Raw genomic sequence first — 72089 nt, 5'->3', positions numbered from 1 at the left:
CTAGGGTTTTCTTTTGATTTTAATCTCTATGTTTTTCTTTTTCTTTTTATTCCCTATCCTTCTCTCTTCATTATATTATTGTCTCTATACAGAGTTTTTATCTGTTATTGGAATCATCTATATGGTCAGCTTTCCATATGTAAAATTATATCTCAACTTGATATTGATGACATTAAAATTAAGAGTATCATCTATCTTCTTGATTATAATGTTTCAAGATCATATCTAGCTTTGGATTATGTTCATTGGATTAAATTTTATCAGTAACCAGTTCCCTAAGCCAGTAAGATACTGTTAATAAATTGCAAGGAATATTGTTAGGGTTTTCACACTGATTTTAACTGTAATTAGATTAGAAGACTGAATTTTAAACTTACCATTCTCGCTGAAAACCTCTTTAGTTGAATTGATTGGTTCATTACATTAAAAGTAAAATATATATACAAAATTTATCATGCTCTTATGATTATCATTCTAATTATTTTTATTTTATTTTGCAAGCAAAATAGCGCCTACTGAACCAACTTGAATGTCATTGATCAAGCATTCATATTGAAAATAGATCAAGAAAATACAGTTGATGATGAGTTTGATTTTGACATTAAGTTGAAAATAGACATTTTACTCCATTATTTATTTTGAGAAATTAGTCTCTGAGTTATGAATCTTGTGATGTATTATACATTACAATTAATATATTGAGGATTTTCTCTTGGATCAGATTTTGAAAGACTTTGTCTTTAGTTATGCATAATAAATGAAGCAGGCTGATTGATTTCAATCATGCAGATTATATTATTAAAGTCGGTGGACTTTAAATGCAATAATTTATTTAACTATTTTGCATGGTTTTCAATTTTTTTTTATGAAACCTATGTGAAGTGTGAATAATTGTGCGCAGCATGACGAGTCTTTTCAAGAGGGGTCTAGTTTCATTTAGTCATACTGATTTGAAACTTACTTTTGCAAAGCATGACAACTGTTTTCCTTTATATTTCAGAACAATTACATTTACAGACCTTAATTATTTATAATTTTAATTTTTCAATTATTTTTGTAATTAAAATAAAAATTACAATGATAAAATACTCTAACTCTCTCTTCATTTTATATTTTAAATTAATTATAAATATTTTTTATTTTGAAAACCTACACCAATCTGTATGAAAATCAAACACCATGGCTTCCTTCTTTTGTAAGATTTTATTTTTGTTCACAAAACCATTTTTATATAATATGTTAATTTTTTAGTAAAAATAAATATTAATAAAAAGTAAAAAAATTCTTTTTTTTCGTTTGTTTCAAAATTGACTTGAATATTTTTTCTTCATGTATGCTTGCTAGGATCTAAGTCTTTTATGTTCAATAACTTTCTATTCCAGGCGGGGAAAAAAACAGTAGAATAAGCTACTATGTTTTTGAAACCAAGGGCGTTAGAAGCTATATTAATTAATAGTTAAATACACTGAAAAAAAGTATTTTACAAAAACTATAAAAAATCAATAGGAAGAATAGTAAAACATATAATGAAGGTCTTATCACTCATTTAATGTGCATCCTCCATTATTTGAGAGCATGTACTATAATCAGAAAAAGAAATGGTTAATATTAAATTAAACAGAAGAAGGTAAGGGGGTCTAAGACTCTAAGTTGACTAAAGAGCATTGGAAAAAGAAAAAGGAAGGAAAAGATATGATTCCATTCTACTCATTCACTTTATCTATATTTTCTACCTGTTGCTATGTGTACAACCTGTCCGGGCAAAAAATGTTATTCTTTTTGAAGAAAAAAAATCACTTTGAGTTGAGGTTTTTTTAAGACACTTTAAATATAAAAAATTTCATGAAATCATAAAATTATTCTAAAATTTCCTGTTTTTCTTAAGTTATCAATAATATTTAACTTGTTAATTATTGCTGGATATTCTCTTATGTCTTTATTAACATTTCTATCTACCTCACCAAAATTAAATATATGTGGTTAAGTTAATGTTATCTAAAAATAAAATATTATTTTAATTTTATCTCCTTTTTAATTAAAAAAATTTTAAACTTACATTGCATTCCCTCTCATAATTAATAAATTTAAATAAAAATATTATTAAAAAATATAATTAACATCTTATAATTTATATTTTGAATTAAAATATCCTTTTGGAAGGCACCATATAACATGGATGAGGAAGAGTAGGTGTTACACATTAGTAGAGCTGCCTGTTGAATTGACAACTAAACAGCAATAATAATTAACAAATGTATAATCATAATTGACAGTTTCAGTAAATAACATTAAATTTCAGAGTAATTTTATCATTTTATAAGACTTTTTTGTATTTAGTTTATTTGTATGGGAATTGACAATAAATTTCGCTTCTTTTTTATTTCCCAAAGATTGCATTTGCTTCCCCTAAGTCCCAATCCCATGATCTCTGCTCAAAAAAGCTTAAAAGTAGAAAGTAAAGAAAAGAAGGGAAGTGGAAAATAGGGACACCATGAAAAGCATATATCGTACTCCCATTTCTGCTGCCGGATGCTAACTCCTAAAAGCTGATTATTATTCCTTTAATTCATCATGCCCACAACACAATCGGTATTTTAAAATTTAAAAAAAATACTACAAGATGTGATAATTATTCTGAAATTTCTATAAAATTATCTAACACAAGTTTTTGGTGAAATTAAATTTCAAATCCTCTAAAAATAAGAGAAAACATTTTTATTAAAATTAAAATTGATGTTGTTAATAATGAAAGTAAAGTTAATATAAAAAGCATAATTATTATTATTGCATAATATGGCCAACTATGTTGTCAATTCATAAACTAAAATTGTTGATCGCGGAAGTTATTAAAATAAGAAGTATGCTTGTTATTGTATAACTAAATTATCAACTATGTTTTTCACATTTCTCATTCTCTAATAAAAATTTGTCAAATGCGCTTTTAATTACTCTCTTCGGTTCCTATTATTATATACAGTACCTTTTAAAAAGATTTTTTATTCTTAATATAATGCATATGAATAATTATTTATTATCATTTTTTAATTTTTACTTTTATTTTAAATTTAATTTTATGATTCATCACATATTGTATATAACCATCTTTTCATATTTTTAATGAAGGTGAAGTTAAAAATTTATTTATTTTAAAATATATTTAATAAGTTAACTATTATTATTTAATTTTAATGAAGTAATTAGATGTGTATTGTAATAAAACAGATTTAGGAAGAAGAAATACACGCAAGTTAGAGAAGGGGGGAAAAAGGAGTGAGAAAGCGTCGGTTGTTTGTATTGGATGGAAGTAAAGGTTTTGGAAGAAGTAAATAATATTAAGATAAAGCCGACATGCAATGAGGAATGGGAATGGCCATTCATTTCATTTTGGGAGTCCAAGTTCCAATGTTTTCATTCAATATTCTTCTCTTAATAATTTCTCCCATAGTTCCAAATTTATAAGATATATATGCGTGTGTGTAAATCTTATAGCTTCAATTAATCAAAAAAATTTACTCTCATTAATTAATAGATTATAAATTAATGTTAATATAAAAAATTTTCTTAATTTATTAATGAGATTTAATTTATTTTTTTATTTTTCATGTATTTTGAATTTACTTTTATAAAAGCATTGATTTAAAAGCAGTCTCATTTTTAAATTTTTTTTAATCATTAGCATTAATTCCATTTGACTATTATTTTCTATTTATTGTACTTTTTCATACGTTTTCAATTTTCTTGATTAATGAGATTTAATTTATTTTTTTATTTGTCATGTATTTTTAGTATATTTTTAAGGGAGCATTGATTGAAGAGTAATACCATTTTCAAATTTTTTAATCGCTAGCATTAACTCTATCTCACTATCCTTTTGCATTCATTGTATTTTTTCATGTCTTTTTAATTTTTTTGATAAATGAGATTTATTTTTTTCCATTTTCTATGTATTTTCTTGATTCATTGTACTCAATATCAATCAATCCTTATCAACTATCATCCATAAATATTATTTGTAAAAAGAAAAAGAGGAAATAAAAAGAAGCTTCAATCAATCCTTATCAACTATCATCCATAAATATTATTTGTAAAAAGAAAAAAAGGAAATAGAAAGAAGCTTAAGTTTAATTTGAATCATCAATTCTTATCTCGTGGTCTTGACCCTTCAAACTGTAGATATTTCACCATAAATTACTCGTTGACAAGATAATATGGTTACTATTTAAATATTCTAAATAGGCAAAACTTGAGTGATAGATGTATCTTTTTTATAATCCTTTTGTTTTGCACATAAAAAAAAAGAGGAATAGGAACCAAAAAATACAAAAGAATATAATACAATTAAAAAAAGTGGTATCTCTTTGGATTATTTCTTATATCCATATCTATGAAAATGTAATTTATGTCATAATTCATAAATTAGTGTCTACTTTTTTTATGTAATGGAAAACGAGAGGTTATTGAGAATTTTAAAAAAGTATTTTTTTTGTCAATTTTTTTTAAACACTCTAAGAATAGGTATTTTTTAGATAAATTTTTTACTATAGGCTTAAGAAATAAAGACAAGATGTGTGTAAATAAAATATTTAAAAAAGAAAATGATGAATAGAGAAATTCCTAAAAATTTAACCATATCAGAGATGTTGATATCATTGATATTTATGATACTTATTTCAAATTCCTTAATTTCAATTCATGCAACACACAAGAAACTATCTAGTTTTTAAATAAAATCACGTATATTAATAAATTTTATTAACTATACTTTATAAATTTATTTATTTAAAACAAATATATAAATTTTTAAATATATCATTCATTTATATTTCATTTTTAAAAAAATATTAAAAAGAAAGAATATTTAAGAAGTAAAATAATTAACAAATATTGTTAATAAAATTTTATTTTTATTAAAATATTTTATATTTTAAGATGTTAAATTTTTCTTAAAAATATTTTATAATTTAATGGAGTATAATAATAGTCAATTGTAAAGACCTTCTATCTTGCTTTCAACCATCAACACTCATCATTCCGACCTTTTCTCACCAATAATAGGTAGGTTTAATTCATGCAACAATTATAGGGTGAGAATAATAAATAAATCTCACTCAAATAAGTAAATGATTAAAAAATATTATAAAATGGGATAATTATTTTAAAGTCTTTGAAAACCTATTTGACATTATTTTTTACAAAATGACCATAATGCCCCCAAAAATAAATGACAAGTTTACAGTAACAAATAACTAATTTTATTACTATTGAATGCTTAAGTGGATTGGCTCAAAGTCATCCTAACTTAACCAAAAAATCTTAGATTCGAGCCTTTGAGAATGCAGCCAACGTGGTAAATCCTTCAAGGAGATGTCGTTGAGGCTTCCCCTAAAAATGAGCCAACCTAATTTCAGTCTGAATTAATTAATCAGGCCTCACATTTGTGGGCTAGGATACTGGAAGCTATCATTAAAAATAATAGTAATTAATTTTATTAAGCAATTGACCAAAATAGTACAAAAAATTACTACAATCTATCAACACTTAAACAAAATTGAGAAATTTAGGCAAAAAAAATGAAATTGAGAAATGAAAGTAGTCATATACACTATTTTAGTTGCTTGCTCAATAATAGTAGTTGTTTGGTACTCTGAAGTTGTCATTTACCTTTAGAACAGAACACTTGTAAAATGAAATTAAGAAATAAAATTAGTTATTTCCTATACCATTTTAGTTATTTTCTTAATTAAAATAGTCATTTATTAATCTGAAGTTGTAATTTACTCTTAGGATTTAACACTTATGAAATGAAATTAATTGATGTGTGGCTTTTTCCCCCCGCATATATCAAACTAAAAAAAATCCTACTTCCAATAGAGGACATATCTTATAAAAATTCATAAACGTTTCATATATTTTGAAAAGTGACTTACATTATAAGGAAGATAATTTATTACATTTTTTCACGAAATGACCATAATGTCTTTAAGGATAGATGACAATTTCACATTAACAAAATATATAAAATTAATAATACAGACTATGAACTCATCTTAACTTTTGGCCAAAAAGAAAAAAAAAACTCATCTAAACATTTTTTTTTTTTACAATTTATCTAACTTGGTCAAGAGTTTTCTTATCGAGAAGAACAAAAAAAATGAATTTTACAAGGTTAACAATAATTTATAAGAATTGAAGAGAAAATTATTTGTCAATGACCAGGCATGTAATTGTATTTTAAAAAATTTTAAAAAGAGAGAGAGAGTTATTTGCTCTCTAACATTCTTTTTTATTTCATTTAAATCTTATCAAGAATTATGCTCATAAATATCTTCTAATATATAACAACTAATAAATATCTCAACGGAAAGTAGAGAAAACATAAAATTCACCACGAGGAAAAAAAAAATCCCCAATAAATTTCAATTTTCGTTCTCTTAAACTTGTATTACATATTTCAGACCAAACAAAAAATGGAAAGAATGTAGTGCATGTACAACTCTCTCCTCTTCAACTTCAAGATAGAGAAGACCATGCCCAATAATGAAAAGCATCATTAGGCCCAACAAAATAATGAAAATTGACAATTTTGGGCTGGCCCACGGACAAGCCACACTTGCCAAAACTTGGAGAATTGCTTTTTTTTGGGTGAAAAAAATTAGAGATATATTATTCATCCCCTAAAGCTGGCAGAAATAAATAAAAAAGATAATTATTTGATCCTTATATTTTTAATTTGGTTGTAATTCAGTTTTTAAATTATAATTAAGTACAATTTAATTCTTATAGTTTTGACTCAATTAAAACCTAACCCTTCAATTTTAACTCAATGCAGTTTTAAAATAATAGTCCTTATATTTAAAAAATAACTTTAATCTTTATAATTTCACCTTATGTTGGGACTAACATTTTATGCAGTTAAAATTACAAAGATCGAGTTGCATCAAGTCAAAAGTTAAAAATTATGTTTCAATTGAGTGAAAATTATAATAATTGAATTGCATCAATCAAATTAGGATTGAGTTTAAATTTAGTCAAACCTATATAATCAAATAATTAATTTTCCCACCCAGTAAAAGTCCAAGCCACTCGTGGAAATGGTTGGCGCACAAAATTGAATCTCTTTGGGCCAATCTAGAAGTATTGTTTTTGGGGCATTCCTTCTCAAAAAGTTCATCTAGCAAGTTGGTTGAGTGGTGGTAGTTTTGGCGAGACTGCTTGCAATTTTGGTTAGTGTAATAATTTTTTGAATGGCTTCTGAAATTTTAAATTTGTGTAGATGACGTGCTGTCAACAAATTCATTAGTTTATTAATCAAAGTATGGAAATTTTGATTCAATGAATCCTCTATTTTTTTTTTTGTCAAGAAGACCCTCTTAATATGTGTGTGGGGAAGAAAATATAATTATTGGTCTTTATACTTTTAATATATTTTGACATTAGTTCATATACTTTTTTTTTTGGGGTTAATCATAGCTCCGTAAATTTCATTCGTATGTAATATTAATATCTATATCAATCACACACACACACACACACACAAATTTAATGGTGGCTAATATGCACATAAGTCCTGTTACTTTTCATATTAACTTCTCAAAATTATGATGAGCTGTCAAGTAGGACATTAAATTAGAATTGATGAAGCTTTATAAGGAAAAAAGACAAAAAGATTTAGTCATTTTGCCCATACAATATCCAGGTTATCATAAATTTGTTAGCTGAGCAACAAAATTAATAGAGTTATCTACACATAAGCATATTTAACCTTGTCAATGATGATAAAAACTAATGTTACAAACAAACGAAACTCAAGGGATTAAGAGTAATGAAAAAAGTATAAAAACTAATATCAAAACATACTAAAAATATAGTGATCAATGTTTGTATTTTTCTTATATATATATTTCATCCACTAAAAATATAAGGCATTTTTTAGTTTTTTAATATGTAAAATTAATGGGTTTTTTTTTTCAAAAATAATCTTAATAAATGAATCAATCAACCTTTTTCCTTTAAATGACACACTCTATTAAATAAAAGTAAACATAAAAACATAAAATATATATATATATATATATATATAAATTTAAATGCAATTAACTAATAAGTAACTTATTAGGAGTGTAATTAAATTAAAAATGCCTTATATTTTTAAATGGAGGAATATAATAAATCTTGTTCTGTAAGTCATACATCAAACAAATTAATGATGAATTACTTGTACATAATTTCAAACTTAGAAATTAATTGTCAAGTTTTGAAAAATCACTAAAAGTTCAAGCAAATATAGAAGTACCCAGCTACTTCATCATTGCAAGGGATAATATTAATATTTAGCAAATAACTGTAAATTAAAAATTCTTGTTTGCAAACAAAACTTGACGTATTGCTTTAAGCAAAACGATAGTTTTGGCTATAAGCAAGTGTGATTCCATATTCTTTATTTAGGTTTTACGAACCATATAATACAATAATGTTTTGGAAGATGTTTATAGAATGGTGAACTAATATGATGTCTTGGATGTGGAAAGTGACATCTCAATTAGAAGAAGAGCTAGATATGGAGAAGTTGATATTAATAGTTGGGGTGGCAACAACAATAATATCAATCTAACAAGTAAGCTTATGTAAATAAATAAGATGACGGATCTTATATTGCAATCAATCCGGCACTGAAAAGTATGGCTTTTTTACGTCAAAACAAATATGTGATGCTTTTCAAATATTGTTATCGTCTTTCTCAAATTTCAACATGCCGTTTGAGTGTAGAGAGATTAAAACGGAGGTTCAGTGAGTCGTTCAGTGAGTCCAACTTAATCTATCTCTCTCCACCTAGATGGTTTTAAACTTTTAGAGCTTGTTTGAGTAACCTTCAAAAGTACTTTCAAATTATATTTAAAATATACTTTTATCAAATTTAACAAATAATTAAGTCCTAAATGTATTTGTCAGGTATAAATTAAAATCCAAATGGGTCCTCTATCGTGAAGAGAATCTTAAAGTTATTTGTTGCAAAATGTTAAATATCACTTTTGAAAACCTTGTCCTCTGTTTGAATTCAAGAATCCGTAAAGTGAATGTCTTTACATATTGATTTTTTTTTTGGGAGACTTTTGCACTCTCATTCATAATGAATTATCATATAATCATCCATCATACTTTGATTTCAAGAAGATTGAAGATCTAGCCATACAAAACTAGAATGTCACATTCGAACACAATTTCGGAAAAACTAAAAATTGCGCTGATTATTTGCTAGCTCATCAAGTATCAAACTTTGTTTTTTTTAACAGAACTTCATTAACCATGAACCACCGATATGGTGTAAATCTTTGTTAAGTTTTTATATGATCTGTTTTGTTTGTTATTTTCATGCATTAATTTCTTATGGCATATAATTAAAAAAAATTAAATATCACTTTGATGTTGTTAAAAAACGTCTCCTTTACTTGCAAAGACAAAATTCTTAATAACTTTGTTTATTTTGGCCAAATCTTAGTAACTTTAATTTCCTTATGTCTATTTATATAAGTAGTTTTGTTTGTTTCTATATTTAGATTTTGGATTGATGATTCTCCACATTTATAGAACATTTCATTGGGTAAGGTATTTTTTATACCGAAATAAGTTATTAACAATATGATCATTTTGAATTCTTTATAAATATACAAAAATCCATTTTGGTTATATGGATAAAAACACATGATTTTGTTGAATGCTTTGTCAACATCAATCACTATAGATTGATGAAAATATCCATTAATTAATCTAAAATATTTAGAGAATGTTTTAGTCCTTGAAGAATCCATATATAGTAGCAGAGATAATTAATTAATTATTTTCTCATAATAATCTCCCTAACTTAGCTAGCTTTATGATAGGGAAAAAGTGGGCTGTCAATTAACTGGCGGTTGTATCTCTATCCAAATGAACTCATTTGTATGATTAACTTGTCACGTTTCACCAAGATCATAAATGACCAATTTATCATGTATTTAATAATTAATTAAACTTGTAATTTGCTAAATAATTAATTAATGCAAAATTCATATTCACAATTTATAAATTAGTGTAATACAGAAAGCCCAAAAATAGCAAACATTATTATAAATTAAGAGAATGATATGTGGATCCTTTATAAGGGAATTATTAATATTGATATGTTAGTTCCTATTGTTTTTTATTTGTTATTACAACATATAATGGTTTTTCGTAAAAAAGTCAATATTTTAATAGACTAAAATGTCAATAATTCTCTTAACGAGATTTGAGTTTCTTTCCAATATTGAGTTTGCAGCAAGTTTTTATTTTTTTTTAAATTTTTTGTTGTAAACAAAAATAAGCAAAGTCCTTATACTATTATTTTAGAAAATTTTTATTTTTTTTACCATCACAAAATCTTTATTAAAAACTCCAGAACTTCCAATATTTTTTTCATATGATCCATACATTTAAATTAAACGAATTAAAGATATTCAAACTCATGGTCTTTTTCAAAAGAAACTTTTCTTGGCCAATTTTTTTTAATAGAAACCGAAATCATTCCTTTTGAAAGAAAATTATATATATGAGACGGGTGCAAGTTCATATATTCCTATCATCTCCTATCATCATCCACCATGTTATGACACCGAGCAGGATTAACACTAATTTAACCAAAATATTAGTACTGAGCTGCACATAAATACCTAAGCAACATGTCACAATTCTAACCAATGATGCAACCTAAAAACGCTAACATTGATTCCCCAGTTATTACCAATTTCATCATTAATTAGTGATGGAGACTTTCAAACCCAAAAATATGATATATCATCCAACAATATCTTACTTTATGAAATGGAATAAGCCTCTTTTATTAGTGCTTTATCCATGAATATTGAATGAATAATACAAAAGGGGATTCCATCGAGTGACATAACTTTTTTCCCAGAGAATAACATGCTAAAGTCTCAAAAGAGAGAATTAATGATAGTTAAGTTTTTAATAATTTTTTCTAAAAAAATGAGCTATAAGTATTGATTTTAGACACTTATAAAAAAAATCTCAATTATAAATTAAAGGTTATATTTAAAATTTAAATATTTTATTTGTAATTAAAACTCCTGAATTTGCAATTATTGAAATTAATATTTGTAACTTATTTTTTTAAAAAAATTGAGGATCCAATTATCATTAATTTTCTCTTTTGATACTTAGTTGTCAATAAAAATCCCTCACTAATTCTCCACAATAAAGTAATTTTTAGAGACATCAAAATTTTTCCTCGTTAAGTGCCTCACTAATTTCTCATTTTTAGCCATGAATATGATGTCCCTCTCTAATATTATACTGGGCGACAAAATGGCAATTATTTCTCATTAAATTCACTAATTTAACTTTTTGGGAAAGATTAGAAGAGTTTTCACTAAATTATATTTTTCTAGTAAGGAAAGTCAAAGAAAACAAAATTAATTCATATAAAAGATCTCAACATCCAATTATGGATCGTAGAGAATATTGAATTAATGATATCCGAATTATGGTGATGTATTTGTTGGCCAAGCCGGTCTACAAACGATCTAAATCTAAATAAAAACATTTTTAAAAGGCATATAAATCTGAATATTCTTTGTACGTACAGCTCATGGAGTCAAGTCTGTAAAACGGTTCCTTGTAATAATCGTGTCTTGTACTTTCGACAACGAAGCTTCGTCTGCCACCACAAGTTAATTACTACGTACAACCAACGAATCTTTATCAACCAAATCCATTAATCTTTCATTTTCACAATGGATATGGATAATTACGTCCAACTGATTAAAATTTATTTTCTTTCAATTTGATTCTTCATTTCTCCTTCTTTAGTTCTCAAAAAGTAAGATAGAGTATGATACAAAGAGTATAAATGATTGCACATGAAAATTACTTCTTCTCTTCTCTTTTCTTATTTTGGAAAAATCACATAAAGGTCACATATATGAATTCTAATTTTCAAAAAATCTCATAAAATGTACAAATAATCCAAAAAAGTCCCATGAATTTTAGTTGTAATTTAAACTTTAGTGTACATTTACCAAAATGTATTCCTTTAAGAAATTTTCTCTCCTATGGCTACTGGAGCTAGAGTGTCGCCCCCATCAGGTATTGGCTAGCTACTGATGATAAGAGCTCTGCTGCTAGTTGTCGGAGCTCTGATGCTGATAGACATGTGGAGATAATTTGCAATTTTTGAAGGAGGGTATTTTGGTAAATATGCACTAAAAATAGTTACAATTAAAGTCCATGAGACTTTAAAGTTATTTCTATATATAATATAAAATATATATATATATATATATATAATATAAAATCTATATATAATATGTGAGACCTTCGCGTAACTTTTCCTATTTTTAATCTCTTTTTCTCACCAATATCGTGTTTTCTGCCCTAATTTTCTTCACTCCAATATATATAGTGTTAGTGTGTTCTGTTTTTTTTTTTTAAGAGTATGGCTTTATTACCACAGTTCACAGTCTTTCATGCAAATAAAAAAAGTGATATTTTCAGTTACATCATACATGGATTTAGATATGTTTATCTGTACAAAATTAAATTATATTCTTTTTTATTGACAACTAATTTATATTCTGTTTTTCACCTAAAAATGGTTATTTGGTGATAAAATATCCATCTAGTGAGAGAAAGAAAAAAACACAAGAAATTGAAATAAATTTGAGTGTTCATCAAAACAATAAATATCATAATTAATTTTAATACTAATAATCTACAATCAAATATATATACTTAAAAATAAAAAGTCATTTTAATCTCTAAGATAAACAGAGGCCAAAAGGTGAAAAGGATTTGCATTTGTCCGCAAAGATAATTTCAAAATAAGCAAATTACTATTAATGATATAGGGTGGAATGAAAGGAATTTGAATTTATTTTAAACATGATAGTAAACAATTTGTATATAAAAGGTTACCATATATAAGAAAGCAATTCACATTTATCTGTGATTTTTTTGGGGGAGATTTTTCAAAAATAATATTTTTTTACTATTTTTTAACTTGCATTTGTGTATGGGTGTCTAATAATCTAAATATAGAAATGAATGTTTTGATATTTCACACGCATAAATCAATCCTAAAATATAATTTTATGTTAATTTCATCTTTCAAAACTTCTCTTCATTTTTTTTATTGTTTATAGGTATCCTTCTATTAGAGTCAATTCTGTTCGAGGCATAGTTAAATACTATAAGTAAATATAAGCACCTCTTCTAATGAGTATTTGAACATTAATTTATCACATTATGAGAGACTAGCCCCTTTCTGCTATATCTAACCCTGTCAGTAAAAATTAATTATAGGATGAAAATAATATCTTCATTTTTTTTTGTCTTACTGTGTTTTCTAATTGATTGAGGAAGCATCTTTGTATTGGAAAGTAATAGTTTTGTAATGGGTAAATGAAAAATTTATGTCATAAACTATAAGTCCAATAGCATCATAAATTTTAAACTCGTTTAATATGTAAAATTTTTTTCTTAAACTTTTAAAAATGATGCAATTTTATCCTGTTATTAATCAATGTTTAATAGTTAGTTGATCACAAAATAATAGAAAAGGATCTTAAAAATTATAAAAAATGACTAAAAAAAATTTAGTCTTTTCTTGGTAATTTTTTGGGTTCTTTATTATAATTTTTTTATCTTTTTTATAATTATTGAGATTTTTTTCTGGTTATTTTCTAATTAATTAATGGGTCAAAGTTAACCTTTATTAATGGTGGGGGCTGAATTGCATTGTTTTTAAAAGTTAAAGAGAATAATTTGCATAATAAATAAAATAAGAGTCTATGATGCTATTAAATTTAAAGTTTATGAAGTAATTTATTTATCTACCCTTTTTATTGCTTAAATCACGAAAGAGATGTTTGATAATAAGGATATGCTTAAGAATATCCTTTACATGAATCACCTTTTATTAATTTTAAGAATGATCGGATATAAGATTTATTTTTCAGGGGGAAAAAGAAAAAAGTGAAGCAATAATTGAACTCGCATTAGGCAAAGCCAAATCAAATCAATCAAAATTAAAACATAATATAAATAAAATAGAATCAAATCAAGTTGAAGTTGAAGTGTTGAACGATATTCCAGTGAATTTAGTAAATTGTCCTGGGTATCAACCCAAGTTAACTAGTTTTGAAAATCAATATAGTTTGTTTGGAAGATCTTTTTTGGCGTCAAACTGCATCTTACTATTTAAACAAAAGTAAAAATATATATTTAGTTCTTTAATTTTATATGTAATTTTTATTTAATTTTATAATTTTATAAAGTATCTTTTCAATCTTCTAACAATAATAATGTTAGTTTCATTAAGAAAAAATGATCATATTGTCATTTTAAATGTTGACACAAAAATATTTACAAGTTAAATGATTTTTTGCAAGTCATTATTTTTTAAAAAAATAATTTTCATATATCAACATTTGAGAATGCTCTGTTAGTATTTAAAATTGCAAAGTTAGCATTTTCTTTTAATAAATATTAGAGTTAGAGGCTTAAAAAATACTTTATAAAATTAAAAAATTAAATTAAAACCTTGTGTAAAGTTATATGATAATAAGTACACTTTTGCTTCGTTAAAATAGTAAAGATAGATTACCTATGTCAATTTTAATTTTATTAAAATCATATAACTTGAATTAAATACTTTTAATTTATCAACACATATAAATCATAAAATTAATGGAACCCGCACATATTCATAAATAATAAATAATGCAGTTAATTTATCAAGGTTTGTTGATTCTCTTTCATTTTCTATTTTCTTTAGAAAAAAATTTGGTAAAACTATTTTTCACAATAAGTTTTGGGGACAAGCTAGATATTATTTGCATCATTTGTTTCAAACATCAAATTTTAAAACCAAAAGACGTAGAAAATTTCACCTGGAAAAAAATGAAAATATGTTTTAAGTAAGGTACTTAAAATTAGATCGGTCATTAAACTGGTCAAGGCATTGGGTCACGGGTTAGTGGTTCAACCGGTGGTAAACTGATCATGATTAAAATAATATAATTTAAATAAAAAGATATTAATTATAAAAATATTCAACCAAATCTAAAATTAATCTCTAATACAAGATACCAATACAACAATAATTATAAAAATATAATTACTCAAAAGTCTAACAATAATAAAAATTAACAATAGACAAAAACTATTAGAATTGTTAAGCAACAGTAGACAAATTAACAACAACAAATAATATAGAAACCACGTGATACGAGTTATGCATCATGATCACGGTGAGTTATACACTTCTACTACACGATGAGAGAGACAGAATTCAAATTATGAAAGCTAGGAGCCCAGTAGAGCGACAACGGTAGAATATGCAGTGATGATGGTCGATGACTGACGAGTGGGGTTTAATTTGAGCTAAAGCTAGGGATGAGTGTTCAGAGCTGAGGGTAGGGTTTAATTGGTTGATTTCAAAATTCAAAAACAAAACAAGCAAAGCCTCTTTGCCCTTTTGCTTTTTCAATTTTTTCTTTTTTAAAAAACCCGCTAAACGTCATATTTTGGAAACTTTGAAGGACAAAATAGGAATTTTTAGAGTTTTTGAAGGGCCAAATATGTGACCCAGCTAACTTGTTGGGTTATCCAATTTACATTAAGTTGACCCCAAGTTGGCTGGGTCATACTGAGTTACTCGCTAACTGGGTTAGGATAAAAACTGGACCGATAGAGGTGTTAGGTCATCGATTCATGGGTTGACTCAGCCGGTTTAGTTCGGTTTTCCATACAATGGTTTTGAGTACATTTGGTGACAACTCCAAATAAATAGGAGTCTATAATGGTGGTTGATAATGGTTAATAATGATCGACCATGATTGATAGTAGTCAATAATAGATGATGATAGTCTGTAGTATCATACTGATTTTAGAAAAGTAAGAAGCAATTATAGTATATAGATGATTGCATATGAGAACAATAACTAAAAGTAAAAACAAACATAACTTGGTTACCAACACATTATCACTGCTGAGCTTATAGGAATTTTAGAAAGGCTAAACATCTGCTAGAATGCAAAGATTTCAAAAATCAATGTTTATATTGATTCCATGGAGGCCATATCCCTCATTAATGGTACCTTGATCTAGAATCATCCACTCTCAGAAATCATTAAAAGCATTAGAAATCTCATCATGAGGAGTTGGGAGGTCACTCTGGAACATGCCTACAGAGAAGAAAATCGCTATGCTGATCTTCTAACCCATAAGGCTTTCAGCGAATATTTTGATACTACTCTATTTGACGACGCTCCAATAGATTGTAGAATCATTTTGTCTTTTGATATGACCTACCCTTAGTCCTTTTGCATGGTATTTTTATCGTGACCTTGTATTAAAAAAAAAACATAACTTCAAATTATTATTGTTTTTCTGTTTTGAAAACAAAAAAAAAAGAAACAAATTTTAAGAATTAGTAAATAGAAAATACCAATCAAAGTGACTTTTTTTATTCTAAAAAAAAGGCTTTCAAGAAATTGTAAATACAGGCCATTAGACTTTATATAATGTAGGAGCCTCACCGAACTTTTGAGGTACATTGAATCTCTTTTAAAGTAAAAGAATTACATTGCGGTTTAGTTTAATTTTAGTTTCTTTCCCAAATACTTTTTATTAACTTAAATCATATTTAAATGTAATAATCTAATGAATGATAATTTTAACTGTTCAGGTTAGTGAACAAATGACTTTTAAGTCCTTCAAAGTGCATATTTAAATTAATTGACATGCTTTTGCTCATATGGAGCATGTATAATTTTTTAAAAGAAATATATGTATGGCGCACTTATGATAAGCCAAACAGGCTTATAAGTGGTAAAAAATGATTACACTAAATTATAGGAAAAATAATAATAAAATTCTTTCAAATTATATAAATGACAATTTGTATATAAATAATAATTTAGTTTCTCAAAATACCATAATTTTATTAAAATTTTTAAGGACTTCTATATCAATAAATTTTAAATTAAAAATATTATTTTATCTTTGTTGACATTTGTAATTTGTTGTTCAATTTTAGCGATCATTTGAATGAAAGTTATTATTCTTTAAATAAAAGTTGTGATTGAGGCTTTTAATTTTTGAGAACTTGTTTTTTAATAGCAGATATTATATCTGACAAGTTATTATTTTTTGTTCAATTCTTATAATTCACAAAATAAAAGTTATTATTTCTTAAATAAAAGTTGTGATTATGACTTGTTATTTTGAGACAAAACTTACACTTGATAAGTTGTGATTTTTTGTTCAATTTTTGCAATTTACAGAATAAAAATTGTTATTCTTTAAATAAAAATTGTGATTAGGGTTTGCTTTTTTTAATAAAGATAAAATAATTTTTTTACTTTAAAATTTATTAATACAGAAGTCCTCAGAAACTTAAGTAAAATTATTACATTTTGAGATATTAAATTATCATTTATAAAAATTGAGGGAATTTTGTTATATTTTTCCTAAATTATATGGCCATATTCATATGTGGATGAAATAGAATCCAAAGAGCACATGAGCATGTCTCTCTCTCTGTCTTTGTGTATATGTATTCGTGTTTGTATATCATACCAATCAGTTATCTGAATGGACCCAGAATCTTTATTCTTTTTTTAAATGGATTAAGGTCATATCACTGCTTTCAACAAGAAGTAAAACAATACAAGGTGGGGCGTTGTATTAGCTTGATTTAATTAGCAAGAAAGGTGTATTAGTTTAATAAGAGATTTCAAATTTCAACTCTAAAAATGTATTGACATTAATCGTAGAGCTTCTATTTGAAAGATTCTCAGCTAAATTTAGATTAGTTTAGTCATCTTAAAGTTCCCTTAGCTCAATACAGCCAGGCAGGTACAATACATAAAAAAGACACATTTCCTAAATAAATAATTAATTAGAAAAAGGCTCTACCGTCCAAGAGCATAGTAATTATTTAATATATAAATATTTTTTAAAAGCATTGAGTTATATTAATTATTTATATGAATTTTTGGAATAAAACTTTAACGACTCACTAGCTTTTAAGGAAAGTGAGATATTGATATTAGATTAATATCCGTACAAACTATAAAACTTTAAGTAGTTGTATTAGTTCTAATTTGTCTTTGCCCAAAAAAAAAATTATTTTTTTCTAATTTGTGGATAATGTCCCTTTTTCTTGGCTATACAATGCGTGTGGATTCATTTGGCTGATGTTTAATATTAGGCATCACAGTCACTAGGTCCAAAATAGTAAAATGCACCTTTTTTACTTCAAAATTAAAGGAGGAATCGCATTTAGGGCCTTCAGAAGTAATAAATTTGCAAATAAGGCTTGATAGAATCTAAAATTATTTTAAAGGCCTTAAGACCTCATTTGTAATTATATTTTTTAGTGAAATGATTAATTTGTCCCTCCAATTACAAGCTGTTGAATGACAATCTTCTTCTTCCTCCTTCTTCCTTCTCTCTTCGTCTTCCGATATCGATACAATAATTAAATTCATCTTCCTTCCCATCATGTTTCTTTGTTCTTTCTCTTCTTCTTCCTCCCTCTTCCTTCTTTCTCTTCATTTTCAAGCTCCCATTTGAAGCATTTTTGCTCAACAAGTATAAGTGGGCAATTTACTTTTATCCAAATGGCTGTGGAGAGGATGATCAATGGTTTGTGTGACTATATCCTCTTATGCCAACTAGCTTCTTAAAACGATCCACCGTAGTGTGGAAAGAATGGATCAAGTAGTGTGTTAATTTTGGCATAAAAGTTAATACAATTATTGCATATTGCAAACCCATCACCGCTTCTAAATAGCTTTATTTTGTCAAAAGAGGACTCAAAGAAAGCTTGAAACATATCAATTTTATCCAGTCATAATGTACATGTTCATGTTTATTTAATAAAAATAAGTTGTTATGTATGAACTTTTTGTTATTTTTTATACAGATTTTTCTACAATAAATATACATGTTCTAATGTAGATATTATTTATAAAATTTATGTTGTTATTTATTGAGATTACGTTGTGCAAATTTTGTAATTAACTTGTACAAATGTTTATATGTGTCATATAGACCGACCTTATGTTGTAAATATATGGACCTTTTGATGTTATTTATAGATGTTCTATTATAAATTAGTTAATTATAGCTCTCAATGAATTAAATTATAGGAAGGATGTCTTCTACATTTTACTGTACAGTAGTATTTCTTAGAACTTCCCTTTTCCTTACTTTACTAAGGGGGGTCACATCACTCACGAATGAGGGAAAAAAAAACTTTTGATAGTCAAAATATTGGATTCTGTGTTATGAAAATATGAACATTATCTTGTTAATATTAAATATTCAGTTGTAAATTATCCAGATATGATATATTTGTTTATAAAAATTTAATGAAAATATATTTTTAATATATAACCCTGTACAAATGTTCATGTGTGCCGTATAAAAGGACTTTGTATTGTTAATATATAGAACTTGCATGTTATTTGAAAATCTCCAACTTAACCAGACAGATCATGTGAAACATATGGGTATTATATTATTAATAAATGGACCTTATCATATTATATGTGAACTTTTTGTTGTTCATAAACTTGAAAAAATTTTGTAAATGTTCAACTTAACAACGTAGATCATGTGAAATAGATGGATATTATATTGTTAACGAATGGATACTTTCATGTTATATACGGACTTCCTATTGTTCATAAGCTTAATAAACTTTTTCAAATATTCAACTTAATCACACAAACCATGTGAAATAAATCATGCACATTGTATTGTTAATAAATGGACCTTGTCATGTTATATGTAGATTTTTTGTTGTTCATAAACTTGAAAAACTTTTTATTAAGCTTAGCTAACTAATAAACTAGACACACATAGATTTTTAGTTGAAAATATATGAATATTGTGTTATGTATAGTGTATATTGTGTTGTGTATTGTCTGCCTAACTTATACATTTTTTTATTAAGCCTAGCCTACTAATCAACTAGACACATATTGTAATGACCTAAAATTTACAAAATAATAATAATAATAATAACAATAATAATAATAAAATATTCTTTTAATTTATATGTTTAGATAAATTTTATGTTAAATAAAGAATGGTGACTTGATGAAACTTATACTAATAGTTTATTTAAAGATTCAAAGTTTGAATTCTTTTAAGCAATGGGTTAAATTCTATTAGTTTAAAATTTTGGGAAAATTACAAAAGTGCTCGTGTTTGTTATGTTATTATAGGAAAATGTTGTGCCTTTGTAATTTTCACAATTTCCTAATATCCAGATCTTTATTTTCCTCCCTCTCGGTCAGACGCACGCACAGATATAACACCATTTTCTGGATCCTTCGACTGAGGGGTTTTGCCGATGCCGTCTCCCTCTGTTCCTCTTCGATTTTTCCGGTTCGATTTTTCCAGTGAGTTCTCGTTGTTTTGCCTCCAGCCAAGTCTTCCCCATTTTTCCTCTTCTTTTCTTCTCTTTTCGGCGGTGCATACGCTTTCTGGAGCAGAGGAACAGAGTTGGAGATTTTTCTTGGTTCCAGTAACTTCGAGATCTTTGTCTTCCGCCCTCATCCCTGTTACTCGTCCAGTCGCCAGCAACCTTGAGAACGCCGGAATCCTTACTGTGGGTAGTGCACAGTACTTCGTCCAGCTCTCCCCTGTTCCGTATCAATTTTCTTTCTTCAACATCTGTGTAAATATGTGTAAGTGATCTAGCTTTCCTCTCCTTTCATCTTTATTTTTCGTCCGCCACTAGTGACCATAGAAAAAAAATCAAAATTTGTCTTCTTCGATTGTGCTGTGCTATGGTTTTATCGAGCTCCCTCTCCCCTGTATAGCTCATGAAAATTTTCTTCTTCCTTACTGCGTTGTGTGTGTGATTAAGGTTAGAAGTATTGAGCTCTTCTTCCTAATGGTACTAAGTGCGTGAGTGTGTGATGTATTGGTCGAAATTGTAAGCATTTTCCCTTGTGCTGTTGCTGCTGTGATGAACAGGTAGGGGGATGCTAAATTAAGATAAAAAAAATTATTAAGAGTAGGATGAGGATATGTATGGGATTGAGCTTTTGAGTTAAAATGATTTTCTTTTAAATGGGTTGATGTTGAAGAAATGATTGAAATGAGCTTTGGATAAAGAACCAAAATTCAGAAGTTAAATGTTAGTGCCTATAAAATGTTCGATGAAATGTTTATTAGAGAGGGAGTTGCTTGAGTTTGTGTTTTTCAAAGCTTATTAAATCTCTATGGAGATATAACTGACTTAAATGCTAGTATTTTGTGAATTAAGCTTGGTATTGTGTAGAAATTGGTTTGTGTAAGCTATTTGTAAACTATTTGAATTCTTGGAAATGGTATGGTTAGCAATAACTTGTAGACAAGAGATTGAATATTAGAAAGTGTTAATTGAGTGATTAGAAATAATGTATCTAAGACGTTGGATGCAAAGCTAGAGAGAGTTTTATATCTCAAGTAAATAAATTGGCATGGTTAAAGCGACATGGAAAAAAAATTGGTGATATAAATGATGACAACTGGACAAAAATTTAAGATATGAATTTCAGCTTTGGAATTTTAAATAGTGGAAGTTAATTGGGATTGTGTTAGAAGTAGAAGGAAACCTTTGTAATTTATAGAAGGTGTAATGAAGTCTTATATATCATATATTATAGGATGTTTGGAAAGACGGAAGCTCAAATAGAGTCATAAGAAATGAGTTTGGAGCCTTGAGGATATTACAGGTAAGTGGATAGCGTCCCAACTGATTTTTTCAATTAAAATTTTCTTTACTAAAATATTACATTTTTCTGAAAATTATTTTAATAGCATTAATATGATTATTAGATATTTGTTGATTAACATTGCTTTATTTTGAGAAATTAGCTTTACCAAATTTGAAACGTTATTTGATCAATTAAATCAAGTTTGAATTTTGATTATGAAATTTTTTTATTCTATCAAATATTGGAGAGACACAGAGAATGGTTCATGCGAGTTTGAAGTTGAAATTTTTTTTATTAAGTAAATGCAAGCATGAGCATTGGATATGAAATTTGATTCTGGCAAGTTTTAATGCTTAAACGTATTCATGCGAGTTTGATTTTGAGAATGAGAACTGTATCTTGAAAGTGATGATTTTCTCGCATGTTTGAAAAATGGTTTTAAAAAGGGACTTTGTACAGAACACTGATTGCTAACGGCAGTTCCGTTAGCCCTTGGCGCGCCATGGTACACCTAGCTAGCAGGGTGTTCATAGGAGGTGCTAGCCCCGTGCGATGGCCAACGCACGTGGAACGGAGGGATGGTTATTCGTGAGCATTGTACTCACGTTTGTTTTCGTGGCATAAGCCGCGTTTGATTACTTACCCTCGTAGATTGTGTGTCCACGTTTGTTTCGTGGCTTCGGCCGCGTTTGGTTATTTGCCCTCGTGGATTGTGTGTCCACGTTTGTTTTCGTGGCATAAGCCGCGTTTGGTTATTTATCCCCGTGGACTGTGTGTCCACGTTTGTTAATTGTTCTGATAAGTCCCTATAATTATGAATCCAATTATTTGATGATTTTATATTCCATTAATTTTTATTCAGTAATTTGTTTATAAATATTTATTTCATTTACATGCTTTTTTTTTTAAATCAAGTGATATTATCAGTTGCTACGATAGTTCAATGATTTGAGATTTTCTTTGAATTTTTATAGAGACATTTTATTATGAAGTTTATTGAATTTTTTTTGAAAATTTTTGTTTCTTTAACTTACATATCCATTTTGAACGTTTCATTTTATTTATGTTTTATTATTTATTGTTGGGACGTTATTCACTGAAAAATAAATTTTGGCCTCAGGTAGTATAAATTGGGCTTGTATATCAAGGTGTTACTTGAGGCATTTTATGACTAAAGTGGAGTGGAAGAATTATTTCGAACAAGTTTTGCTTGATGAAAATTTGAACCCTGTATTAATTTCATGGCTTGGTCCTAATTGCTCCACGTATAATGTAGGTAGGATTCTCGTCTTTTTTTAAAGACATGTATATATTTTAGTAGGGAGCGAGATCCTTTTATTTGATTATTATTGTTCTTTGTCATACATTTAGGAAGTCTTATTTATATGAAAGTTTTCTAAAAAAAAATTTTATAAAAAAATAATAAAATAAAAAAAAATAAAAATATGCCTATAGTTTTGCATGGACCAAAGTATATTTGTTCAAGGCTTAAGGGATATGAGTTTTATACACATATTCCGTGCCGGTCACGCCTTAAATTTTTGGGGCGTGACACATATGGACTTTCAGTTGAGAATATATGAACATTGTGTTGTGCATAGTAAATATTGTATTGTATATTGTCTACCTAACTTATATATTTTGTTAAACCTAGCCTATTGATAAACTGGCCACGCATAAACTTTTAGTTGAGAGTATATAAAGATTGTGTCGTGTATAATAAATATTTTATTGTACATTATTTACCTAAGTTGTACATTTTATTAAGCCTAACCTATTAATAGATTAGACATGCATGGACTTTCAGTTGAAGATATATGAATATTGTGTTGTGCATGGTGGGTATTATGTTATATATTGTTGCATAACTTATACATTTTTTTTATCAAGCCTAGCCTACTAATTTACTAGAGATGTATGGACTTTCAGTTAAGAATAAATGAATATTGTGCTGTGCATATAGTGAATATTATGTTGTATATTGTCTGCTTAACTTATACATTTTGTTAAACCTAACCTACTAATAAACTGGACACATATGAATTTTCAGTTAAAAATATACAAAAATTGTGTTGTACATAATAGATATTATATTATACATTATTTGCCTAATTTGTACATTTTGTTAAGCAGAGCTTAGTGATAAACTAGATATGCATGAACTTTCAGTTGAGAATATATGAACATTGTGTTGTGCATAATAGATATTGTATTGTACATTGTCTGCCTTTGTATATTTTTTTAAGCCTTGCCTATTAATAAACTGGACATATATGAATTTTTAGTTGAAAATATATGAATATCGTATTGTGCATGGTGAATATTATGTTGTACATTATCTGTATAACTTGTATATTTTATTACGCCTAACCTATTGATAAACTGAATACGCATGGACTTTCAGTTGAAAATATACGAACATTGTATTGTATATAATGAATATTGCATTGTATGTTGTTTGCCTAACTTGTATATTGTATTAAGCTTACTAATAAAGTGGACAAGCATGTACTTTCAATTGAGAATATACGAATATTGTATTGTACATAGTAGACATTGTGTTGTATATTGTCATGTAGGTTGTGTTTTTAAATCATAAGGGTAAAATCATACTTTTGGTCTTAAGAAAAATTGCAACAAGAGCCCTTGGACCTGCAATACAATATCAAAATTTTTCAAGCCTAAAATATAATAATATATCTTTTTAGGGCTCTTAGTGTGATTTTCCTAAAATTAAACTCAATCTTTGAATCCACTAACCTATTTGAGATTTGATAAATTGTATTAAATTTTATGGTAATATTGTATCAATAAGCAAGTATCTTGAACTGTATAGGTATTAAAACTTTATTTTTTTAATCATAAAAGAGAGAATTATATTTAAAAACCTCTCAAAAAAATTATTTATAAATAAGGTCCAATAATAAATCATCATTAAAAAAAACTTGCTATTATTATTTTAACAACAGATAATTTTGTATTGACACTTGTTTATGAATAATTTTTTTCAAAGGTCATTAAATATAATTCTCCCATCATAAAAGCATGTTTCACAACTTTAAACGAGTGGGAATGAGCTCGCACTCTCCTTACAAGATTTTTTTTGTTGTTAAAATTAAACAGCTTAAATGACGTATTTATAATTTATATTTTGGATTAGTGATAGTGTCGGAGAAATTCATATATAATATTTTTCATCTTATTAATATAACTATAAAAGAGCTAATAATTGGCTAATGCTGCATATAATTTTTGTTTATTGCCATCTAACATTATTACACATGCTTGATTTCATATTAGTTATTTAAAATTGACTTATTGATGATAATCATTTCATATTTCATATTTTATTCTAACCTCGAATAATTCTTTAGACTAGTGAAGGGAAAAAGGATACTTGAAACGAAAGCAATCAAAGATAAAGCATACAAATATATAAATTTAATATTGTTTTCGGTCAGTCTTCTTTGAAGTTTCTTTGAAGTGATTCTAATATTAAATAATTACTTTTTGGTAATGAATCGAGGTAAGCTTTCCCCCCTGTGTGCGTGTGGTTTTTTTTTTTTTTTTTTGGGATGTAATAAGGTTTCGATAAATGCATGATTTACTATAAAATATACGTTTCATATTGAGTCGCATGTTTATTTTTGAGATGAAGGCAACATATTTTCCAAATGCATGAGCATTTCTCAGATGTGGAACGGTTCAAATAACCATCCAATAATTTGTTTTGACAATAGACGATGGCTTTATATTGGAGGGTTCCGGACGGTCAAATAATAAACTCAAATAACGGTTTAATATGTCCTTTTTTTTCTTGGCAACACCTCTATCTAATTGCATTTTTTTTAGTTTAAAAAATATTGGTCAATAAGATATTGGTTTTCCCTAAAAGGAGGAAGCCATTTGTGAATCAAGTTCAGTATGGTGTGTAACTAATAATATTGATAATTAGACTTTTAGTTTCTTAAATTTATTTTAGTTATTAATTTAGTTAATCAATCTAATTTCTTATATATTTTTTTAGTTATCATGCTAATGCTTTACGTAAACTATATTTGGATGCATGAGAACCTGAATTTGAATAAAATTCATCATTTGTATACATAAAAATTTATCGATTTAAATTTGATTGAAATTTAAATTCATATTTTATTATAACTTCTTTATAATTTTAAATTTCTTTTATACCCTAATCATTTAAAATTTTAACTACTCTCACCCTTTCATTTTTTTAATGTTTTAATTATTGGCGTTTTTGTTACTTTCATTTCTCCTTTCATTTTTCATTCTTGTCTCACATCGTTGAAAAACATAGATAAATTTGTTACTTTCAATATTTCATTTCTGGTTTGAATCTAGCTCACATTGTTTTTGAAAGTTTTCACTCCATTCAAGCAAAGAATTTTAAATACTTATAATATCGAAAGTAGGTTAATAGCTAATCATGTATCATGTATACACTTAGTTAAATGTAAAGAAGTAAGCTATCACATGCCATTCCCTTCTTCTTATTTTCCCTCTTATTTGACTACTTGTAAATATAAGGAATAAATAAGGAGAATTGATACTTCCTCCGTTTTTAAATATTAAAAAAACTACTATGTATCTTTTTATTTTTATTTATAAGTAAAATTAGAAATTTTAAAAAACATTTATTAAATTTTTTTAAATTATTTCTCACAAAGTCAATGTTTATTTTCATTAGACAAATTTATTTCATTAATTGCAAGGCTAATTTAATCCAAATTTTTTAATTTTAGATATAATTATTATATTTAATCAATCTTTTTAAACTATATGAATTGATTATTTTCTCCCATTTCAAAAATGAGGGAGTAACTTATAAAAGTGTAATTCATTTTCATTTAATGTTATACATACACACATGATAAAGTCAATAAATTTAAATGACTAACTTGAGAATTTAAAAAATGTAAAGGACCAGTTTAATACAAATTAATCATCCCCGGTATTATACGGCCACCGACGTAGGGACCTAATGACCGTTTCTCGACGTTACTCGGAGAAATTTTCATTTTACAGCTAAATACATCAATCGATCCATAAATAATTAGACTATCAGTCATATTTTCTCCCACCTTCACAATTCTTTTCTCTCTCTCGTGTTTCTTCTTCCTGCTTTCCAGGGAATCTCTTGGCTTTTTCATTACCCTGCGCTAAGAGCCTCTGTAGCAGGAGGTTTCTGTTGCACCGCTTCCAATCCCAGCTTCTTCCTTCTCTGGGGTTTCATCTGATGAAACCCCAATTTCGAAGTTTCTAACTTTGAATTGTTAGGTCCGATCTTTGATCTGGGTTTTGCATGAGGAAGTGGTTGAGAGAGGAAAACGTGGCTGTTGGCTTTAGTGTGATTTAATTCCAAGGGATTTCAAGCGATAGTGCGAGGAGGATTTTTGGCTCGAGATTTGCAGCACTGGGCGAGGAGAATTAGATAATGGTGGTTTTACTGTGAAGGATATGGTCGCTTTTTGATCTATATTTCCGAAAGTGGAAGGACAATACGAGGTAAAGGAAGATTAGGGAGGGAAAAGAACAGGAAAATTACAAATAACAAAATGCAGCAATATCAGCTCAAGAAGGTCCTTTCTTTCTCTCTCCGATTCATGTTTCTCTCTCTCTCTCTCTCTCTATATGTGAAACTCGTTACCATGATACAACCTGATTGATGGAAATAATCATGAAAATGAAAATTAGGGTGACATGTTGTGGAGAGCAAAAACAATTCGAATAAAGATTAAACATGGTGACCGTTAAAACCGGGTCGTTTCATGTTGATGGTGTTATTTGATATTGTTCTTCTTCTTCCCACTTTTCATTACCGGTTTACTTCTCATGTATTTGTGATGAGTATGGTCATTGCATTAGCTTCCAGCCAAAAATATTCGATAGTGCCAGTAACTTCTCCCAGAAGCTACTTGACCTTGATATTTTCTCAGTCTTGTTTTTTCCCCTGTTTCAACAACCATTACGTCTGATGATTGTAGTGTTTCTGTCTGGTCTTTGGATTTGGTTATACATGTCTTTGCTAGTGGATTCTAATGTCTTGTTGTTCGCTGGTGATGATTTTTTTTAAGATAAAGGTCTTCATAGATTTATTAATGTGCAGGATATTAAAGAATTGGGTTTCTTCACCGAGTATGGGGATGCCAATAGATACAAGCTTCTTGAAATGATAGGGAAGGGTAGCTATGGAGTTGTTTGTGCGGCAATTGACACACACACTGGGGAAAAAGTAGCAATAAAGAAGATCCATGATGTTTTTGACCATGCATCTGATGCCATTAGAATTCTTCGTGAAGTCAAATTACTCAGGCTTTTAAGGCACCCTGATATAGTAGAAATTAAGCGGATAATGTTGCCACCTTCAAAGAGAGATTTTAAAGATATTTATGTAGTCTTTGAACTCATGGAATCTGATCTCCATCAAGTCATTAAAGCTAATGATGATTTGACCCGTGAACACCATCAGTTTTTTCTTTATCAGCTCCTACGTGCATTGAAATATATGCATACAGGTATCCGTTCCTTTACCATATCTCTCTAATTTTTTATCCCTTATATGTGTGCTTGCTAACTTTTGTATATTTTTGTAAAATGTGCGGGCAATAATTTGAAATGAACTGCTACTTATTGAACTTACGTTGGATTGTAGCAAATGTGTATCACAGAGACCTCAAACCCAAGAACATATTGGCAAATGCAAATTGCAAGCTCAAAATATGTGATTTTGGACTCGCAAGAGTTGCATTCAATGATGCTCCAACTACAATATTTTGGACAGTATGTAGTTTGATTTAATTTGAATTGCAAATATAGCAGATTGGAGTCATGGTTGTTCTATGTATATTTAATAAGGTGCATTGAAGTTTATCATTGTTTTCTTTTGGCACGTATTGCAGGATTATGTTGCTACTAGATGGTACCGAGCCCCGGAACTGTGTGGAGCATTCTCTTCTAAGGTATCGTTTGGCAAGAATTTATTATTTGAGCATTCTATTCTATTACGTTATAAGATTATAGTTTGTGGCAGCCTATTAGCTTGAAGGCCATTTGTGCTTGTTTTACCAATGATTGAAGCTATTATTGTTTTTTCACGAAACAAGATATTCTGTTTTTATTTTTTATTTTGTGTTTATGAATTGAAAGATTATAAGAAATGTGGCCCATATGAAGTTGTATACTTCTAGTATTTCCTTGATTTTGTTTCAACTAATTTCTTAACATCCTTTTGTAGTTTCTATACGTCCCTAGGGCCATGTGCCAATAGACATATCTTTTCACTGCAAACTAAAGATCGTTCATAGTGTAGGTTATCTAGCCCTGCTTATGTTTAACTAATTTGCTTTTAGGTAGATAAAGATTAGATGTGTGCATACAACGTTGCCAGCTTGTGTTATTTACTAGTGTGCTCGTACTATGGGAATTCGTTATGGTATTCACCTGCACCCATACCATTGCAAGTAGTAAAATAAATATTTGAGGGTTTTTCTGTTACTTTAGTTGGAACGAGGAAATCTAGCCACGTTATGCTGGTCAAGGCATTCACTAAAATCTTACCTGGAAGTTTTCTGGTACCTGATCTGTTGTCTTGCATTTGGAGGGAATCAAACTCCAGAAAGCAATCTTTGAATGATAGAAATAGAAATTCATAAGATGACATCTTTTCGGGTGCTTGTCCAATTCTTTCTATTTGTTTCTATATGAAATGCCCTCTGAGTGGTTATAGTAATTAGTGATGCCTAGGTTACAATAATTTTTGTTCAGGGCGGTCAATTGAACTCTCCTGGAAGTTAAATTATATGTCCTTCAGGGACTTGTGTCATGTTATGCCTTTTTCTATGTGTGTTTTCATTGAGGTATGAATTTGTCCTTTAGTAGACTCACCTTGTTGACATATTGCATTCAGTATACACCAGCTATTGATGTATGGAGCATTGGTTGCATCTTTGCTGAGGTCCTAACTGGAAAACCGTTGTTTCCTGGTAAAAGTGTTGTACATCAGTTAGATTTGATTACTGATCTTCTTGGAACCCCATCTTCAGAAACTATTTCAGGAGTAAGGATCTTTCCTTTTATTTTTCCTTTTTATCTTACTTTATGGTTTAATAAACTCTTGTGTTATTTTTCGTATCCGTTTAATGATTATTCTATGTTTGATCACATCTTGATATATGCAGGTTCGAAATGAGAAGGCAAGAAAGTACTTGATGGAAATGCGAAAAAAACGGCCTGTGCCTTTTGAGCAGAAATTTCCAAATGCAGATCCATTGGCACTGCGCCTTTTGCAAAGGCTTCTAGCATTTGATCCCAAACATCGGCCAACTGCTGAAGAGGTATCTATTTATCTACTTGTTCATGTTATGTTTGTTCCTGCCTATTCAGTGTGGATCTTGTAATGGAAAATCATTTTTTTTTCAATGTAATTTTGAAGACAAACATTTTTGCTCGTATGTTTGGCAGGCACTGGCTGATCCTTATTTCAAGGGCTTGGCCAGAGTTGAGAGAGAACCTTCTTGTCAGTCAATTTCAAAGTTGGAATTTGAGTTTGAGAGGCGAAGGTTGACAAAGGCCGATATTAGAGAACTAATATATCGTGAAATACTGGAATATCATCCTCAAATGCTTAAAGATTACATGAATGGAACTGGAGGAAACTTCCTCTATCCTAGGTCCAAAATATATGCTTTATATCGAATTATACATGATGCCTATTGCCTATTTTCATGAATATAATGCTTATGTTTATATGCAATACAAATAGTTTATGGTTACGTATTCCTTGCAGTGCAATAGGCCAATTCAGAAATCAATTTACTTATCTTGAGGAAAATGGTGGCTCTGTCACTCCGCCTGAAAGGAAGCATGTCTCCCTTCCAAGGTAAGACTAATCTGCACTTATGGCTCATGGCTTTCTGCTAACTGTATCTTTTCTTCTGGGTTCTAGATATTAGTTTACATGTTGAGTTTGGTTGCTGGTGAATGCTAAGGACTTGTTGGGTTCTGATTAGAGTTTCTTGGATGTCATGAGGGTTAAATTGTGGGTTGATGGTTTACTGTATATGCATGGTGGGGGGGTTAAGGTTTAAAAAGATCTATTTACTGTTTGTGTACAGTACTTCCAAAATAAGGATTCTTGGATTTGATGGATTCTAGGGTAGATCTATAGACGAATCAACTAAGCATCAAACAGTCAAGAAGACAGCCATTAGTCAAAACTTGCAGATCATTTAGTTCATTATGTAGTGTGCAACAACCTAACTGGCCTGATGTAACACACACTGCATACAGAGTAGGAAATAGGCAGAAATATAGAACAGAGAGAGAAAGGAGGGGGGATTGAGAACAGAGCGGTGGGAGAGAGCAGAGGCAGAATGTCGGAGGGGGAACAGGCAGAGAAACGAAGGGGAGGGATAAGGTTATTTATTGAAGCCACTGCTAAGGTTTCCTTCTTATGAAGGAAACATAAAAATAAAATGAAATATAGAGTTTCCTTATCATGAATAAAACATCCCACTTTTGGCCCCTTTAATACATGAAATGATTAAACAACCCACTTACTAAATGAAGTAATAAAGTAAAAACAGAAAATAATGAAATATAAAAGTGAGATAGGTTTATTTCCATAGGAGGTTTCCTCAGAATATATAAATTCTTATATTCCATCACTGCCCCTCATTCTCATAGAAGCAGCCCAACAACCCAAGTTTGTGTTCCAATTAAATAGGGGAAAGTAACTTAATCAAATGAATTCTGAAGAATATGAAATTCTGCGAAAATAGTTAGAATTTATTATTTACTTCTCTTATTTTCAGTGGTTAAGTTTTCTGTGTTTTTGTGTAAAGGCTGCACAGGGACAAGCCTGATGCTGATCTAGAAATTCCCAACGAGAATTTACTAACATGCCCATAGAATCGAATAAATATCACCTAAAGTAACTTATAATTGGCTGCATACTAAATAAATTCTAAATTGTAAAGTTATGAGGTATTACAATCAGGTCCTATTTTAAAGCTTTGTTAAACTGGTAAATACTTAAGCTTTTTGCCTTTTTTACTTTTTCTGCTTTCTGCATCAGAATTCTCTTATAATTAATTGTTTTTCTGATCCATATGATAAATTTGCTTTTTCCCCCTTTTGAAGGCCTGCTATTCACTCAAGTACAATCCCTCATAATACAAAATCAAATTTCAATTTGTATGAGAACAAGCAAAATGCAGAAGAGGCATCTAAGAGTATGAGAGCAGCAGAATCAAATTCTGGAAGTCTATTGAGGGGTTCTTTGCCTCCACCAAGGGCGCCAACAGGTATATCCTTCATAGTTAATTTGTTGATTCCTTATTTTCTTCCTTATTGAGAAATAAGAAATTACAGCGAAGTAAGAAAAGTATATACATACAAGGTCAAGAAATTATCCTAAAACAGCCAAGAGCCTCCACCTCTTCCTCAGGTTGAGATTCACTAAGATTCCATGAAAATAACTATCCCATTGGGTTAAAATCTGTCATCAAGCTCCAGCCTTCAGCTTCCGTGTGCCTACTTTCAAAGGGCTATACAAGTAACTCGTCCTTCCAAAACTCCAATGCAGGAATATAAATGAACTGAAGTTTGGTCATTAATTAATAACAGATATGTATTGGCGCACAGGTGTGTGTAATTACATATTCAAGCTTAATAAATAAGTCGCAATTTTTAGCTTGACTATGAGTTCAGGCATTGTGAACATATGCTGGTCTCTTTATGGAAGAATCTACAGTTTTCTACTTCTAATTCTCACATTGAGGACAAGGTGAAGCTTAGAGGGCTGGGAAATGACGGGCTCATAACTAATGGACCTATCATGATCAAAATGAACTAGTATTAAGTAACTTTCTATATTCCTTGGTGTGCTGGTTCTATTGTTTATTGGCTTGTCTTGTCTATCTATATTATTAACTGCTTCTATCAACACTTTCCACAGCTAAGCCAGGGAGAGTGGTAGGTCCGGTTGTACCATATGAAAATGGGGGAAGCACAAATACTTATTATGACCCAAGGATCTTTTATCAAAACTCTCTTCCCCAGGCTGCGGGTTCTCCTCACTGCTATTTTAGACCTCAACCCACAAACTCACAGAAGACTGTGTCAGAGATACACCAGGTTTTCTCACAGTGCAAGCATCAAATCCCATTCCCGCAGTGTTACCACCTAACTAGACCTGCAATTGACCTCAACACCAACCCATATCACCAAGAAGCCAAGATTGATCGGTTTGATAATCCCATGATTACAATCGACGTGAAGCTGCTACAGGCACAATCTCACTTCGGTGCAGTTGGTGCCACAGCAGTAGCTGTTGCAGCTCACAGACATTCTAGTGCTGTTCAGTATGGATTGTCATAGGTTAAGTACTTGTGTGAAAGGTGCTATGATTTTTATGTCAGGAATTGGATTGTAGGAGGTCGATTAAATCATTAAATAGGTTTAGTTTTTTCCTCCTCCTCTTCTTTTTCTTTACCTTTTTGGTTCTTCAGGTTACAGTTTTTGTAAAAATGTACATGTACATTTAATTGATTAATAAGAAGTTCATTGTTCCTCTTCTTCTCAATCTTGACTTGATTTTCCATTATTTTGAGGACGGCAACACAGACATAAATACACATGCGTGCGCATGCATACACATACATATGATTGTGCATACAAATGCACTTGGTAAACAAGCATACACACTGAGGATGTCATCAAACTTGCACAAGGTAGCATTTGGTGTGTTAAGAAAGCAGAGCAGAGCATAAGATGATTTGGGAGATCCAAACAATTTTCCTTGGCACAAGCTACTTATTTGATTCAATGCAACACGTTCTGTTTAAGAAGGGAAAAATGAAGAGTATAGATGGAACCCAAGATATCACCTTAGTTCAGTTTTATGGCCAGAAATTGTCATTGTATTTCTGCTCATTTGCAACTCTTGACAAATTCGAATATTCAAAAGCCTGTTCTTGTATTTCTAGCAGTTTATGAGCAACAAGCCTAGAAGAAGCTTAATTTAAAATCACAAATAAAGAAACTGTGAGAAGCCTGTTCACAATCTATTCACTCAGTTTTTTTCTTCATTTTCATTGCACTGTTGTATCCTCATGGCATCTAGATAGGATTTTCCCTGGAGTTCACGACTAGATACGCCTTCGAGGTATTCATCTTGTCCTATTCTTTTAAACTTTGGTGGAGTATGCTCAGTGACCAAGCTTGGTGAAGGACCTATCTCTGCATCATATCTTGGATTGTAAAATGTTGCATTGGAAAGTCTCTCTTTCTCAGAGTTTACTGTTGCTCGGTGCTCAACACTTCGGTATGTGGTGAAGGACCTATCTCTGCATCATATCTTGGATTGTAAAATGTTGCATTGGAAAGTCTCTCTTTCTCAGAGTTTACTGTTGCTCGGTGCTCAACACTTCGGTATGTCCCATTGGTTATGATCTGCCACGTGAGATATACAGAAAAAGATAGCAGAATTTAAGTGGGCAAGGGACACATTGAAAAAATGATTTACATACCTCTTTAATTCAATTTCAAACTCTTCAATTTGGTAATCAAAAAATTGGTTTTTATTATCCCTATTTGAAACGTGATTTATTTTAAGTAGTAAATATGCATGTAATATGGATTTAGTCTGTGAAATGTACTTCAGCTATAAAATGTAGTGGGAGATAAGATAAAGGACTGGTAGGTCCCATTTTTGGAAATGTGGGTCCTACTTGCTCTATCCTTCTCTTTAGTCGAAGATTGAAGGGCACTTCAATAAATCTAACTTCAATGTTATATATCTTATATTTGTTACCTCTAGTGTGTCTCCAATGTTGAGAATGAATGCATTAGGGAGAGGCCTAACAGGTATCAGAATGAATGCATTAGGGAGAGGCCTAACAGGTATCCACATGCCATCTTTTATAATCTGAAGGCCTTCTACTTCGTTGAGTTGCAGAAGAATGGTGAGACCTACAGCATCAGAATGGGGTGTGAGACCATCGACTTTGTGAGGCTGAGGACGTGGAGGGTAATAGTTCATTCTCAGTGATTGCATTCCTTCTTCAAATAACTCCCTGATTTCCATGCTTTCCATCTCCAGAGCTTTTTCCATTTGTTCCATAATAGTCATTGCTAGATTTTTCATCTGAAGTGAGTATAGTTCTAGAGTTTCTCTGTATTCAAAACATTACTCAGCATCAAATCAAGTAGCTGACAGGGAATATATGCAAATTATCCATTGGGCATGCAAAAATCACAGAATCACACTATGCTTAACAAAGAATTACAACATCAGTACAAAGCAATTAATGATAATTCCTAATTTGTTCATAGCTTATTTGCAATAAAAAAAAAATCCTCCAACTAAGAGATCAAGGAGAAGAGAGAGAAAGACAAACCAAGGAGAAGAGAGGCGGACGAATTCACTGGCAAAAGAAGAGAAAGACAGACGAAAGGAATGAAAGTGTATTCAAGGGTAGCATAGTCAGTTTAAAAGTTAAGTACACATTTAACTCCCTCATACCAACCCCCAAATGTTTGTTTGAAAAGCTACTACAAGTTACATCTAGCAAATCCGCTTTCCCCAATTTTATAAATGTGGATTAGGTATAAAAGTGATATCTAAACAACATTTAAGCTTTCACAATGTCACAAAAATTACCCAAAAAATTTTTGGCTTTCAGAAAGTTCCAAAAACACTATAAAAGTCAAAAGTTGATATGAGATGAGAAATGACTTTGATAATTTTGCATCTAAGAATGCATGACAGTTAGAGAGGGTTTTATGCATTTGCGCAAAGCTTGAAATTATTGTTCACAGCTTTGTGAATAGGTGGCTATTAGCTTCTTACATAATTGACTAGTAAGGAAGAGGAGATTTGAAAAGAAAAATATGTGAGGGGGAATTAAGCGACTAAGTAATATATTTTATATAAATAAAAATAATTTGCTAATGAATGAATATATTCAATGAAAATAATTTATCAATATGCTAAACCTTCTTTTTTAGCATAATCAATATACTATACTAATTACAGTAGTTAAGCATATTGACCAAAATACGTCATCAAACCTCAATACAAATTTTTTAAGTAAATCAACTTTTTCCAACAAAGAAATATGCATATAGAGAAAGATACTAGAGGGTGGGGGGGAGAACCTGAAATGAAAAGGTAGGTGAGGGAACAGGCAAGGATTCCTCAAATGGATTGGGAGTGTAAAGATGAAGAAAAGGTCAGCCCAATCAAGCTTTTGATCATCACTCACAACAAAGGCTTGTCCAAATCCCTCCAAATCTCCTTCTCTCTGCCAAAACTTCTTCTTCTCTGACATTTCCAAATTGAAAAATTCCTCTATCTCCTTCTTCATCTTCTCCACCAACCCTGGCCCTACCCCATGATTCACCAACTACACAAATTATTTCAATTCTTCACTCAGTATTTGCTTTGTCAGAAACTAACAAAAGATGAGGATTGTGAGAGAGATAGAGAGAAAAGGAACCACACCTGCAAGAATCCCCACTGTCTGCAAGCATGGTGAAGCTTAGCCAATTCTTCTTCAGAACTTGTTGATTCCTCAGTGATCAATCTCTGCATATCAATCACTGGGATTTCTGGCAAATCATCCGACTCTGAAACAATACTTTGTTGTTGTTGATCAGGACGAACATATCTGTCTGGAATCTCAGTGATGTTCTTTGCTAGCTCTTGAACTGATGGAACAAGCAGAGAATTCCACTTTGGCTTCACCCTTTCTTCTTCCATGGCCTTCCCTAACAGCCAACCCTTGAGGCTTGAGCGTTCCTTTGCTTAATATTGAGAACTGGTATGGTGAGTTGCACTTCTTATAACGTAGAAAGTAGGTGAAAGTGAATGTGTTCAATGTTATTTGGGAGAGCTTTTGTGATGTATATTTGGGTGTTGGGGGTATTAATTAATGAGTTAAAATATCTACTTATTTTTATATTGCTATGGTACCCTCGTTTGTCCATTTTTCTTTCGTCTCTGTGTATTAATTCGTCTATTAAGATATATAAATATAATATGGTGTTTTAGTTGGATATGTCTTTAAATAATAAATTCCCTAAAATTTATTTAAATCATATAAAATTTTTATATTTTATTAAACCATTTGACCCTTAGTGGAAAACACTGGAAATGTTCTATCTCATGACCATGCTATCTCTAATTCTTTTCAATTAATTTTTAGTATTAATGCGTATTGCCTATTTATATAATTTTTTTGTCTAATATGTCAAACTTTTTAATTTTTTATTCTTATTATTTAATATATCAAATTTTATGTTATTTAAAAATTTTATCACATATATTTTTCAAATATTTCTAGCATGAAACATTCGTAGAATAAAAGTTACAAGTAATAAAAATTGATATCATTTTTTATAATTATATATTTAAAATCACTCTTTATTATACATAATCCAAATAATTTTAAGTTTTCTTAACTAACTTTTTTAAAAAATATATACAAATATAAATTTTGTTATAACAATTGACTTTCATTAAATTAACTTTTATCAAATAAATTTTTAAAAAACTGACTTTTAACTAATAGAAAATCAAATGGGCACATAATCTCTCTACTACTATATATTCTCTTCGTTTAAAAATGTAAGTCATTTTTAACTGAATATTATTTCAAATAAAATGGTTATTTATCTTTAAGCTAACCATATCTTTTTATATTTATCTCTATTTAATAGGGTGTTTCACCCTAAAAAATATATAAAGTGATCTATTTAATAGGGGCATTTAAAAAAAGGTAATGATTATACATTAAAAAATTAAAAATATCTTATATTTTTTAACATTTAATCCCTTAAAAAATACCTTACATTTTTTACGGAACGTGTCACTTTCTAGAAAATATTGATGATTCTTTTTATAAGTCACTTTGCATAAAAAAGGTGAATCATTAATTATTTGCTTTTGATTTTACTCTTTTCAATTTTTCAAAAGTATCCCTAATGATGAATGACTTTAGATTTATTGTAGGTGTTTAATAGAAATAAATATAAAAATATAGGATTAGTTTGAAAGTAGGTAACTACTTTATTAAAAAGGTGAGATTCAGTTAAAAAATTTTTATATTTTTGAATGGAGAGAATATCTCTTTTAAGGAACCGCATTCCGTACCCTTAAGGTGATTTTGACCCTTCATTTTATCTCAAAATAATCTCAGTCATTGATTTTAAACTAATTTTTAAATCTTTTAAATATTATATTTGTGAAAATAAAAATTGTAAAAAAAAATATTATTAAATTTTGAATGTCTAAAATATATATGGATAGTCAATTTATAAAAATTACTAAAAATTAATATTAAATTAGATTATTCATATTATATCTGGATTATACAGAATATATTTGGATGGTCAATTTATAAAAGACATAAAAAAATTTATATTAAATTGGACCATATCCAAATTAAATTTGTATTAATAAAATTAATTATCAACAGATTTATTTTAAAATTGATCTTTTTTATGTATTTTTATTTTGATAAATATAAAATAAAAATAAAAAGTTAAATTTAAATTATCCAGATCTTATCAAAAGTGATCTATATATGATAGTGCTTATCATGTAATAAGCACTGAAAGCAATCTAGGTTTAACATCAAAAATTTTTATGATTTTTATTTTCACAAATATAATATTTAAAATATTTAAAAATTAATTTAAAATCAAATGGCATAGATTATTTTTAGATAAAATGAAGGCTCAAGATCACCCCTTAGAGGTGAGCACATCATCAATTTGATGAGTACAGAATGCAGATCCCTCTTTTAATCTAAAACTCTAATAGGAGCATATCAAAATTACTTATCTCCCCATTACAAACAAATAACTAATTATTGGTATTCCAAAAAATGACTTGCATATTGAAATGAAGGATTTTTTTGAATTTAAAAATAAACATATATTTAAAACAGCAATGGCTCCCATAGATAATAATGATAACTTGTTTCAAAAAAAAAAATACAAAGGAGGTTATGTATATTCATAGTTCTAATATTTAAATACTTTGGACATATTCAGCCTTAATAGGTCCAAAATGATTTTTATTTTTTCCTTAAAAATATATATAACACAATGCTAATGATATAATATAATGACATCATATAATTTAAATAAACAATCTCATGTAGTAAGATAAGGCTTATTGTTATTGTTTTTTTATATAACATATATTAAATATTAATTAATTATTCAAGTCTTGATTGATTTTATACCAAAAGACCACATATTTGAGTATATGATTTTGAATTTTTTAAAAATAAAAAGATCCATATTGTTATATTTTTATCATTTTTTAATCTTTAACATATCTTAAAATAATATTTTAATCTTGAATTTTAAGAACCTCAATTTTTCTTAAAAAAAATTAATTTGAGCCTTTTATATTTTTTAAGTGCTCAAAAAAATATAGGGAGAATCACATCCAAAAACTTGAGAAGAAAGTTTTTATAGATAAGGACTAATAGCAAGTCCCATTAAAAAGAAGTTAATATTTTTATTTCAATAGTAATCCATTTCACATTAGTTCTTGTTTGTGAATAATTTTCTTATTAGGTCCTTGTTTGTGATTCTACCAAAAATATATTGTATATTTTTAAATAATGACAATAATTAATTTTAAAATAAAAATAAAAATTTTCTTGAGATTAAAAGATAAAAAAATATTTGACAGTTTGACCTAGCTCGAATAAGTCCAAGATGTTAAGATTAGGGTTAATTATATAGGTATTTTTTTAAGAAATCCAAACCTGCCCAAATAAACTTGACCTGAATTATAAGTTCATCCCATCCAAATTACTCATATAGTGCACAAGGTTCAATCAGATTTGAATTCAGTGAGTGACTTAAGTTTACTCATTTAGTAAGTGTCTTAATTATAGTCATTGAATTTTATTAATATTTAAAAATTATCAAAATACATTTCTTTAAAAAAAATTAAAACAACTTTCAAGATTAAAACCTCACTATGTATATTGTTCCCTTCAAAAATTTAAAATTCAATATTTTATCCATATTATATAATGAAATTTTTGACAAATATTTGATTAAACTGAACAGTTGTTATCGAACTACATGAAATTTATTGAGTAAATGAATTTATATCACTCAACGAACCCAATTGTGTTCAGTCATATCCGTGAGAATTCAGGTGATGTGATAGTTATAGTATAGTGCTTGAATTCTCAAGTCAAAATGCTGTCCTCTTTAATTAATTAATTTCATCATAAAAAAATAATGCCGTTGAATTGAATGTTGTATGCGTACGTGGCACCATTAAATCATGCCGTGAAGGTAAACCAGATTCAACTTGCAAGTGAAAATAAAATGATAAACCTGACGTCAGATGTTACAACGTCACTTGCATCATTTTCATCCCTTTGATCCGCGGGCCTCAAATTTTCAATTTCAAAATGTTGCAACTGGAATTTTTTTTTTTTAAAAAAAGCAGCTCATTGCAAGTCAGTAATTTCAAGATTAAGCACCCTCCAGATTACTCACAAATTAATGAACTAACTCATCATGTGCTCAACAATCATTGAAGACTAATTAGTCCCACAGGTGAGCCCTGGTGAGAACTTCCATGGCAAGTTCCAACCATCCAATTGATTATAATGATTTAGATATTTCTTTTTTCAATGATAATAAGTATTATTATCAATAGATTTGAATTGTCTATATCTAGCTACTTGAGTGAACAAAATTTATTTGAAATGATATCTTCATATGCCCCACTAAAATTGAGAGAATTTATGGGTTTCTAACTATCAACTTACTTTAAGATGAGCCAATCAATATTAGGCAGACAAGTTTTTTTTTTTTTTAAATATAAAGCTACATAGACTTGTGCAAATGAAAATTAATCATATCATGTCTAAATTCATAAAGTTTTGATATCATAGGGGTGGATTATAAAAAAAAAAATCTTAATGTCCAAATTGTTATTGGAAATCTATAGGCAAGCAAGCTAACAATTTGTACATTAACTTTTTTAAACACATGATTGAAGATGATTATCCAAGCTTTCATGACAGTGTCTCTAATATTTTATTATAATCAATGCTTGTTGATAAAGTTTGGGATTATACAGAATCACAAATAAAGAACTTATTTAAATCTTGGAGATTATAGTGAAAATTTTAAGTTGATTTTACTCACTATATGTAAATCAAATATCTTTTTGATAGAGAACCAATATAGATATTTGGTGTATTCTTTTTTTTTTTTTAATAAGAAGCAAACTTTGTTAAAACAAAGTAAAAAGATTCCAACATTAAAGGCCCAACACTCTGGAAATAAAAAGGCCATACAGAAAAAAAGAAGCTGGCCCAACAAAGCTAACTATTATGTGTATCTCTCTTCCAATTGCATTAAAAAGAGTAAAAGAATAAATAAGCTTCTACATTATATGTTAAGCAATATTTGGAATTCAAAACTTTTTTTATAATGTATCTTTTCAACATTTGAAAATATTATAATTTGGTTCTTGTCATTAACAAATGGTAATTTTAAAAATTAGAAATAAGGACCCAAAAATTACAAAAAATGACCAAAAAATTATATAATTTTTTTATTATTTTCTAATCAATTAATTGTTAAAGTTAATTTTTATTAACAGCAGAGGTCAAATTATACTGTTTTCAAAAGTTGAAGAGAAATATTACACAAAAATAAGTTTAAGATTCTAGATACTTTTAAATTCATAGTTCAAGGTCAATTTACTTTTTTACCTCATTAAAAAATGTGGATTATATTGACACATGCTCATATATTGATATTCTTCCTTTTTTTTTCCCCAAATGTATTGGTATTCTTTTAAGAGTTTATTTACTTAAATTCATTTCTTAATTTATGTGTCATTCTTGCATAGGGATTATACTACATTCCAATTTTTTCGGATATCTCTAACAAGGCTACTTCTATTCATTTCTACTCTAAAAATTTCATCTCAAAGATGTGAAAACCTTGAGAGACATTTTGAAAAACATGTGAAATGTGAGAAGTGAGTAGATTAAATTTAAACTTTGGGATTATACTACAATTAGGACATATGTATGTAGACTCTAGGACACAATTTAACATATTTTTAGGGTTAAAAGATAATTTTACCTTTAAACTATATGTCCTAGAGGGTCTAAAATCCTAAATCCATTTTTGTATAATGTTTTTCTTGAATATTTGAAACTAATATAATATCACCAACTGTTAACAAAAATAAATTTTAATCGTTAGTTAATAAGAAATTATAAAAAAAGATATTAAAAATTATAAAATAGGAATGCGATATTTTACCAAAAAAATAATAGTTGAATTGTTAAAAATTATTCATTTATAAATTTTAGATGTACTAGTTGACTACTAACTTTTTAAAGATGATTTATAAATTTTAGAGAAATATTTATAAACAATAAAAATATTAAATATTAAAATAATTAAATCTAAAACATATAATAATATTTTAAATTTTAAATTTAAATTCAAATCTATTCATCTTAACTTTAAAGTTTGATATTAGAATTACAACACATACGTATAGGACAACACCATTTCACTTTTTTTTTTTAAAATCAAACAGCATGATTATAAATAAAATAAATCAAAATTTTATACTTCTAAGAAATTCTATCTAAACATTAAAATTTAAACATGATAGAAAATCAAAAATAATAATGATTTAGTCCAAATAATTTTGGCCCAATTATAACTCAATCCCAAAGCTTAACTACTTATATTTCAATTTACTTCAGTTATAACTCAATCTTAATATTTTTAAAAACTTATTGAATCTTTCATGACTTATCCTACATGGTAGTGATGTGGACTCTTAGAGTTGAAGTTTGCTGATGTGTTATCCTTGTCAACGCCACATGGATGTATTATTTATCATCACGCATTATACTAGTAGAATCTTGTCTTCACTTTCTTCTCGCCTGGTGGTTCTTCAGTTTCAGGTGAAGAAACAGAGATGCATTATTTCCCATGTTTGCTGTCTCTAGTAAAATCTTTAAGGTTGTGTTTGGATGGATAGATTTAGATTGAAAATTTGGATTTGAAATCTCACAAACTTCATAAATTTTAAATTCTTTGTTTGGATGATATAAAATATTTTAAATTATAATATTAAAATCTTTTGTTTGGATCTCAAATAAAATTAAATTTAAATTCTATGTTTGAATTTAAAGGCAACTCGAACAATGTTGGCATCTGGTCCTAGTCAAAGTCGATGGTTCGATCCAAATTAGGGGTGGCGGCCAGTCTTAGTTGACTTCAGCTATCTGAATCTGGACAACGTTAATGGTCTAGTCTCGATTGGTAGTGGCAGCTTGGTCCAAGTTGACATTGACTGTCCTGATTGATGCCAACAATTCGGTCCCGATCATAGTTGATAGTGTAGTCCCAATCAAAGTTGGCCTTTCGATCTCAGTAAGCTTTGACGATCTGGTCTCAGTTGGCGTTGGTCATTCGGTCTTGGTTGGTGTTAATCGTTTGTTCTTGGCCAGCATTGGCAATCCAATCCCAATCGGCTTAGGAGGTTCGGCCCAGTTGGCTTCAACAGTTCGATCCTGGTTGGCGTCGGCATTCTGGTCCTATTCAAAGCCTATAGTTTAGTCTCTGTTTGCTTTAGTTGTTCGGTCCCTAGTTTGCGTTGAAGATCTGGTCTTAGTTAGCTTCAGTGTTTTGGTTTATTGGAAGTCAGTCAAAAGCAACAATGTCGAAGTCAACAAGTGCACGAAAAGGAAGAGAGGGTTTTCATAAAAATTTGAAATAATAAAGGTCTAAAAAAGATTTAAAATTACAAATAAATTGAAGTAGGATTTAGATTTGGATTTGAGTTAAATTCAAATCCGCAAATTTTTAATTACTCAAATAATAAATTTGGCTCATATTCAAATTCAAATTTAAATCCACATGTATCTAAACATAACATAAAATTAATTGAATAGAGCATTCTTTGATTATTTTAGCCAAGGATTAGTTTATCCGAAAAATAGAGATAAACATTCTTTTATCATCTTGCACTTTTTTCACTCAACAATATTCATGGCTAAGAATTACTGTGATTCTTTTATCAGTTTTTAAAAACTAAGAAATGCATTTAAGCCACTATACTCAGTACTTCCACATGAAGTCATTCCCTCAAGTTCCTCAATTATACATACATATATAATTAAGTAACAAACCCATGCAAGAGGTCCTGTCCGTTATATAGCACATCAAAATGAGTTTTTTCACATGCTTTTCGTATTTTTGCAGCCACACATTTGTCTTCACGTTGAGCACATGCTTGAGTTGTCTTCTTTTAAACATACCCAATAATCTTGCAGCTTTCTTCATTTACTGTCTTTTAAACACCCAGTTTAGCGAGTCTAGCGAGCTGCCCGACTGTGGAGATGAGCAAGAAGATCGAGCCTTTGATGAAGATGGCGACGAGGGCACTTGGTAGGAGATATTATGCGACCCAAATAGAGGTTAGTGAAAGCACTCATTATGATGCAGCCAATAATGAGGGAGGTAGCAGCGAGGCGAGGGGCAATGCTCAAGTCTCTGCGTGTTTTCTCGACTCAGGCAGCGGGACCCGTGAAGAAACATTGACTCAGCACATTTTTAATGATGTGGGATCCACGTGGCGTTGATAAGGATAGCACATGAGCAAATTCCAACGCTAGCAATCCTCATCAATGCCACATAGGATAATTTATAATGGATTAAATAGTTTTTTTCTAAAAAAATATAGGACCTCACTTATAACCTGGTTAAAGTTGAAGATTGAGTTGTTCAGAGACTATGTTATAATTAAATTGAAACTTCAAGGAATAAATGTTAATTCTCGCAAGAAAATATTTTAAATAAACTATGTACTATTATATCATTGATTAAAGGAGGACAAATTGGAGCTTTATTATATATATAACAATAAAAGAGCACATGAATGATGATATATCCCTTTCATCCTCTTATTCTGCTAATTAGGATGAATCAATGACCCAACTTTATTCCTTAACCACTTTACAAATACTAAATCAACAACAACAACAATAACTCAGAACATTACACGACTCGATTCACAAACTATAATGACAATGACGATTATGCCCTCCTCTCAAACACGACAGGAAGAACATTACCATCCAGAGCCGCCAGAATCTTGCCATTCTCACGTAATCCACCAATAGTCCCACAATCAAACCTACAAGTAGGACACACTTCTGTAGGACACCATTGAATGTTATAGCTTCCTTCGGACTGTGCCTCCGCAATCCTAAAATAGATAGTATAATGAACAAGATTCAGCTTGCAAGTAAAAATAAAACGGTGAACTTGACGTTAGATATTACAATGTCACTTGCATCATTTTCATCTCTTTGATCCCTCAGCTCTTAGTCTCAGGCCAACCGGGCTTCAAATTTTCCAATTTCAAAATCTTACTACAACTGGATTTTAAAAAAACAGCAGCTCATTGCAGGTCAGTACTTTCAAGATTAAGCACCCTCCAGATTACTCACATATTCATGAACCAACTCATCATGTGCTCAACAATCATTGAAGACTAATTAGTCCCACAGGTGAGCCCTCGTAAGAACTCCCATTGCAAATTCCAACCATCCAAATGATTAGAATGGTTTAGATATTTCTATTTCAATGGTAATAATAATTATTAGTAATAGATTTGAATTGTGTAGATCTACTTGAATAGCCAAAATTTATTTAAAACGAAATCTTTATATGCCTGACTAAAATTGAGAGAATTTATGGGTTTCTAACTATCAACTTAATTACTTCATGACGAGCCAACAAAGATTATTTATGCCTGTGGATTCTCTCAATGTTAGGCAGACAATTTTTTTTTTTTAAATATAAAGCTACAGTTTTTTTTTTAATATAAATTCCAACCATCCAATGCTTGAGCTGTCTTCTTTTAACCATACCCAATAATCTTGCAGCTTTCTTCATTTACTGTCTTTTAAACACCCAGTTTAGCGAGTCTAGCGAGCTGCCCGACTGTGGAGATGAGCAAGAAGATCAAGCCTTTGGTGAATATGGCGACGAGGGCACTTGGTAGGATATATTATGCGACCCAAATAGAGGTTAGTGAAAGCACTCATTATGATGCAGCCAATAATGAGGGAGGAAGCAGCGAGGGGCAATGTTCAAGTCTCTGCAAGTTTTCTCGACTCAGGCAGCGTGACCCATGAAGAAACATTCACTCAGCACATTTTAATGATGTGGGATTCACGTGGCGTTGATAAGGATAGCACATAAGCAAATTCCAACTCTAGCATTCCTCGTCATTGCCACATAGGATAATTTATAATGGATTAAGTAGTTTTTTTTTTTTGGAAATATATGACCTCAGTTTGTAACCCGGTTAAAGTTGAAGACTGAGTTGTTTAGAGACTATGTTATATTAAGTTGAAACTTCAAGAAATAAATGATTAATTCTCGCTAGAATATATTTGAAATAAACTATGTACTATTATATCATTGATTAAAGAAGGGCAATTTGGAGCTTTATTATATATATATATATATATATATATATATATATAACAATAAAAGAGCATATGAATGATGGTATAACCCTTTCATCCTTTTATTCTGCTAATTAGGATGAATCAATGACCCAACATTATTCCTTAACCACTTTACAAATACTAAATCAACAACACCACCACCAATAACTCAAACATTACACAACTCGATTCACAAACTATAATGAATCTGGTTTACCTTCACGACATGATTCAATGGTGCCAAGTATAATTGGAAATATTTTAAACTTTGTTGCTAACTTAAAAGGACTTAAAAGTTTTTAATATCATTATTAAGGCACTTGTATATGATATTTAATGAGAGTATAATTGAAAATATGCTTTAAGAAATTAAGGTTTTAACAAACATTTTTTGAAAACTGTGAATTAATTACTAATGTCCTATATTTTAATTTGGAGAAAGTATATATTAGATCTTGTTGAGTTATATTGATTGTGTTGTTTTTACTTTTTAGTATAACTATAAGAGAGATTTTTTTTAATTAAAAGGATAATATAGTCTTTAAACTTTCTTCCAAATATCAATTTAAATCTTGATCTTTGATTCGATATAATTCAATCCTTATAGTAATGTAGTTTATTGATTTAAAAAATTATAAGAATTATTATGTTGTAATGAGTTAAAAAAATTATAACTAAGAACCCAGTTATTTCAAATTAATAAATTATAAAAATTGACTGGGAAAGTTTAAATTTTATTGGATCTCCCCGAATGGGCATCTCTTTTCTTTTTTATATAGTGCGAGAAAAAACCACATGCATAAAATAACTATTATGTTTTCATTATCAATAGTTAACAATAATCATTTTTAATATTTTATGAACAAATCTTGCCTGCCAACCCCTAAATTAAAATCCAATGCAATTGATAAAGAAGCCATAAATATATAAACCCCATTTTCAGACTTTCTTTCAATACAAGGCAAATCATATATGTTTTGTTACGTAACAAGTTAAAAGCAGTGTCTCTCCCTAGGAAAATGTTAAGGCATAAGCATCAAACATCGGAGATACACCAGGTTGTCTTACAGTGCGAGCATCAAATCCCATTCCAGCAGTGTTACCACCTAACCAGACCTGCAATTGACCTCAACACCAACCCATATTACCAAAAAAGCCAAGATTGGTCGGTTTGATAATCCCATGATTACAATCAACGTGAAGCTGCTACAGGCACAATCTCACTTCGGTGCAGTTGGTGCCACAGCAGTAGTCGTTGCAGCTCACAGACATTCTGGTGTTGTTCAGTATGGATTGTCATAGGTTAAGGACTTGTGTAGAAGGTGCTATGATTTTTATATCAGGAATTGGATTGTAGGAGGTCGATTAAATCATTAAATAGGTTTAGTTTTTTCCTCCTCTTCTTCTTTTTCTTTTCCTTTTCCTTTTTGGTTCTTCAGGTTACAGTTCTTGTAAAAATGTACATGTATATTTAATTGATTAGTAAGAAGTCCATTGTTCCTCTTCTTCTCAATCTTGACTTGATGATTTTCCATTTTATTGAGGACGCCAACACAGACATAAATGCACATGCGTGCGCATGCATAGACATGCATATGATTAGGCACATAAATACACTTAGTAAACAAGCATACACACACAGAGGATGTCATCAAACTTGCACAAGGCAGCATTTGGTGTGTTAAGAAAGCATAGGAGAGCATTAGATGATTAAGGAAATCCAAACAATTTTCCTTGGCACAAGCTACTTGTTTGATTCACTGCAGCACATCTTGTTTAAAAACGAAAAAGTGAAGAGTATAGATGGAACCCAAGATATCACCTAGTTCAGTTTTATGGCCAAAAATTGTCATTGTATTTCTGCTCATCTATAACTCTTGACACATTCGAATATTCGAAAGCCTGTTCTTGTATTTCTAACAGTTTATTAGCAACAACCATAACAGAAGAAGCTAAATTTAAAATCACAAATGAAGAAACTGTGAGAACTCTGTTCACAATCTATTCACTCAGTTTTTTCTTCATTTTCATTGCATTGTTGTATCCTCATGGCATCTAGATAGGATTTTCCCTGGAGTTCACGACTGAATAGGCCTTTGAAGTATTCATCTACTCCTATTCTTTTGAACTTTGGTGGAGTATGCTCAGTGACCAAGCTTGGTGAAGGACCTATCTCGGCATCATATCTTGGATTGTAAAATGTTGCAATGGAAAGTCTCTCTTTCTCAGAGTTTACTGTTGCTCGGTGCTCAACACTTCGGTATGTCCCATTGGTTATGATCTGCCATGTGAGATATGCAGAAAAGGATCCAAGAATTTATGTTGGTATGGGATAAATTGAAAATATGGCAAAAATGATTTACTTATCTCTTTTTATCTTTTGAGTGAAGATTTTTACATACCTCTTTAATTCAGTTTCCAACTCTTTGATTTGATGATCAAAAAATATGTTCTTATTATCTCTATTTGAAACATGGTTTATTTAAGTTGAAAATATATATGTACTCCTTCTAAACCACAATATAAAATGTCTTCTAGAAGCCTTACTTAGTTTAAAATATAAAGCATTGAATAATTTTTATAATTTTTTTCAATTATATCCCTACTTCCTTTATTACTCTTTTTGAAAAAAATAATGCATTGAAATTTTAATAATTATTATTAAAATATTTATATAAACTATTTAATAAGGGTAAAATTGGAAAGGATGTAATTTTTTAAAAGAAATTAAGGTTTGAAAAAAAATGATGCATTAGATTTTTTTTTTTTTGAGAACTATGAAATAGTCACCAATGTCCTATATTTTGGCCCGAGAGGAGTAACATAGATTTGGTACTGAAATGTACTTCAACCATAAAATGTAGAGGTAGAAAAGATAAAGGGCTGGTAGGTCCCATTTTTGGACATTTGGGTCCGACTTCCCCTATCCTTTTCTTTAGTTGAAGATTGAAGGGCACTTCAATAAATCCAACTTCAATGTTATATACTTATATTTGTTACCTCTAGTATGTCTCCAATGTTGAGAATGAATGCATTAGGGAGAGGCCTAACAGGTACCCACATGCCATCTTTTCTAATCTGAAGGCCTTCTACTTCATTGAGTTGCAGAAGCATGGTGAGACCTACAGCATCAGAATGGGGTGTGAGACCAATGACTTTGTGAGGCAGAGGACATGGAGGGTAATAGTTCATTCTCATTGATTGCATTCCTTCTTCAAATAACTCTCTGATTTCCATGCTTTCCATCTCCAGAGCTTTTTCCATTTGTTCCATAATAGCCATTGCTAGATTTTTCATCTCAACTGAGTATAGTTCTAGAGTTTCTCTGTGTTCAAAACATTACTCAGCATCAAATCAAGTAGATGACAAGTATAATATGTAAATTATCTATTGGGCACGCAAAAATCACACAATCACACTGTGGTCAACAAAGAATTACAACATCAGAACTTGATATACAAAAAAGCAATTAATCATAATTCCTAATTTGTTCATAGCTTATTTGCAATATAAAAAAAATTCTCCAGCTAAGAGATCAAGGAGAAGAGAGAGAAAGACAAACCAAGGAGAAGAAAGGCGAATGAATTCACAGGCAAGAGAAGAGAAAAACAAACCGAGGGATAAAAGTGTAATCAAGGGTAGCATAATCAATTTAAAGGTTAGGTAATCATTTAACTCCCTTATGCCAACCCCCAAATGTTAGTTTGAAAAGTTAGATTCAACAAATTCACTTTCTCCAATTTTATGGATTAGGTATAAAAATAATACTTAAAGAACTCTTGACTTTTAGAAAGTTTAAAAGATGCCCAAACAACTTTTGGCTTTCAAAAACTTCCAAAAGCACTTTGTAAAAAGTAAAAGTTGATTATCCAAACAGATTCTTTATGAAAAGGAGATGAGATGAGAAATGATTTTTATGTCTTAACACCTAAACAAGGATGACAATTAGAGTGGGTTTTATGCATTTGCACAAAGCATGAAATGATTGTTCACAGCTTTGTGAATAGGTGGCTTCTCATATAGCTGACTAGTAAGGAAGAGGAGATTTTTTTGGGGGCAAAGTGAGGAGAATTAAGCGACTAAGTAATATATTATTTTATATTAAAAAACTAATTTGGTAATAAATGAATATATTCAATAAAAATAATTTATCAATATACTAAACTTTCTTTCCAACCATAATCATTATACTATACCAATTACAACAGTTAAGCATATTGACCAAAATACCTCATGAAGCCTCGACACAAATTTTTTAAGTAAATCAATTTTTTCCAATAAAGAAATATGCACAGAGAGAGAGAGGGACTAGAGAGAGAGAGAGAGAGAGAGAGAGAGACAGAGAACCTGAAATGAAGGGGTAGGTGAGGGAACAGGTGAGGCTTCCTCAAATGGATTGGGAGTGTAGTGATGAAGAAAAGGTCAGCCCAATCAAGCTTTTGATCATCACTCACAACAAAGGCTTGTCCAAATCCCTCCACGTCTCCATCTCTCTGCCAAAACTTGTTCTTCTCTGACATCGCCAGATTGAAAAATTCCTGTGTCTCCTTCTTCATCTTCTCCACCAACCATGGCCCCACCCCATGATTCACCAACTACACCAATCATTTCAATCTTCACTCAGTATTTGCTTTGTTAGAAACTTACAAAAGATGAGGATAGTGATAGAGATAGAGAGACAAGGGACCACACCTGGAAGAATCCCCACTGCTTGCAAGCATGGTGAAGCTTAGCCAATTCTTCTTTAGAACTTGCTAATTCCTCAGCGAACAATCTCTGCATATCAATCACTGGGATTTCTGGCAAATCATCCGACTCTGAAACAACAACTTTGTTGTGTTGATCAGGACGAACATATCTGTCTGGAATCTCAGTGATGTTCTTTGCTAGCTCTTGAACTGATGGAACAAGCAGAGAATTCCACTTTGGCTTCACACTTTCTACTTCCATGGCCTTCCCTAACAATAACAACCAACCCTTGAGGCTTGAGCCTTCCTTTCCTGAATATTAAGAACTAGTATGGTGAGTTGCACTATTTATAACGTAGGATGTGTTTGTTGAACCAACTTTTGACTTTATAGTGCTTTTGCAACCTTTTAATTGAAAAATTGTATCAAGGATCGGTAAAGAAAGTTATTTGCAAACAAGAATTAATGACAAATTATCATTTGAGAATAAATAAGTCCATGTTCTCACTTTAACAATAATATATTTTATATCAGTCCTTATTTGTAAATAAATTTCTTCACATGTCCTTAAATATGATTTTTTCCTTTTCAAAAGCCAAAAATTGTTTGGGTAACTTTTTTTTTTAATGAAACTATATTTAAAAAGCACATTGAAAAAGTAGATGAAAGTATATTTTCCCAATATAACTTGGGAGAGCGTTTGAGATGTACATTTGGATGTTGGAATATTAATGAGAGAGTAAACTATATACCTATTTTCTCACTTCGAAGAAAAAAACGTACCTATTTTTGATATTATCTATTTTCTAAATATTAATAATAATGTTTCTTTTATCTCCATCTTGCTAAATATCAATATATAAATAATATAGGGCTCAGGAAAGTAAATCATTTTTTTAAGAAGAGCTTGTTCCATGTGCAAATAATCCATCTATAATTTAAAATGATTTTTTACACCCAATTTACTGCATAATTTATTTGGAAGTCCACATGTTAAAGTTTATAAAAAAAATAGAAAGATTGACAAGTGGGCAAAAGACTACCATACACATTTCAGTCAGAAAAGCCCAAGAATCACATATATTAACAAATTATTTTCTGTAAAAACTAATTGCAATTTTTCCCCTTTTGGGGGGGGGGGGAGTAGAAAGTGCAAGCCATTTTATTGCAAGAAAAAGGTGCTCTCTGTTAATAAGAAAGTGACATGCTACTATTACATGAAACTTCTTATCCCATTAAGTGAGCAAATAAAATGAAGCCTCATTAGCTGACCATGAGAATTTAACTAAGAGCCTAAGCTATTACTCTTTATTTCTGACTAGGTGGTGAGGAAAAGCAAAAAATCGTTTTAGTTTTAAGGGTGATGTCATTATGATTTCGGTCTCTTTGATAAATTTGATTTAGGTAACCCTTCTTTTTATTTTAGGCTTCCATGGGATTTAGTTGACTTATATTTTTCATCATTTGATTCATGTGATTTATATCTAATTCTAGCCAAGTAAATGATTGTATCGGGGCTATTTTGTGGATGAAAAGAGGTGTTACAGTGCGTAAGTATTGAAGAAATTTTGATCAAGGTTCTGATTAAATAGCAATGGCAATGATTAATCTAATAATTAATTTATGTCAATTTTATGAGAGTCGATTGTTGTTGATATTATGAATTATGAAATCGAGTTAAACTTTTCTAAAACAAATATTTATTTAATCTCATTCATCTTAATACTTGAGAAAGTTTTAAAAATCAGATAGAACTAATCGATTTAATCAGTTGAACTTGAAACCAACACTGATCCGAATGAAATAGAAATTAAAGATTGATTGAATCGGTTAACCAGTCAATGAATTGGGAAAACTGTAAAAACTGACCAGTTAACCGGTTTGGCCGGTTAAAAAAAAAGGATACAAAAAAGAAAAAATCAAATGGGAGGGACAAGAATGAAGATGAAAATGAAGAGGATGAAAGAGATCTACAGAAAAAATTAAGGAAAGAAAACGTTTGCAGAAAAACACCACCTTTGATGTGCTTTTTCAGTCACAAAAACTACCAAATATGTCATGAAACCATCATGCAGCAGGAGAGTTGAGAAGTTGCAGTTGGAGCCGCTCAGCCGCGAAGAAAAGAAGGAAAGAAGAAGAACGTTTAGATGAAGGTAGGGGTGTTTGACTTTGTATTTTGTGAAAGTGGGCCCCATGATAATTAAGAGAGACAATGCATGTAAAAGATAACGGATCAATTTGAATTTTTTTTCATTTTCATACCTTTGGCACTGACTCCTGCGATTCCCCTCTCCCTTTCCACGTGAACGGTCATTAAAATTGATCATTTATTTAGTATTTACTTTATTTAATGTCATTAATATATTAATATTATAAAGCAGAAAAGGGGGGCTGAAACAGCTTGAAAAAGAAGAATAGAGCCGCCTGCGAAAACGGAATAGCCATGAAAGAGAAGGGGGAAGTGTTGAATAGTAGTGTTGACAACAATTTTATCATTTTTTAATATTAAATTATGAAATTTATTGATTTTAACTACTCCCTCTCAATCTCAAGTTGTAAAATATTTTTTTAAAAAAATTCATATACTAATAATATTTATTAAATATTTTTTATAATTTTATTTTTTAGATAAAAATATAATTTAAAAATATCCTTAATTTAATGCTCAATTGATAAAAGAATATTTAAAAAAAATGAATATATAAAAAGGATAATAATGAAAAGACATAATTAATAAAAATTTATTTTTATTAGAGTATCTTATATTTTGAAACGCTCAATCTTTTTTAAAAGTGTCTTATAATTTAAAATTGAAGGAGTATTTAGTTTTTTCATAATTTTGAATATTAAAAAATAAAATATATTAATTTAATCTTAAATTGTTGGATCTTGATTCGATCACGGTTGGATCTTGATTCAATCACAGTTAGATCATTGAACCATAAATCAATACCTTAATCGATTCAATAATCAATTAGTTTTAAAAACCTTGCTTGAGACATTTACAATAAAAAAAAAATTAACTCGGTGCTATTTGAACAATATGCGACCTAATTGTATGTGTCTAAAATTAATCTCATAAAATTTTACACTTACATTTGATTTTGTACATTTCAATTACTCATCTAATTTATTATAGTACTATTATTTTTTTCATACCACTTGTATTACAATACAACTCTAAATTTTTTTAAAAAAATAATAAATTGCACAGGGAGTAAATGCTAGCTAATTTATATAATAAAAGTTACAAATTATAAAAATTAATGTTTTTATAATTGTATATTTAAAAATACGTTTTATTAATATATAAAATTCAAAAAAAATTTAAATTATTAAACTTATAACTTTTAATATATATATATATATATATATATATATATATCAAAACATAAGTTGATAACTTCCACCTCACTTGCTCTTTCTCTTTCACTCCCTGTTCTACGTTCACTTTTATCAAAATCCCCCCATGTTACGAAATAGCCATTATCTTATGAAGATCACCAGATTTTCTATCGCCTTATATATATCCAAACACAATGGTTTGTTTCAATTTCATGTTTTTTCATGCCGGGACTCTCAAATCATGGCTAGATTTGTTTAAAAAACAGGTTAAATTTATTCAGAAAATTATATATGTGTAATGATTGATGATTAATATACCTACTCTTCCACTAACAACAAAATGCCAGCACATTTTAATTAATCATCTTTATGTTGGGCTGGATTTTATTTAATTAATTATCTTTCGGGTATTAGTTTGGTGATCTTGACGTTGAATTTGGCAAAACAAATTTGTATTGTTAATGAATAAATTGATAAACATTTGGCCAACAATTCATAAGGTCATAGGATCAAATTTTATTGTTAATATGAAAAATTTATTAGTGGGCAATCTACAACTACATTTATAACTGCTTTGAGTCCAAAGGTATGTTTTATTTCTAGTGAACCTTCAAAACTTAATTTAACCAGACTTTTTCTACCAGAAAAAGATTTGTATTGTTATCAAACATCTTAACAAATGCAAAGTAATGCTTTCCAATCCTTTTGTTTTTTTTTTTTTGGCCAAAGCTTTCCTATCCAATTAAAAGAGGGGTTTCTCCATTTTATTTATTATCGTTTTTCTTTTCATTATGACCATTGCAGTGATAATGACTATGATTGAGAAGCTGAGGGAAAAGAGTAATAGTAATTAAAAAAAAGGAAACCCCTCCAACTCCAACACTATGTTGTCTTGCCCGGTCATCTTCATCTTAATTATTTTTTATTTATAAATTATTTTAAACATGTTTTGCTGAAACTTGAAAAACTTTTGAATTCATTAATTCTCTCAAAAATATATATTAAGCTTTCAATTTTGAATTGTTAAATGGGATTAATATATAATTTGAATCCTAAGCTATAGATTCAGAGGCAATTTGAACTCTAAACTTTTAAAAAATATATTGTAAATCCTAAATAATTAAATTAGGGCAATTTCGCCTCTACTTTTAAATTTTAACAAACATATGTTAATTTTATTTTTAAAATTGAGATGTAATGTATAATTTTTATCAAATTTCACTCTCCTTCTCTCACCTACCATAATTTGGTGAAAGTCGCATATTAAGCTATATTTTGACATACGTTTGTTTAAATTTAATGATAAATATGAAATTTTCTCAACTTTAATTATTTAATATTAAAATGTATCTTTTAAAAGTTTAACGTTTAAATTGCATATGAACTCTTGTTAAATATATATATATGTGTGTGTGTGTGAATAATATATTTTCTGAACTAATAATTAATATAGGTAAAAGCAAAGACTTGATATAAAAGGTTAATAACATGTCTTATAAATGTAATAGAACAAAATTCTCAGTCTGTTTTATAAATCTTAGAGGAGTATTTTAAATGAGAATAGTAGCGTATCCGCATTATGTTTGGTATTAGAAACTCCTCTCTCTCTCTCTCTCTCTATATATATATATATATATGGAAACGCAGGTACCTATAGTTTACACAAATTTTCAATCAAATTCTTATAATTTCAATCATTTTAATTAGGTTCTTATACTTTCAAATATTAGGCTCATTAATTCCTTCCTATTAACACGGTTTAAAAATTCAGACCAATCCACATTTTTTTGATAATATGTGCACGCGATGTCTGCTCCAAAGTTTTTTCTCTCCCTCTCAGTTCACGGTGTCATCCATTTAATCTGCCTGGATTATGCTTGCATGTTAGCCATTTTTAAACGTGTTATAATGGGAAGGGATAAATGAGCTTTAAGATTGAAACTATAAGTGCCCAATTAAAATGATTGAAACTAGAGGGACTTGATTAAAAATTAATGTAAACTATAGGGACTTGTAAAGATGTTTTCCCTATATATATATATATATATATTAAGAGACATGGGCTTAAAAAAAGGAAGAATAACAAATAAAGATCTTGCAAAAATATTAATTTTAAATTAAGATTTTTCAACACTGATGTTTTTAAATTTTAATATTCTTTTTATCATATTTTAATATTAAAGTTTTTAATTTAACATTAATGTTCTTACAAGATTCTTACTTATCATTCTCTTTTAAAAAAAGGGAGGGAGAGATAAAAAGAAAGATAAAGGGAGGCCTAAAAATCACATTTGGTATGACTAAAAAAACAAACCTTTGTATTTTAATCATTTTACTGTTAAATAACTTTACCTTGTTTCAAAAACAAAAATTAAAAAAAGTTAGCCACCTAACCTTGTATAAATGAAAATACAAGATAAAGTGACAAATACAAGTAAAGGGCACAAATGTCCTATATGAATTCACTTTACGGAAATCCAAGGTTGTGTTTAACGAGTTTCTCTTGTTTCTATTTTTTTTTTTTTTCTGTTGTGTCAGATTCTTTTCTTAGTCTTTATGTCTAATTTTTTTCTTTTTTTTTAATTTTATAAAAAGATAATTAATTTATGTAAACTATTAAAAGGTCCATACAAACAAAAGGCCCGATCAAAATAGTGCAACCTTAAACTATTTATCCACATGTCATTGTTCCGGTTCAAAAATAAAAACTAGTTTATAGATTTTATTTTATTTTAAGATAATCGTGACTTTATATTTTTGACAAATCATGGGGCAAAATGCATAAATTTAGCTGAAAAAACTAGCAATTAACATTTTCAGATATACGGGTATTTATAACATTTAAACATATTAAACAATGAGGTTTTCAATTAAATCTTACAAAGATTTTTTTTATTCATCTCAATTTGTTAGATGTTCAAATTTGTATAATTTAATTGAATTGTCTAATTAGTAATAAAATCTTTAGTAGCATTTGATGCTCTATCTAACATATCTAATGTATTTATTACATTTTTCGTAAAAAAATGTTTGTATTATCCAAAATTGATTGCATATGCTGACCTGCGAGAACTTTTCTGCATAAAAACGCTTCCACGCGTGTTTTCGGAGTTTTTCAAAAATGCTTTGAAAGGATAAAAAGAAACACTCATACTTTTTTCTTTTTTCTTTTTGAATTGTTGATGTTTGAAATTTATTTCATATTGACACAAATAGTATTCTTATTTGATTAATTAACTAAACCAGTTCAAAATTTGCAAAACGTAACGATCAGTGAACAGAAAAGTTTGCGACAATAATTCGCTATCATGGATGCGATAAAACAAAGGGAGATTTCAATGAATTGAAGACTCTTTTTTTTTTTTTTTTTCAAACTCATCTTCCTCTTACTAATTAAAAATAATTGTCACTATTTCCTTGCAATTTCTTCATGGTCATTAATTTTTCCTCAATATCATCGTCACTATTTTTTGTTCTTTATCTAATCTGGGCATTTCTGCCAAGGAAGATTTATTCAATCATGTTGTTTGGGCTCTTAGAATATGGCTGCCTTGGAGCTTTTTATTTGATTTTAGCAAAAGGCCCAATGAAGTAGGTTTGGATCATGGGCAAACGCGGAAAGATCGCATGGATTTAAAAAAAAAATGCTTAGATTTAAATTTACCCATAGTTTGTTTATTCCTTATCTCAAAAGTCCTATTTTAATTTGTAAGAAATAGGATTTGCTTTATTTCTACTATTTATTCTTATATTTTAAATTCAATTTTAGTTTTTATATTTTTACATCAATATATATTTACTAAGCTTTTTTTATATATATATATATATATATAACAATGAATGACCATTCTGAGGTGATCTCTGGCAAAAATGTGGCAGTATAAAACCAGTAAGTTGCAGAAAGGATGGGAATATAATCAATTAAAGAAATTAAAAATAAATTGGATTACCATACCGTCATGCCTTCTTTTATAGTAAGCATGATAAAATTTAATATCATATATAAATGTACAAATTATCATCACAACCTCCACAAACTATATGAATCACAGAAGATTATAGTGAAAGGTTCCCCATGACTTCTAGAAAAATTTTCCAGATCTCAGTTAAATGAATAATAACCAGTGTATCACATATGAATGTATAAATTATTACAACCTCCACAAACTTCATAAATCACGTAAGATTATAGTGAAAGGTTTTCCATGACTATTAGAAAAATTTTCTACATCTTAGTTAAGTGAATAATAATCAGTGTATATATAAAGTCAACTAAAGCTTCATCTTATTTATGAGGATGTCATTGGTCACACTTTATTCACTGCAGGTTCGTTTTTAATCAGTGTAAAAGCCTACTACATAATTCCCTTTATTTTTTTTGCGTTAGTAAGATACTGTTATGAGTCCCACTTCAATATAGGAGTCACGTTTTATCTAGCAGGAGGTCTGGTGAAATGTCATAAATTGGATTTGTTAGTGATGTGTGGACCCTCAAATAAGGTAATATTGTTATGCAAGTCTCACGTCAAGAGCTGCTTAAATGAAGTGTAGTTTGTAAATTTAATTAATGGGCTCTCTTACCTAATAGTTTAGCTTTTTGAGATGAGTTTTCTTTATGGACTTTTACCCATAAAAAATAGTAGTTGTCTTTTAAAATTAATGATTCCTACCATTCATTTTAAGTTGATATTTTTTATCCATAAGAGTTTTACAGCATCTAGTTGAAGAGCACTACATGCTTGATCATCAACCTTTTGGCTAATTTGTGTTATTTGTTTTATTTTAAAATGATCCATGTTATTCATTTTAAATTGATTCTTAGGTATTTTTAATATTGTAATTATTAAAATAAAAAGGATAAAAAATTTGATATTAAACCAATATTGTTCAGAATACATCTATAAAAAAATTTAATATTAAATTAAAAAATTCAGATTAAATATGACCTAGAAAGATGATGAATATATTTCCTAAAAAAATTATAATTTTTATTTTGATAAATGTAAAATAAAAATAAAAATCTTTAACTCTAAACAATTTTGATCTTATCAGGGGTGATAAATATATCAGGGTTCTCATCTCCCTAATAGCACCAAAGAAAATCCAAATTTAATATTAAATTTTTAACAATTTTTATAAGTTTTTGTTTTGATAAATATAATATTTAAAAAATAAATTTAAATTGAATGGTAGGGATCGTTAATTTTTGTTTTGATCATTAATTTTAAAATGAAATGAATGGCTCAAATCAGCCAAAGGACTAATGAGCACCGAACGTGGGGACCAAGGATCTTTTTAGTTAAGGCCATTTTGGTAAATAAACATTAAATCCATTTACAATTAAAAAACATGGAATTTCCAAGTAATTTATGGATTTCATACGATCATTTTTCAGTTTTTAGATTGTTTGTTAGGGCTTCGGTGATTTTTCAGTTTTTAGAAAAATTTTAATCATAAAAAGAGAAAGTGGCATGGATGCTCCATAAACATAAATGGCTCAATTAACAGTCGCGATCAAACATTAATGACAAGACAATATTCTATCAAAATAAAAAATATTAGGTCGACATTTAGCCAAAAAAATAATTTAAACATATCAAATATGCCTGCGTGAAAATTATGAAGTTAAATTTAATTTGTACCTTAACCCAACATTAAATACTTTCTTTAGTCTTATTTATAAGTTACTTCCAGCATGTTTTATTGGAATAAGAAAAACCTTAAACTTTATTAATTTTATCTTAAATTTTAATACGTTTTCACTTTTACCCCTCATAATATTCTAAAATTTTATCATTGATTTTTTATTCAAAATTTTTAATGAGGGCAAAAATGGAGTATTGAAAATTAATAAGTGCTCTAAAAATAGGATTAAATTTTTTCTTCTTTCTCTATCCTATAAATAAGATCAAAAGAGTAAATTACAATCACTATTATATCACTGATTAAAGGGAGACAATTGGACCCATACAGAATGCTATAATCACGAGATTTCGAGTTTGAATCAATAAAAAAGATATCTTCCAGAGAGCCGCATGCCCTCGATGACTGGACCGACAAGGTTAAAATGCGACATAATCAAAGCCTTGGCGTAAAAATTGGACAGTTTAGAGCTTTATTATATAAATAACAACGAAAGAATACATGATATCTTCCTTTCATCCTCTTATTCTGCTAATTAGGATGAATAAATAACCCACAATTATTCCTTAACCACATTACAAATACTAAAAAACCATCAACAACAACAACAATAATATAAACCAAATATTACACTACTTGATTCACAAACTATAACGACACTGACGATTATGCCCTCCTCTCAAACATGACAGGAAGAACATTACCATCCAGAGCCTCCAGAATCTTGCCATTCTCGCGTAATCCACCCATAGTCCCACAATCAAACTTGCAAGTAGGACACACTTCTGTAGGACACCATTGAATGTTATAGATTCCTTCGGACTGTGTCTCCACAATCCTAAAATAGATAGTATAATCACGATCACCATCGCTAGAACCAGTCACGATAAGTCTTCTCCCACTAGTTGTGTCCCTCTCGCCCAGCTTCCATTGTGTTGATTGGATACATATGGTGACGGCGGAGGAGAACACCACCGTGAAGTCCCTGTTCACCTTCACGACGTTGTCTTCTCCGGCATACGGCGAGAAGGTCGCTGGCTGACCTTCCCCAGCGTCGTTGTTTTCCTGGCCGACATAGAGAGGGCAGGAGCCATTGCGGTTGATGAGAGTGAAGCGGCCGCCGGAGTCGGTGATAGCGGGCTTGATGTAGTACTCAACGCCACGTTGGAGAGGATGGCCGTTCGTATCGAGAACGGAGGCGTTGTCGGATTGGGATAGGGCTGGCGTGGCTATCATGAGAAGCCATGCAAGGCTAAGGGCTGAACTGGAAGCCAACTTCATATTGATTGTTTAGAAAAAGGATGGATATGTTGTGTTTTACGGAGAAGGGAAGGATCAGGTATTTATGGGGATCGATATGGGGCTGGAGATAAGGAGGTCGATGAGTTAAATACGTACAAATATTTTACTTGTACGAACCTTTCGTGTACTTTTTGATATTAATTAGGAAATGGCCGAATTTTCATTCAATGCCGTAGGTTGCTTGTGAATAGTCGCACATGTGTACATCACACCTTTGAACGTTGAATGCAAAGCCAACGTGTAAATTTTGGTCATGGAAAACTCAATCTTTTGACAATCTTTGCGTTTCGTGTTTAGATTAATTTCAAGATGTTAATTTTTATATTAGGTCTTGTTGAGTTATATTCATTGGGTAGTTTTTACTTTTTAGTATAATTATAAGAGAGGTTTTTTTATTAAAAAGGATAATATAGTCTTTAAACTTTTTTCAATTATTGATTTAATTCTTAATTTTTCACTCAGTATAATTTAATCTTTATAATTATTTAGTCAATAAATTATTTTAGGAATTGTGTTGCGACGAGTTAAAAATTACAAAAACTGAATTATTTTAAATTAATAAATTATAAAAATTGAATTATTCCAAATCAAAATTCAGGATTGAGAGATATAAAATTATGGATCAAAAAGTTACATTTTCCAAAAAGAAAATAGCGGAAAGTTTAAATTTTATTGGATCTCCCGGAACGGGCACCTCTTTTCTTTTCTAGTGCAAGAAAAACCCACATGCATAAAATATTATGTTTTCATTATAAATAGTTAACAATAATCATTTTTAATATTTTATGAACAAGTCTTGCCTGCCAACCCCTAAATTAAAATCTAAAGCCAATGATAGAAGCCATAAATATATAGACCCCATTTTCAGACTTTGTTTCAATACAAGACAAATCATATACGTTTTGTTACGTAACAAGTTAAAAGCAGTGTCTCTCGCTGGGAAAATGTTAAGGCATAAGCTAACCATGCACGTAGCTTGTGTGTATATCTAAATCCATATTTAAAAATTGTTGAAAATACTATGAGAGAAAAAATTGCAAACATATTTTGGATAAACTTGAGAGTACTTATCCATTTGCCTTTGATATGTCAATGAAACACCTGGTCAACTTAAAACAAAATAAATAAATACATGTGTGTGTCCAATTTTTCCTCTTTGTTGCTTGTAGAATTTTGTCTTTGGCACATAATTGAAGTGCATGATATAAAATTGTGCGGTGCATGGGTTAAAATTTTAGGTGACAACGTGATGTTCAAAGGCTTGAAGCATTCGGTTCGCGTTTTGGAATTTGAGTTTTAAGTTTAACGCCCATTTCAAAAAACAATAAAGGCTCAAAACCAAAAAGAAAAGTATGGGGTTGAAAAATGAACTTTTAAGTCTTTGAGTTATCTACAAAAGTTGGTTTAATTAGTAAAGATTTGGCACATAATCTAAAATATTATAAGATTAAATCTCATTGTTGATGTGATTGAGGACCTTATTGGTAAGTGATTTATAAATATTTTTATAAGCACTCTTTAATCTTGAACGCTTGTTTTAACTCTAGTGAGCCCTCCAAACTTAGCTCATGTAAACTTTTTCTTTATAAAAAAAAAGTCCTTTTAGTTTAATTTAGTTATTAATTTACTCCTTCAAATTTAATCTTTATGGATTTAGTCTATTAAATTTGTTTCAGTTGCAATAAAGATAAGTAATTAAAAATTGAATGTCTTATTTATAATTATAATTATTGAATTTTCAATTTTTTAAAGTAATTGATTTTTACAATTTATCTTTCAGAAAATTTGTGAAAATATAATTACATCATTAATTTTTTATTTTAGGATTTAATTATCATTCTCCTTGGTTTAAAGTAAATATGGAGCATACAACTTACAAATCTATTACTATAATAGCATTATCAAGCATCAGAGACAAGTAACCCATAATCACCAATCATTTAGATGAATTTTGTAATTTGACGACATGATTATTATAAATAAAAATAATCCAATTTTTGTTTATAATTATAAGAACTTTCATCAAACCATATTAAGATATAATCAAGACTAAAATTTTAAATAAGTTTTATTGATCATAAAATACAATTTGGAGCTTTATTATAATTAGATGCAACGTAACAATAAACACACACACATGTTCATCCTCTTATTATTTTATAAGGATGAATTAATAGCCCCCGATCTTCTACTAATTACAATATTTAACCCAAATATTACACAACTTGTTCACAAAACTATAATTATAGTTAATGATTATTATGCCCTCACGAACACAACGGGAAGAACATTCCCATCCAAAGCCTCCAGAATCTTGCCATTCTCACGTAATCCACCAACAGTCCCGCAAGCAAACCTACAAGTAGGACAAACCTCTGTAGGACACCATTGAATATTATAGATTCCTCCGAACTGTGTCTCCACAATCCTAAAATAGTTACTATAATCACGACCACCGTTGCTACTACCGGTAACGATAAGTCTTCTTCCACTTTTTGCGTCCCTCTCGCCGACCTTCCATTGCTTTGATTGAATGCATATCGTGGCGGCGGCAAACGCCACCTTGAAGTCCCTGTTCACCTTCACGACATTGTCTTCTCCGGCGTAGGGCGTGAAGGTCACCGGGAGGCCTTTGCCGACGTCGGTGTTTAGCTGGCCGACGTAGAGAGGGCAGGAGTTGTTGCGGTTGATGAGAGTGAATCGGCCGCCGGAGTCGGTGATGGCGGGCTTGATGTAGTACTCACGGCCGCGTTGAAGAGGACGGCGATTTGTGTCTAGCACGGAGGCGGTGGTGTCGGATTGGGACAGGGCTGACGTGGCCATCATTGTGAGAAGCCATGCAAGGCCAAGGACTGAACTTGAAGCCAACTTCATCATGTTGGTTATGGATATGTTGGTGTGATTGCGTTTTGCAGAGAAGAAAGGACATGTAAGGTATTTATAGGGATGAAGATAAACGAGGTTGAATAATTGATGCACTAAATCCAAAATGGACAAATGTTTTACTTGAACGTAGCTCAGGTATTCATTGTCTTTGATATTAATAATTTATTATTTAAATTCTCTAAAATAGAGATTATTCATGAATTTCTCTGTAAACTTTAATTTCTTTTATAATATTTTTTCATTTTAATCTATTCAAAAAAAAGTTGTTAATATATCTTGTATATCATCCGTTCTATTTTACGAGATATTTTTTAAAATAATTTAATTTTAAACTATAACACATGTAGGAAAAAAAATTAACATTTCATTGATCATCATTCCAACATTATCCATCATTATTTCAGTAATATTATAGGTAAAACTTGAAAGTTCTCAATTAATAATTAGGATTATAAAATAAAGAAAAAGGGCAAATTTTCAATGCCGTAGGCTGCTTGGGATCGGATAAGCCATTCATGTCACAGCTTTGACTTTTGAAGGCCAAACCGACAAAAGTTTTTGTGATGCCAAAATTCAATCTCAATTTTCACAAAAAATTAGGCTGTGTTTGGTAAGTTGGAGGAAACCTCTAAGAAAAACCTACTAGCAGAGGATTATACTATTGAAAAAATAATAATAAAATTACTTTAAAATATATAAATAATAATTTAATTCCTCAAAATATCATAATTTTTTTGAAGTTTTTAAAAAAATTTCTGTCATTAATGCAAATTGCTATTACATTGTTGCAAGTATAAGAAGAAAAGTTGTAAATATTTAAGTAAAACTTGTGAATAATTTATTTTCAATAAAAATAATTTGATAATTTAATCAATTCATTAACGATAGAAAAGTTCATAGGGACCTCAAAGAAATTATAACATTTTGAGATACCAAATTTTCAGTTATATATTTTAGAGGGATTTTATTGTCATTTTTTTATATTATTTTTCCACTCATGAATATAAGTAATATATAAAATCTTGTTTTTACCAAATGGTCCCTTTACATTTGAACCTTCTTCGTTTTTTAGATTAATTTCAAGAGGTGGAGTTCTAGTTTAGATATCATAGAAAGATGATGAACAAATTTCCTAAAAAATTATAATTTTTATTTTGATAAATATAAAATAAAAATAAAAAGCTTTAAGTCTAAATAATCTAAATCTTATCAGTGGTGATAAATACCATAGTTCTCATCTCCCTGATAGCACCAAAGACATTCCAAATTTAATATTAAATTTTTAATAATTTTTATAAGTTTTTGTTTTGATAAATATATTACTTAAAAAATTAATTTAAAATGAATGATAGAGATCATTAATTTTTGTTTTGATCATTAATTTTAAAATAAAATGAATGGCTCAGATCAGCCAAAGGGCTGCCTAGGACCTTTTTAGTTAAGGCCATTTTGGTAAATAAACATTAAATTCATTTGCAATTAAAAAAACATAGAATTTCCAAGTAATTTATGGATTTCATGGGATCATTTTTCAGTTTATAGATTGTTTGTAAGGACCTTAGTGATTTTTCAGTTTTTATAAACCTTTTAATCATAAAAAGAGAAAGTGACATGGATGTTGCAGAAATACAAATGGGTCAATTAAGAGTCACGATCAAACATTAATGAAAAGACAACATTCTAACAAAATAAAAAATATTAGGTCGACATTTAGCCAAAAAAATAATTTAAAGATATATATCAAATATGATTGCGTGAAAATTAAATTATGAGGATAAATTTAATTTGTACCTTTACCCAACATTAAATAAATTATAATCACTATTATATCATTGATTAAAGGGAGACAATTTGACTCATACATAATGCTATAATGTATAATCACTTAAACATGAGATCTTTAGTTTTAATCAACATAAAAAATTTCTCCCGGAGAGCTGCCCTCAATGATTGGATATATGACATAATCAAATAACCTTACCGTAAAAATTGGACAATTTAGAGCTTTACTCTATATATAACACTGTGAAAGAGTACATGATATCTTCCTTTCATCCTCTCATTCTACTGATTAGGATGAATCAATAACCCACAATTATTCCCTAACCACATTACAAATACTAAAAAACCATCGACAACAATATAAACCAAATGTTACACTACTCGATTCACAAACTATAATAACAATGACGATTATGCCCTCCTCTCAAACACGACAGGAAGAACATTACCATCCAGAGCCGCCAGAATCTTGCCATTCTCACGTAATCCACCAATAGTCCCACAATCAAACCTACAAGTAGGACACACTTCTGTAGGACACCATCGAATGTTATAGATTCCTTCGGACTGTGCCTCCACGATCCTAAAATAGATAGTATAATCACGATCACCATCGCCAGAACCAGTCACGATAAGTCTTCTCCCACTAGTCGTGTCCCTCTCGCCCAGCTTCCATTGTGTTGATTGGATACATATGGTGACGGCGGAGGAGAACACCACCGTGAAGTCCCTGTTCACCTTCACGACGTTGTATTCCCCGGCGTACGGTGAAGGTCGCCGGCTGGCCTTCCCCGGCGTCGTTGTTTTCCTGGCCGACTTAGAGAGGGCAGGAGCCATTGCGGTTGATGAGAGTGAAGTGGCCGCCGGAGTCGGTGATGGCCGGCTTGATGTAGTACTCAACGCCACGTTGAAGAGGACGGCCGCTCGTGTCGAGAACGGAAGCGTTGTCGGATTGGGATATTGCTGACGTGGCTATCATGAGAAGCCATGCAAGGCCAAGGGCTGAACTGGAAGCCAACTTCATATTGATTGTTTAGCAAAAAGGGTTTGATTATGGATATGTTGTGTTTTATGGAGAAGGAAGGATGAGGTATTTATAGGGATCGATATGGGGTTGAAGATAAGGAGGCTGATGAGTTAAAAGTCAAGTATGTACAAATATTTTAATTGTAAGTACCTTACGTGTATTTTTTACATTAATTAGGAAATGGACGAATTTTCAAAGCCGTAGGTTGCTTGTGATTAGTCGCACTTACATGTGTGCATCACACCTTTGACCCTTGAATGCAAAACCCGAGTTTAAATTTGTCATGGAAAACTCAATCTTTTGACAAATTTTGGGGTTTCGTATTTAGATTAATTTCAAGATGTTAATTTATTTTCATAAAATCACAATATAAAGCATCTTCTAGAAGCCTTTCTTGATCCAAAATATAAAATAGTTGATAACTTTTATAATTATTTTTCAACTATATATATTCCTACTTTATTTATTACTTTTTTAAAAAAAATGATTCATGATAATTATAATTATCAAGGTACTTATATAGGATATTTAAAGAGAGTATAATTGAAAAAATACAACTTTTTTAAGAAATTAAATTTTAACTAATATTTTTTAAAAATTATGAATTAGTTATCAATATCTTATATTTTAGTCCGGAGGGAGTATATATTAGTTCTTGTTGAGTTATATTCATTGAGTTGTTTTTACTTTTTAGTATAACTATAAGAGAGATTTTTTTATTAAAAGGATAATCTAGTTTATTTAGTTAATTAATGAATTATAGAAATTGTGTTGTAATGAGTTACAAAAATTATCAGGATTGAATTATTTTGAATTAATAAATTATAAAAATTAATTGAAACATCTTATATTTGAAACAACAATGGCTTCCATAGATAATAATGGTAACTTGTCCCCAAAAAATATAAAATAAAATATGCAGGAGTTTATATATTCATAGTTCTAGTATTTAATAAGATAGACTAGAGGCATAAGTAATACACAATAGAACTGATAATTCGAGCAAGCCCAAAAATTATGAAAACATGATTTAAGAAAATACTTTTTGGTAGTTGGCCATATTTGACTCGAATAAATCCAAAATGATTTTTATTTTATTTTCTTAAAACATATATGGTTGATGATACAACATAATAGTGTCATGCAATTTAGATAGCCAGCTAATCCCACATATGGGATAAAACTTCTTGTTGTCATTTTTACATATAACATATGTTAAATATTAATTAATCATTTAACTCTTATTTGACTTTATACTAAGAGATCACATATTTGAGTATATTATTTTAAATATTTTTTAAAAATAAAAGGATCCATATTGTTTTATTTTTATTGTTTTTAATCTTTAAAATATCTTAAAATAATATTTAATCTTGAATTTTGAATTTTAAGAACCCAATTTTTCTTAAAAAAAGTTTGAGTCTTTTATATTTTTTTCAAGTGCCTAAAGAAATATTGGGAGAATCACATTCAAAAATCCAAGCAAAAAGTTATTCGTAGACAAAGACCAATAATAAGTCCTATTTGAGAAAAAAATAAGTCAATATTTTTATTTTAATAATAATCCATTTTGTTTTGGTTTTTGTCTGCGAATAATTTCCCTGCCAGGTCATTAAATGTGATTCTCCCAAAAACATATTGTACATTTTTTTATAATAATAACAATAATTAATTTTAAAGTAAATATTTAAATTTTCTTTAGAATAAAAATAAAAAAATCTTTGACAATTCAAACTAGCTCGAATAAGCTCAAGATATTAGGGTCAAGTTTTACTATATAGGTATTTTTTAATAAATTCAGGCCTACCCAAATAAACTTGACTTAAATAAGCTCGTTCTATCCAAATTACCCACTACAATACATAAGGTTCAATCATATTTGGATTCAGTGAGTGGCTTAAGTCTACTTACTTAATAAATGTCTCAACAGTTATTAAATTTTATCAATATTTAAAAATTATTGAGATACATTTTTCTTAAAAAAATAAAACAATTCTCACGATCAGAACACTCTTTGTATATGATATTTTGTGAGACTATTATATAATGAAATCCTTGATAACCATTTAATTGAATTGAACAGCTATTATTGAGTCACGTGAAACATCTATTGAGTGAATAAATTTATGCCACTCAACAAAGTCCAAATCCTATTCAATCCTATCCGTGAGAATCCAGGTGATGTGATAATTGTAGTATAGTGCTTGAATTCTGATGCCAAAATGATGTCCTCTTTCATCATAAAAAAATAATGCCATTGAATTGAATGTTGTATGCGTACTTGGCAAAATTGAATCATGCCGTGAAGGTAAACAAGATTCAGCTCGCAAGTAAAAATAAAACGGTGAACTTGACGTTAGATATTACAATGTCACTTGCATCATTTTCATCCCTTTGATCCCTCAGCTCTTAGTCTCAGGCCAACCGGGCTTCAAATTTTTCAATTTCAAAATCTTAGTACAACTGGATTTTAAAAAAACAGCAGCTCATTGCAGGTCAGTACTTTCAAGATTAAGCACCCTCCAGATTACTCACATATTCATGAACCAACTCATCATGTGCTCAACAATCATTGAAGACTAATTAGTCCCACAGGTGAGCCCTCGTAAGAACTCCCATTGCAAATTCCAACCATCCAAATGATTAGAATGGTTTAGATATTTCTATTTCAATGGTAATAATAATAATTATTAATAGATTTGAATTGTGTAGATCTACTTGAATAGCCAAAATTTATTAAAAACGAAATCTTTATATGCCTGACTAAAATTGAAAGAATTTATGGGTTTCTAACTATCAACTTAATTACTTCATGACGAGCCAACAAAGATTATTTATGCCTGTGGATTCTCTCAATGTTAGGCAGACAATTTTGTTTTTTTAAATATAAAGCTACAGTTTTTTTTAATATGAATTCCAACCATCCAATGCTTGAGCTGTCTTCTTTTAAACATACCCAATAATCTTGCAGCTTTCTTCATTTACTGTCTTTTAAACACCCAGTTTAGCGAGTCTAGCGAGCTGCCCGACTGTGGAGATGAGCAAGAAGATCAAGCCTTTGATGAAGATGGCGACGAGGGCACTTGGTAGGAGATATTATGCGACCCAAATAGAGGTTAGTGAAAGCACTCATTATGATGCAGCCAATAATGAGGGAGGTAGCAGCGAGGCGAGGGGCAATGCTCAAGTCTCTGCGTGTTTTCTCGACTCAGGCAGCGGGACCCGTGAAGAAACATTGACTCAGCACATTTTTAATGATGTGGGATCCACGTGGCGTTGATAAGGATGGCACATGAGCAAATTCCAACGCTAGTAATCCTCATCAATGCCACATAGGATAATTTATAATGATTAAATAGTTTTTTTCAAAAAAAATATAGGACCTCAGTTATAACCTGGTTAAAGTTGAAGACTGAATTGTTCAGAGACTATGTTATAATTAAGTTGAAACTTCAAGGAATAAATGTTAATTCTCGCAAGAAAATATTTTAAATAAACTATGTACTATTATATCATTGATTAAAGGAGGACAAATTGGAGCTTTATTATATATATAACAATAAAAGAGCACATGAATGATGATATATCCCTTTCATCCTCTTATTCTGCTAATTAGGATGAATCAATGACCCAACTTTATTCCTTAACCACTTTACAAATACTAAATCAACAACAACAACAACAACAACAGCAATAACTCAGAACATTACACGACTCGATTCACAAACTATAATAATAATGACGATTATTCCCTCCTCTCAAACACGACAGGAAGAACATTACCATCCAGAGCCGCCAGAATCTTGCCATTCTCACGTAATCCACCAATAGTCCCACAATCAAACCTACAAGTAGGACACACTTCTGTAGGACACCATCGAATGTTATAGCTTCCTTCGGACTGTGCCTCCACAATCCTAAAATAGATAGTATAATCACGATCACCATTGCTAGAACCAGTCACGATAAGTCTTCTCCCACTAGTCGTGTCCCTCTCGCCCAGCTTCCATTGTGTTGATTGGAGACATAAGGTGATGGCGGAGGAGAACACCACCGTGAAGTCCCTGTTGACCTTCACGACGTTGTCTTCTCCGGCGTATGGTGAGAAGGTCGCCGGCTGGCCCTCCCCAAGGTCGGTGTTTTCTTGGCCGACGTAGAGAGGGCAGGAGTTGTTACGGTCGATGAGAGTGAAGCGGCCGCCGGAGTCGGTGATGGCCGGCTTGATGTAGTACTCAACGCCACGTTGGAGAGGACGGCCGTTTGTGTCGAGCACGGAGGCGTTGTCGGATTGGGATAGGGCTGACGTGGCTATCATGAGAAGCCATGCAAGGCCAAGGGCTGAACTGGAAGCCAACTTCATATTGATTGTTTAGCAAAAAGGGTTTGATTATGGATATGTTGTGTTTTATGGAGAAGGAAGGATGAGGTATTTATAGGGATCGATATGGCGTTGAAGATACGGGGGCTGATGAGTTAAAAGTCAAGCATGTACAAACATTTTACTTGTACGTACCTTACGTGTATTTTTTATATTAATTAGGAAATGGACGAATTTTCAAAGCCGTAGGTTGCTTGTGATTTGTCGCACGTACATGTGTGCATCACACCTTTGACCCTTGAATGCAAAACCCAAGTTTAAATTTTTGTCATGGAAAACTCAATCTTTTGACAAATTTTGGGGTTTCGTATTTAGATTAATTTCAAGATGTTAATATACTCCCATTATATAAAATATTTTCTAGAAGCCTTGTTTAGTCTAAAATATAAAATATTGAATAATTTTTATAATTATTTTTTTAACTATACTCCTACTTCATTTATTTCCCTTTATAATGCATTAAAATTTTAATTATTATTATCAAAGTACTTATATAGAGTATTTAATGAGAGTACAAATAGAAAGATGCAAAATTTTTTTAAAAAAATTAAAGTTTCAACTAATATTTTTTTATAACGATGAATTAGTTATCAATGCCCTATATTTTGATCTGGAGGTAGTATATATTAGATCTTGTTTAGTTATATTCATTGAGTTGTTTTTACTTTTTAGTATAACTAAAGAGATATTTTTTTATCAAGAGGATAA

At 29.7% G+C, this 72089-nt stretch overlaps 6 protein-coding genes and 1 pseudogene across 6 annotated transcripts; 1 reads left to right on the top strand and 6 right to left on the bottom strand.

Annotated features, from left to right (window-relative positions):
• The first annotated feature begins 26838 nt into the window (after positions 1-26838).
• On the top strand, positions 26839-33363 carry LOC129312655 (mitogen-activated protein kinase 19-like). The gene is made up of 10 exons (XM_054955329.1): positions 26839-27358; positions 27886-28294; positions 28432-28559; positions 28679-28738; positions 29686-29835; positions 29957-30112; positions 30240-30448; positions 30565-30657; positions 31920-32083; positions 32737-33363. Exons 1-10 carry the CDS (start codon positions 27335-27337, stop codon positions 33156-33158), a joined length of 1815 nt encoding a protein of 604 aa, XP_054811304.1. The 5' UTR covers positions 26839-27334; the 3' UTR covers positions 33159-33363.
• Positions 33364-33573: 210 nt separating this feature from the next.
• Positions 33574-36661, bottom strand: LOC129312657 (protein SRG1-like). The gene is made up of 4 exons (XM_054955331.1): positions 36286-36661; positions 35940-36187; positions 34594-34954; positions 33574-34232 (listed from the first exon to the last, which is right to left on the bottom strand). Exons 1-4 carry the CDS (start codon positions 36541-36543, stop codon positions 34077-34079), a joined length of 1023 nt encoding a protein of 340 aa, XP_054811306.1. The 5' UTR covers positions 36544-36661; the 3' UTR covers positions 33574-34076.
• Positions 36662-48221: 11560 nt separating this feature from the next.
• LOC129312656 (protein SRG1-like) lies at positions 48222-53144 on the bottom strand. Its single transcript, XM_054955330.1, has 5 exons — positions 53035-53144; positions 51023-51330; positions 50678-50925; positions 49331-49655; positions 48222-48611 (listed from the first exon to the last, which is right to left on the bottom strand). The coding sequence occupies exons 2-5, from the start codon at positions 51278-51280 to the stop codon at positions 48336-48338; spliced, it is 1107 nt and encodes a 368-aa protein (XP_054811305.1). The 5' UTR covers positions 51281-51330; positions 53035-53144; the 3' UTR covers positions 48222-48335.
• Positions 53145-60455: 7311 nt separating this feature from the next.
• Positions 60456-61355, bottom strand: LOC129314504 (kunitz type trypsin inhibitor 104-like). The gene has a single exon (XM_054957954.1). The coding sequence runs from the start codon at positions 61285-61287 to the stop codon at positions 60673-60675; it is 615 nt and encodes a 204-aa protein (XP_054813929.1). The 5' UTR covers positions 61288-61355; the 3' UTR covers positions 60456-60672.
• Positions 61356-63354: 1999 nt separating this feature from the next.
• LOC129314568 (kunitz type trypsin inhibitor 104-like) lies at positions 63355-64225 on the bottom strand. Its single transcript, XM_054958048.1, has one exon. It carries the CDS (start codon positions 64183-64185, stop codon positions 63568-63570), a length of 618 nt encoding a protein of 205 aa, XP_054814023.1. The 5' UTR covers positions 64186-64225; the 3' UTR covers positions 63355-63567.
• Positions 64226-66183: 1958 nt separating this feature from the next.
• Positions 66184-67039, bottom strand: LOC129314579 (kunitz type trypsin inhibitor 104-like; annotated as a pseudogene).
• A 3483-nt stretch (positions 67040-70522) lies between these two features.
• LOC129314436 (kunitz type trypsin inhibitor 106-like) lies at positions 70523-71410 on the bottom strand. The gene has a single exon (XM_054957877.1). It carries the CDS (start codon positions 71361-71363, stop codon positions 70749-70751), a length of 615 nt encoding a protein of 204 aa, XP_054813852.1. The 5' UTR covers positions 71364-71410; the 3' UTR covers positions 70523-70748.
• Between the last annotated feature and the right edge of the window lie 679 nt (positions 71411-72089).

Source organism: Prosopis cineraria, unplaced genomic scaffold (genome assembly GCF_029017545.1).
Source record: "Prosopis cineraria cultivar Desert tree isolate PC_DT_omini unplaced genomic scaffold, ASM2901754v1 PC6, whole genome shotgun sequence".
NCBI lineage: Eukaryota > Viridiplantae > Streptophyta > Magnoliopsida > Fabales > Fabaceae > Prosopis > Prosopis cineraria.
Note: the sequence above shows the minus strand (reverse complement) of the source record. Positions and strands in the feature narration are given on the sequence as shown.

Excerpts from the sequence above, each read along its gene's own strand:
- LOC129312655 (XM_054955329.1), top strand. The coding sequence starts at position 27,335 with ATGCAGCAATATCAGCTCAAGAAG. Across the intron at positions 29,836-29,956 it reads CTTCAGAAACTATTTCAGGA|GTTCGAAATGAGAAGGCAAG; the intron begins GTAAGGATCTTT and ends TGATATATGCAG. Across the intron at positions 30,113-30,239 it reads ATCGGCCAACTGCTGAAGAG|GCACTGGCTGATCCTTATTT; the intron begins GTATCTATTTAT and ends TATGTTTGGCAG.
- LOC129314504 (XM_054957954.1), bottom strand. The coding sequence starts at position 61,287 with ATGAAGTTGGCTTCCAGTTCAGCCCTTAGCCTTGCATGGCTTCTCATG.
- LOC129312656 (XM_054955330.1), bottom strand. The coding sequence starts at position 51,280 with ATGGAAGTAGAAAGTGTGAAGCCAAAGTGGAATTCTCTGCTTGTTCCA. Across the intron at positions 49,656-50,677 it reads CACCTACCCCTTCATTTCAG|AGAAACTCTAGAACTATACT; the intron begins GTTCTCTGTCTC and ends TTTTGAACACAG. Across the intron at positions 48,612-49,330 it reads ACATTGGAGACATACTAGAG|ATCATAACCAATGGGACATA; the intron begins GTAACAAATATA and ends CTCACATGGCAG.
- LOC129312657 (XM_054955331.1), bottom strand. The coding sequence starts at position 36,543 with ATGGAAGAAGAAAGGGTGAAGCCAAAGTGGAATTCTCTGCTTGTTCCA. Across the intron at positions 34,955-35,939 it reads CACCTACCTTTTCATTTCAG|AGAAACTCTAGAACTATACT; the intron begins GTTCTCCCCCCC and ends TTTTGAATACAG. Across the intron at positions 34,233-34,593 it reads ACATTGGAGACACACTAGAG|ATCATAACCAATGGGACATA; the intron begins GTAACAAATATA and ends CTCACGTGGCAG.
- LOC129314436 (XM_054957877.1), bottom strand. The coding sequence starts at position 71,363 with ATGAAGTTGGCTTCCAGTTCAGCCCTTGGCCTTGCATGGCTTCTCATG.
- LOC129314568 (XM_054958048.1), bottom strand. The coding sequence starts at position 64,185 with ATGATGAAGTTGGCTTCAAGTTCAGTCCTTGGCCTTGCATGGCTTCTC.